Here is a 68,343-nt window from a genome sequence, read left to right on the forward strand (position 1 = left end):
GGAGAGACTACGGAGTATTATAGACAGGTGTATCAGTCTGATTAACAAGGAGAGACTACGGAGTATTATAGACAGACGTATCAGTCTGATTAACAAGGAGAGACTACGGAGTATTATAGACAGATGTATCAGTCTGATTAACAAGGAGAGACTACAGAGTATTATAGACAGGTGTATCAGTCTGATTAACAAGGAGAGACTACGGAGTATTATAGACAGACGTATCAGTCTGATTAACAAGGAGAGAGGACAGAGTATTATAGACAGATGTATCAGTCTGATTAACAAGGAGAGAGTACAGAGTATTATAGACAGGTGTATCAGTCTGATTAACAAGGAGAGACTACGGAGTATTATAGACAGGTGTATCAGTCTGATTAACAAGGAGAGAGGACAGAGTATTATAGACAGGTGTATCAGTCTGATTAACAAGGAGAGAGGACAGAGTATTATAGACAGGTGTATCAGTCTGATTAACAAGGAGAGACTACGGAGTATTATAGACAGATGTATCAGTCTGATTAACAAGGAGAGAGGACAGAGTATTATAGACAGGTGTATCAGTCTGATTAACAAGGAGAGACTACGGAGTATTATAGACAGGTGTATCAGTCTGATTAACAAGGAGACAGTAGGGAGTATTATAGACAGATGTATCAGTCTGATTAACAAGGAGAGAGGACAGAGTATTATAGACAGGTGTATCAGTCTGATTAACAAGGAGAGAGGACAGAGTATTATAGACAGGTGTATCAGTCTGATTAACAAGGAGACAGTAGGGAGTATTATAGACAGGTGTATCAGTCTGATTAACAAGGAGAGAGGACAGAGTATTATAGACAGATGTATCAGTCTGATTAACAAGGAGAGAGTACAGAGTATTATAGACAGACGTATCAGTCTAATTAACAAGGAGAGAGGACAGAGTATTATAGACAGATGTATCAGTCTGATTAGCAAGCAGAGACTACAGAGTATTATAGCAAATTAGTCTGCAACTATCAGCAAACAGCCTGCACTACACTACACAGTGGTCATCTACAACGCATCAAAAGACAATAAGTGTGTGTTAATAGGAATCTACATCCAATACGTCATTTTAATGTTGCCGATGCAGCTTTGCAACTTCAGAGGATTATTGAAGTGGCTCTGACCTACAGTATATTTCAAGAAAACAAATGGCCATTGTTTTTTTTTAAAACACACACACAAAAACAAGCTCCTACAGGTTTTTAATTGTAAGCGGGGAGCGATTTCCTACCATAAGTCATTCTGGAAGGGCACTAGCAAACCCTTCAGGAATTTCATTGCTTTAGAATACTGAGGCCAGCAAAAAGAGAGAACAACGGATTAGGGAGGGAGGGAGAACGGGAGACAGAGAGGGAGAGAGGGAGGGAGGGAGACAGAGAGAGAGAGAGGGAGACAGGGAGGGAGGGAGAGAGAGAGAGGGAGAAAGGGAGGGAGAGAGAGAGAGGGATGAACTGTCTTTGGAGACGCTCCAAGTCACAGGCAAGGCAGTGGACTAGAGACTAGGAGTTAGCTGAGAGCACACAGGCAAGGCAGTGTGGACTGGAGACTAGGAGTTAGCTGATAGCACACAGGCAAGGCAGTGGACTAGAGACTAGGAGTTAGCTGAAAACACACAGGCAGGGAAGTGTGGACTAGAGACTAGGAGTTAGCTGATAGCACACAGGCAAGGCAGTGTGGACTAGAGACTAGGAGTTAGCTGATAGCACACAGGCAAGGCAGTGTGGACTAGAGACTAGGAGTTAGCTGATAGCACACAGGCAAGGCAGTGTGGACTAGAGACTAGGAGTTAGCTGATAGCACACAGGCAAGGCAGTGTGGACTAGAGACTAGGAGTTAGCTGAAAACACACAGGCAAGGCAGTGAGGACTAGAGACTAGGAGTTAGCTGATAGCACACAGGCAAGGCAGTGTGGACTGGAGACTAGAAGTTAGCGGATAGCACACAGGCAAGGCAGTGTGGACTGGAGACTAGGAGTTAGCTGATAGCACACAGGCAAGGCAGTGGACTAGAGACTAGGAGTTAGCTGAAAACACACAGGCAAGGCAGTGGACTAGAGACTAGGAGTTAGCTGAAAGCACACAGGCAAGGCAGTGTGGACTAGAGACTAGGAGTTAGCTGAAAACACACAGGCAGGGCAGTGTGGACTAGAGACTAGGAGTTAGCTGATAGCACACAGGCAAGGCAGTGGACTAGAGACTAGGAGTTAGCTGAAAACACACAGGCAGGGCAGTGTGGACTAGAGACTAGGAGTTAGCTGAAAACACACAGGCAAGGCAGTGTGGACTGGAGACTAGGAGTTAGCTGAAAACACACAGGCAAGGCAGTGTGGACTGGAGACTAGGAGTTAGCTGAAAACACACAGGCAAGGCAGTGGACTAGAGACTAGGAGTTAGCTGATAGCACACAGGCAAGGCAGTGTGGACTAGAGACTAGGAGTTAGCTGAAAACACACAGGCAAGGCAGTGTGGACTGGAGACTAGGAGTTAGCTGAAAGCACACAGGCAAGGCAGTGTGGACTAGAGACTAGGAGTTAGCTGAAAACACACAGGCAAGGCAGTGTGGACTGGAGACTAGGAGTTAGCTGATAGCACACAGGCAAGGCAGTGTGGACTAGAGACTAGGAGTTAGCTGAAAACACACAGGCAAGGCAGTGGACTAGAGACTAGGAGTTAGCTGATAGCACACAGGCAAGGCAGTGTGGACTGGAGACTAGGAGTTAGCTGAAAACACACAGGCAAGGCAGTGAGGACTAGAGACTAGGAGTTAGCTGAAAACACACAGGCAAGGCAGTGGACTAGAGACTAGGAGTTAGCTGATAGCACACAGGCAAGGCAGTGTGGACTAGAGACTAGGAGTTAGCTGAACGCACACAGGCAAGGCAGTGGACTAGAGACTAGGAGTTAGCTGAGAGCACACAGGCAAGGCAGTGGACTGGAGACTAGGAGTTAGCTGAAAACACACAGGCAAGGCAGTGTGGACTGGAGACTAGGAGTTAGCTGAAAACACACAGGCAAGGCAGTGTGGACTAGAGACTAGGAGTTAGCTGATAGCACACAGGCAAGGCAGTGTGGACTAGAGACTAGGAGTTAGCTGAACGCACACAGGCAAGGCAGTGGACTAGAGACTAGGAGTTAGCTGAGAGCACACAGGCAAGGCAGTGGACTAGAGACTAGGAGTTAGCTGATAGCACACAGGCAGGGCAGTGGACTAGAGACTAGGAGTTAGCTGAAAACACACAGGCAAGGCAGTGTGGACTGGAGACAAGGAGTTAGCTGAAAGCACACAGGCAAGGCAGTGGACTAGAGACTAGGAGTTAGCTGATAGCACACAGGCAAGGCAGTGTGGACTGGAGACTAGGAGTTAGCTGATAGCACACAGGCAAGGCAGTGGACTAGAGACTAGGAGTTAGCTGAAAGGACACAGGCAAGGCAGTGGACTAGAGACTAGGAGTTAGCTGAAAACACACAGGCAAGGCAGTGGACTGGAGACTAGGAGTTAGCTGAACGCACACAGGCAAGGCAGTGGACTAGAGACTAGGAGTTAGCTGATAGCACACAGGCAAGGCAGTGGACTAGAGACTAGGAGTTAGCTGATAGCACACAGGCAAGGCAGTGGACTAGAGACTAGGAGTTAGCTGAAAGGACACAGGCAGGGCAGTGGACTAGAGACTAGGAGTTAGCTGAAAGCACACAGGCAAGGCAGTGTGGACTAGAGACTAGGAGTTAGCTGAACGCACACAGGCAAGGCAGTGTGGACTGGAGACTAGGAGTTAGCTGAACGCACACAGGCAAGGCAGTGGACTGGAGACTAGGAGTTAGCTGAACGCACACAGGCAAGGCAGTGAGGACTAGAGACTAGGAGTTAGCTGAAAACACACAGGCAAGGCAGTGTGGACTGGAGACTAGGAGTTAGCTGAAAACACACAGGGAAGGCAGTGGACTAGAGACTAGGAGTTAGCTGATAGCACACAGGCAAGGCAGTGTGGACTAGAGACTAGGAGTTAGCTGAACGCACACAGGCAAGGCAGTGGACTAGAGACTAGGAGTTAGCTGAAAACACACAGGCAAGGCAGTGAGGACTAGAGACTAGGAGTTAGCTGAAAACACACAGGGAAGGCAGTGTGGACTAGAGACTAGGAGTTAGCTGAAAACACACAGGCAAGGCAGTGTGGACTAGAGACTAGGAGTTATCTGAAAACACACAGGCAAGACAGTGTGGACTAGAGACTAGGAGTTAGCTGATAGCACACAGGCAAGGCAGTGTGGACTAGAGACTAGGAGTTAGCTGAAAACACACAGGCAAGGCAGTGTGGACTAGAGACTAGGAGTTAGCTGAAAGCACACAGGCAAGGCAGTGTGGACTAGAGACTAGGAGTTAGCTGATAGCACACTGGCAAGGCAGTGTGGACTAGAGACTAGGAGTTAGGTGATAGCACACAGGCAAGGCAGTGTGGACTAGAGACTAGGAGTTATCTGAAAACACACAGGCAAGACAGTGTGGACTAGAGACTAGGAGTTATCTGAAAACACACAGGCAAGGCAGTGGACTGGAGACTAGGAGTTAGCTGAACGCACACAGGCAAGGCAGTGAGGACTAGAGACTAGGAGTTAGCTGAAAACACACAGGCAAGGCAGTGTGGACTAGAGACTAGGAGTTAGCTGAAAACACACAGGCAAGGCAGTGGACTAGAGACTAGGAGTTAGCTGAAAGCACACAGGCAAGGCAGTGTGGAATAGAGACTAGGAGTTAGCTGATAGCACACAGGCAAGGCAGTGTGGACTAGAGACTAGGAGTTAGGTGATAGCACACAGGCAAGGCAGTGTGGACTAGAGACTAGGAGTTATCTGAAAACACACAGGCAAGACAGTGTGGACTAGAGACTAGGAGTTAGCTGAAAACACACAGGCAAGGCAGTGTGGACTGGAGACTAGGAGTTAGCTGAACGCACACAGGCAAGGCAGTGTGGACTAGAGACTAGGAGTTAGCTGAAAACACACAGGCAAGGCAGTGGACTAGAGACTAGGAGTTAGCTGAAAGGACACAGGCAAGGCAGAAGACTAGGAGTTAGCTGAAAGGACACAGGCAAGGCAGTGTGGACTAGAGACTAGGAGTTAGCTGAAAGGACACAGGCAAGGCAGTGGACTAGAGACTAGGAGTTAGCTGAACGCACACAGGCAAGGCAGTGGACTAGAGACTAGGAGTTAGCTGATAGCACACAGGCAAGGCAGTGGACTAGAGACTAGGAGTTAGCTGAAAGGACACAGGCAGGGCAGTGGACTAGAGACTAGGAGTTAGCTGAAAGCACACAGGCAAGGCAGTGTGGACTAGAGACTAGGAGTTAGCTGAAAACACACAGGCAAGGCAGTGTGGACTAGAGACTATGAGTTAGCTGAAACCACACAGGCAAGGCAGTGGACTAGAGACTAGGAGTTAGCTGAAAACACACAGGCAAGGCAGTGGACTAGAGACTAGGAGTTAGCTGATAGCACACAGGCAGGGCAGTGTGGACTGGACACTAGGAGTTAGCTGATAGCACACAGGCAAGGCAGTGGACTGGAGACTAGGAGTTAGGTGATAGCACACAGGCAAGGCAGTGGACTGGAGACTAGGAGTTAGCTGAAAACACACAGGCAAGGCAGTGTGGACTGGAGACTAGGAGTTAGCTGATAGCACACAGGCAAGGCAGTGTGGACTAGAGACTAGGAGTTAGCTGATAGCACACAGGCAAGGCAGTGTGGACTGGAGACTAGGAGTTAGCTGAAAGCACACAGGCAAGGCAGTGTGGACTAGAGACTAGGAGTTAGCTGAAAACACACAGGCAAGGCAGTGGACTAGAGACTAGGAGTTAGCTGAAAGGACACAGGCAGGGCAGTGGACTAGAGACTAGGAGTTAGCTGAAAGCACACAGGCAAGGCAGTGTGGACTAGAGACTAGGAGTTAGCTGAAAACACACAGGCAAGGCAGTGTGGACTAGAGACTATGAGTTAGCTGAAACCACACAGGCAAGGCAGTGGACTAGAGACTAGGAGTTAGCTGAAAACACACAGGCAAGGCAGTGGACTAGAGACTAGGAGTTAGCTGATAGCACACAGGCAGGGCAGTGTGGACTGGACACTAGGAGTTAGCTGATAGCACACAGGCAAGGCAGTGGACTGGAGACTAGGAGTTAGGTGATAGCACACAGGCAAGGCAGTGGACTGGAGACTAGGAGTTAGCTGAAAACACACAGGCAAGGCAGTGTGGACTGGAGACTAGGAGTTAGCTGATAGCACACAGGCAAGGCAGTGTGGACTAGAGACTAGGAGTTAGCTGAAAGCACACAGGCAAGGCAGTGTGGACTGGAGACTAGGAGTTAGCTGAAAGCACACAGGCAAGGCAGTGTGGACTAGAGACTAGGAGTTAGCTGAAAACACACAGGCAAGGCAGTGGACTAGAGACTAGGAGTTAGCTGTAAACACACAGGCAAGGCAGTGTGGACTGGAGACTAGGAGTTAGCTGAAAGCACACAGGCAAGGCAGTGTGGACTAGAGACTAGGAGTTAGCTGAAAGCACACAGGCAAGGCAGTGGACTAGAGACTAGGAGTTAGCTGAAAGGACACAGGCAGGGCAGTGGACTAGAGACTAGGAGTTAGCTGAAAGCACACAGGCAAGGCAGTGTGGACTAGAGACTAGGAGTTAGCTGAAAGCACACAGGCAAGGCAGTGGACTGGAGACTAGGAGTTAGCTGAAACCACACAGGCAAGGCAGTGGACTAGAGACTAGGAGTTAGCTGAAAACACACAGGCAGGGCAGTGTGGACTGGAGACAAGGAGTTAGCTGAAACCACACAGGCAAGGCAGTGTGGACTGGAGACTAGGAGTTAGCTGAAACCACACAGGCAAGGCAGTGGACTAGAGACTAGGAGTTAGCTGAAAACACACAGGCAAGGCAGTGGACTAGAGACTAGGAGTTAGCTGATAGCACACAGGCAGGGCAGTGTGGACTGGACACTAGGAGTTAGCTGATAGCACACAGGCAAGGCAGTGGACTGGAGACTAGGAGTTAGGTGATAGCACACAGGCAAGGCAGTGGACTGGAGACTAGGAGTTAGCTGAAAACACACAGGCAAGGCAGTGGACTAGAGACTAGGAGTTAGCTGATAGCACACAGGCAAGGCAGTGGACAAGAGACTAGGAGTTAGCTGAAAGGACACAGGCAGGGCAGTGGACTAGAGACTAGGAGTTAGCTGAAAGCACACAGGCAAGGCAGTGTGGACTAGAGACTAGGAGTTAGCTGAAAACACACAGGCAAGGCAGTGTGGACTAGAGACTATGAGTTAGCTGAAACCACACAGGCAAGGCAGTGGACTAGAGACTAGGAGTTAGCTGAAACCACACAGGCAGGGCAGTGTGGACTGGAGACAAGGAGTTAGCTGAAACCACACAGGCAAGGCAGTGGACTAGAGACTAGGGGTTAGCTGAAAACACACAGGCAAGGCAGTGGACTAGAGACTAGGAGTTAGCTGATAGCACACAGGCAGGGCAGTGTGGACTGGACACTAGGAGTTAGCTGATAGCACACAGGCAAGGCAGTGGACTGGAGACTAGGAGTTAGCTGAAAACACACAGGCAAGGCAGTGTGGACTGGAGACTAGGAGTTAGCTGATAGCACACAGGCAAGGCAGTGTGGACTAGAGACTAGGAGTTAGCTGAAAGCACACAGGCAAGGCAGTGGACTGGAGACTAGGAGTTAGCTGTAAACACACAGGCAAGGCAGTGTGGACTGGAGACTAGGAGTTAGCTGAAAGCACACAGGCAAGGCAGTGTGGACTAGAGACTAGGAGTTAGCTGAAAGCACACAGGCAGGGTAGTGGACTAGAGACTAGGAGTTAGCTGAAAGCACACAGGCAAGGCAGTGTGGACTAGAGACTAGGAGTTAGCTGAAAGCACACAGGCAAGGCAGTGGACTGGAGACTAGGAGTTAGCTGAAAACACACAGGCAAGGCAGTGGACTAGAGACTAGGAGTTAGCTGAAACCATACAGGCAGGGCAGTGGACTAGAGACTAGGAGTTAGCTGAAACCATACAGGCAAGGCAGTGGACTAGAGACTAGGAGTTAGCTGAAAGCACACAGGCAAGGCAGTGTGGACTAGGGACTAGGAGTTAGCTGAAAACACACAGGCAGGGCAGTGTGGACTGGAGACTAGGAGTTAGCTGAAACCACACAGGCAAGGCAGTGTGGACTGGAGACTAGGAGTTAGCTGAAAACACACAGGCAAGGCAGTGGACTAGAGACTAGGAGTTAGCTGATAGCACACAGGCAAGGCAGTGGACTAGAGACTAGGAGTTAGCTGATAGCACACAGGCAGGGCAGTGTGGACTGGACACTAGGAGTTAGCTGATAGCACACAGGCAAGGCAGTGGACTGGAGACTAGGAGTTAGCTGAAAGCACACAGGCAAGGCAGTGTGGACTAGAGACTAGGAGTTAGCTGAAAACACACAGGCAAGGCAGTGTGGACTAGAGACTAGGAGTTAGCTGATAGCACACAGGCAAGGCAGTGTGGACTAGAGACTAGGAGTTAGCTGAAAGCACACAGGCAAGGCAGTGTGGACTAGAGACTAGGAGTTAGCTGAAAGCACACAGGCAAGGCAGTGTGGACTAGAGACTAGGAGTTAGCTGAAAACACACAGGCAAGGCAGTGGACTAGAGACTAGGAGTTAGCTGATAGCACACAGGCAGGGCAGTGTGGACTGGAGACTAGGAGTTAGCTGAAAGCACACAGGCAAGACAGTGTGGACTAGAGACTAGGAGTTAGCTGAAAACACACAGGCAAGGCAGTGTGGACTGGAGACTAGGAGTTAGCTGAAAACACACAGGCAAGGCAGTGGACTAGAGACTAGGAGTTAGCTGAAACCATACAGGCAAGGCAGTGGACTAGAGACTAGGAGTTAGCTGAAAACACACAGGCAAGGCAGTGGACTAGAGACTAGGAGTTAGCTGATAGCACACAGGCAGGGCAGTGTGGACTGGAGACTAGGAGTTAGCTGAAAACACACAGGCAAGGCAGTGTGGACTGGAGACTAGGAGTTAGCTGAAACCACACAGGCAAGGCAGTGTGGACTGGAGACTAGGAGTTAGCTGAAAACACACAGGCAAGGCAGTGGACTAGAGACTAGGAGTTAGCTGATAGCACACAGGCAGGGCAGTGTGGACTGGACACTAGGAGTTAGCTGATAGCACACAGGCAAGGCAGTGGACTGGAGACTAGGAGTTAGCTGAAAGCACACAGGCAAGGCAGTGTGGACTAGAGACTAGGAGTTAGCTGAAAACACACAGGCAAGGCAGTGTGGACTAGAGACTAGGAGTTAGCTGAAAGCACACAGGCAAGGCAGTGTGGACTAGAGACTAGGAGTTAGCTGATAGCACACAGGCAAGGCAGTGTGGACTAGAGACTAGGAGTTAGCTGAAAGCACACAGGCAAGGCAGTGTGGACTAGAGACTAGGAGTTAGCTGAAAACACACAGGCAAGGCAGTGGACTAGAGACTAGGAGTTAGCTGAAAACACACAGGCAAGGCAGTGTGGACTAGAGACTAGGAGTTAGCTGAAAGCACACAGGCAAGGCAGTGTGGACTAGAGACTAGGAGTTAGCTGAAAGCACACAGGCAAGGCAGTGTGGACTGGACACTAGGAGTTAGCTGAATGCACAAATGTAGGTGGCAGAGAAAAGAAGAATGGGTAGTGCCAGCTGAAATTAGTTTCTACAAAAAATATGATATACGCTACATTTGGAAAGTAGTCAGACCCCTTGACTTTTTCAACAACCCAAAAAATACTTTACAGCCTCATTCTAAAATAGATTAAATAAATAAAACATCCTTGGTGCATCAAAGCTGGGACCGAGAGACTGAAAAACAGCTTCTATCTCCAAGCCATCAGACTGTTCAACAGCTTCTCCCTCCAAGCCATCAGACTGTTCAACAGCTTCTCCCTCCAAGCCATCAGACTGTTCAACAGCTTCTCCCTCCAAGCCATCAGACTGTTCAACAGCTTCTCCCTCCAAGCCATCAGACTGTTCAACAGCTTTCACCAGCCCATTAGAGGCTGCTGCCCCATATACATAGACTTGAAATCACTGGCCAATTTAATAATGGAACACTAGTCACTTTAATAATGTTTACCTATTTTGCATTACTCATCTCATATGTATATACTGTATTCTAATCTACTGTATTTTAGTCTATGCCGCTCCAACATTGCTCGTCCAAATACTTACAGTTGAAGTCGGAAGTTTACACCTTAGCCAAATACATTTAAACTCAGTTTCACAATTCCTGACATTTAATCCTCATAAAAATTCCCTGTTGTAGGTCAGTTAGGATCACCACTTTATTTTAAGAATGTGAAATGTCAGAATAATAGTAGAAAGAATTATTTATTTCAGCTTTTATTTCTCTCATCACATTCCCAGTGGGTCAGAAGATTACATACACTCAATTAGTATTTGATAGCATTGCCTTTAAAATGTTTTACTTGGGTCAAACGTTTCGGGTAGCCTTCCACAAGCTTCCCACAATAAGTTGGGTGAATTTTGGCCCATTCCTCCTGACAGAGCTGGTGTAACTGAGTCAGGTTTGTAGGCCTCCTTGCTCGGACACGCTTTTTCAGTTCTGTCCACTATTTTCTATGTGATTGAGGTCAGGGCTTTGTGATGGCCACTCCAATACCTTGACTTTGTTGTTCTTAAGCCATTTTGCGACTGCGTGGTCCCATGGTGTTTATACTTGCGTACTACTGTTTGTACAGATGAACGTGGTACCTTCAGGCGTTTGGAAATTGCTCCCAAGGATGAACCTGACTTGTGGAGGTCTACAATTTTTTTTCTGAGGTCTTGGCTGATTTCTTTTGATTTTCCCATGATGTCAAACAAAGACGCACTGAGTTTGAAGGTAGGCCTTGAAATACATCCACAGGTACACCTCTAATTGACTCAAATGATGTCAATTAGCCTATCAGAAGCTTCTAAAGCCATGACATACTTTTCTGGAATTTTCCAAGCTGTTTAAAGGCACAGTCAACTTAGTGTATGTAAACTTCTGACTAACTGGAATTGTGATACAGTGAATTATAAGTGAAATAATCTGTCTGTAAACAATTGTTGGAAAAATGACTTGTGTCATGCACAAAGTAGATGTCCTAACCAACTTGCCAAAACTATAGTTTGTTAACAAGAAATTTGTGGAGTGGTTGAAAAATGAGTTTTAATGACTCCAACCTAAGTGTATGTAAACTTCCGACTTCAACTGTAAATTGTTTAACATGAGCTGCACTAGCTAGCTAGATTAACTCAGCTCATCATCAATGGTATCAAATACATCAAAAACATGGTTGGCAAATAGGCAACTAGCTGTCTATATTGATGTGGTTACAATTACTAAACATTTGGATAAACAAATAATTTATGAAAACACGATGTGATGTGTGACAGGTTTGTGTTTCAGCAAAGTTGAGGATGTCACTTGTAACTTGCATCGGCAACAGAAATTGCGTCCAAATTGCTTCGTGTGACACAGGTTTCAGAACATGGCATAAGCCATGGAAAAATGTGTAGAATTTCAGGAAATTTCCATTAAAACTTGCACATTTTCTCTCAGCCCCATGGCAAAATGTGTAGAATTGCAGGAAATTAGGTTTAAAACGAACAACATTCTCTCAGCCCCATGGCAAAATGTGTAGAGCTGCGGGAAACTAGCTTAAAAACAGTTTTACCAGAAAGGTGAGATTTGAACCTTTATTTCATGAAGCTGCAGCTGGTAGCTGGGCTTTGTGTAACAGTTTAACTTTACGTCCGTCCCCTCGCCTCGGGCGCGAACCAGGGACCCTCTGCACACATCAACAACAGTCACCCGAAGCATCGTTACCCATCGCTCCACAAAAGCCGCGGCCCTTGCAGAGCAAGGGGAACCACTACTTCAAGGTCTCAAAGCGAGTGACGTCTCCGATTGAAACGCTATTAGCGCACACCACCGCTAACTAGCTAGCCATTTCACATAGGTTACATTTGGTTAAACTAATGAAGGTTGCAGCTGCTGGCTGGGCTTGGTTTCCAATGGAAAGAATTACGTTGACCCATTTTTAGTTTGTGAATTCTAAATACTGGACTGGTTCCACAGAGGCTGCTGAGGGGAGGACGGCTCATAATAATGGCCGGAACGGAGCCAACGGAACGGCATCAATCACCCGGAAACCATGGAAACCATGTTTCTGATGTATTTGATGCCATTCCACCAATTCCGCTCCAGTCATTACCACAAGCCCGTTCTCCCAAATGAAGGTGCCACCAACCTCCTGTGCTGTGTGACAATAATCCCTACGAGCACAAGACAATACGTATTTTCAACGTCTTGTGCTCACTGGGTTAAGTAGCCATTGCAGACTCAGTCCATGGTCATCATGTGTTTCATTAATAAAGGGAAGTGCAATTAACAGCCTCAGATCCATTGTGTTAAAATATGGACGGTAAAGCACATGTACTGTATAAATTACACTTACTGTAGGATTTCTTTGCGTGTGAAGAATGTGCAGTCCTGGAAAGAGACAAAGGAACGTTAAAATCCCGTTTGAATGAACAGACTCGACTAGCAGAACAAAAAGAGAGCGGGTTTAAAAGATGGGCGGTGTGGCAGCCGCCCTCATTTGATGCCAACCATTGGGCACTAAACCCTGGGAGAGTTTAGATGAGGTTTAGTACAAATCAAATCATACACAGGTTTACGTGGCGCTATTATGAAACGAGCACATTTATTCCTTTGTTTGGTGGTACCCAAACCGTACACCACAGCGATAATTTAAATGACGTGCTAAATGACATCCTATTTCCTATACAGCGCACTACTTTTGATAAGGGTTCTGGTAATAGGGAATAGAGTGCCGTTTGGGACAGTCCATAGCCAATAGTCCACCAACCTGGGATTTATCTCAACCCCCAACAATAAACAACTATAGCGCACGGAAAATTCTCACAGTGTGTATAAGAAAGATACATTTGCCTGACTATAAACTTATTTGCATTATGGTAATTTGCAATTCATCATGCCAGATTAATTTCCTGGGGGTTTCGATTAAGAATATGGGTTAATAAACATAAATTGGCCTATCTAAGCTACTTAATCCACAATAAATATTGTTGAATGTTACATGTATTTGATATGACAATATGGAAATTAAGTAGCCTAAACGAGATAAAGAAAAAAATATTTGAACACATTTTACCTGATATGCCTCGAACTGTTCATCAGTAAATATCGTTTGCTTATTACCCATCCTGGTTGAGTATTTTCCCCATCACACAGATACATTACATTGGACGTTCGTGACGTGCTTATTTCTGTTTCAGTCATTTAAGACGACATCATCGCATTATCTTGTGAAAGATTTGATTCATAAAAACCCAACGTGGATTTAACGAACAAAAACGCGTTGATTAGAAATTCGCAAAGAAAGTAGGCCTAAACCAACAGGGGATTTTGTAAAGAGGTGTGACGAAAAAGACAAATATATTCCTTTCCCTGCATCCTTGGAGCGGCAGCGGGGCGAGGGTAGGCAGTGTACCACTGACTCTGCCCTTGTTGAATGTTGTCTCATCACTGGAGTGTTTCAGGATGTTACACCCGATACCGTAGCCTACCGTTGCAGACCAAAACGAGCCAGCAGGCGGCGTCATTTAGGCAGCCAAGTGGGTCAGATCTGTTCAGCTATGTGATGGGTTCCTATGGAAACGTATATGGTGCGACACTACGCTGCTTTTAAAAACACCATTAGAAGCTATATACAGTAAATCTAACGGAAGCTACTGTATAGAGATCTAACGGAAGCTACTGTTATATAGATCTAACGGAAGCTACTGTTATCTAACGGAAGCTACTGTATAGAGATCTAACGGAAGCTATTGTATATAGATCTAACGGAAGCTACTGTATAGAGATCTAACGGAAGCTACTGTTATATAGATCTAACGGAAGCTACTGTTATCTAACGGAAGCTACTGTATAGAGATCTAACGGAAGCTACTGTATATAGATCTAACGGAAGCTACTGTATATAGATCTAACGGAAGCTACTGTATATAGATCTAACGGAAGCTACTGTATATAGATCTAACGGAAGCTACTGTATAGAGATCTAACGGAAGCTACTGTATATAGATCTAACGGAAGCTACTGTATATAGATCTAACGGAAGCTACTGTATAGAGATCTAACGGAAGCTACTGTATAGAGATCTAACGGAAGCTACTGTATAGAGATCTAACGGAAGCTACTGTATAGAGATCTAACGGAAGCTACTGTTATATAGATCTAACGGAAGCTACTGTATAGAGATCTAACTGAAGCTACTGTATATAGATCTAACGGAAGCTACTGTATATAGATCTAACGGAAGCTAATGTATAGAGATCTAACGGAAGCTACTGTATATAGATCTAACGGAAGCTACTGTATAGAGATCTAACGGAAGCTACTGTATAGAGATCTAACGGAAGCTACTGTATATAGATCTAACGGAAGCTACTGTATAGAGATCTAACGGAAGCTACTGTATATAGATCTAACGGAAGCTACTGTATAGAGATCTAACGGAAGCTACTGTATAGAGATCTAACGGAAGCTACTGTATATAGATCTAACGGAAGCTACTGTATATAGATCTAACGGAAGCTACTGTATAGAGATCTAACGGAAGCTACTGTATATAGATCTAACGGAAGCTACTGTATAGAGATCTAACGGAAGCTACTGTATAGAGATCTAACGGAAGCTACTGTATAGAGATCTAACGGAAGCTACTGTATAGAGATCTAACGGAAGCTACTGTATAGAGATCTAACGGAAGCTACTGTATAGAGATCTAACGGAAGCTACTGTATATAGATCTAACGGAAGCTACTGTATAGAGATCTAACGGAAGCTACTGTATAGAGATCTAACGGAAGCTACTGTATAGAGATCTAACGGAAGCTACTGTATAGAGATCTAACGGAAGCTACTGTATAGAGATCTAACGGAAGCTACTGTTATATAGATCTAACGGAAGCTACTGTTATCTAACGGAAGCTACTGTATATAGATCTAACGGAAGCTACTGTTATCTAACGGAAGCTACTGTTATCTAACGGAAGCTACTGTATATAGATCTAACGGAAGCTACTGTTATCTAACGGAAGCTACTGTATATAGATCTAACGGAAGCTACTGTTATCTAACGGAAGCTACTGTTATCTAACGGAAGCTACTGTATATAGATCTAACGGAAGCTACTGTTATCTAACGGAAGCTACTGTATATAGATCTAACGAAAGCTACTGTATATAGATCTAACGGAAGCTACTGTATATAGATCTAACGGAAGCTACTGTATAGAGATCTAACGGAAGCTACTGTATAGAGATCTAACGGAAGCTACTGTTATATAGATCTAACGGAAGCTACTGTTATCTAACGGAAGCAACTGTATATAGATCTAACGGAAGCTACTGTATATAGATCTAACGAAAGCTACTGTATATAGATCTAACGGAAGCTACTGTATATAGATCTAACGGAAGCTACTGTATATAGATCTAACGGAAGCTACTGTATATAGATCTAACGGAAGCTACTGTATATAGATCTAACGGAAGCTACTGTATATAGATCTAACGGAAGCTACTGTATAGAGATCTAACGGAAGCTACTGTATATAGATCTAACGGAAGCTACTGTTATCTAACGGAAGCTACTGTATATAGATCTAACGGAAGCTACTGTATAGAGATCTAACGGAAGCTACTGTATATAGATCTAACGGAAGCTACTGTATATAGATCTAACGGAAGCTACTGTTATCTAACGGAAGCTACTGTATATAGATCTAACGGAAGCTACTGTATAGAGATCTAACGGAAGCTACTGTATATAGATCTAACGGAAGCTACTGTATAGAGATCTAACGGAAGCTACTGTATAGAGATCTAACGGAAGCTACTGTATAGAGATCTAACGGAAGCTACTGTATAGAGATCTAACGGAAGCTACTGTATATAGATCTAACGGAAGCTACTGTATATAGATCTAACGGAAGCTACTGTATATAGATCTAACGGAAGCTACTGTATAGAGATCTAACGGAAGCTACTGTATAGAGATCTAACGGAAGCTACTGTATATAGATCTAACGGAAGCTACTGTATATAGATCTAACGGAAGCTACTGTATATAGATCTAACGGAAGCTACTGTATAGAGATCTAATGGAAGCTACTGTATATAGATCTAACGGAAGCTACTGTATATAGATCTAACGGAAGCTACTGTATATAGATCTAACGGAAGCTACTGTATATAGATCTAACGGAAGCTACTGTATAGAGATCTAACGGAAGCTACTGTATAGAGATCTAACGGAAGCTACTGTATATAGATCTAACGGAAGCTACTGTATATAGATCTAACGGAAGCTACTGTATAGAGATCTAACGGAAGCTACTGTATAGAGATCTAACGGAAGCTACTGTATAGAGATCTAGAGGAAGCTACTGTATAGAGATCTAACGGAAGCTACTGTTATATAGATCTAACGGAAGCTACTGTATAGAGATCTAACGGAAGCTACTGTATAGAGATCTAACGGAAGCTACTGTATATAGATCTAACGGAAGCTACTGTATAGAGATCTAACGGAAGCTATTGTATATAGATCTAACGGAAGCTACTGTTATATAGATCTAACGGAAGCTACTGTATATAGATCTAACGGAAGCTACTGTATATAGATCTAACGGAAGCTACTGTTATCTAACGGAAGCTACTGTATAGAGATCTAACGGAAGCTACTGTATATAGATCTAACGGAAGCTACTGTATAGAGATCTAACGGAAGCTACTGTATAGAGATCTAACGGAAGCTACTGTATAGAGATCTAACGGAAGCTACTGTATAGAGATCTAACGGAAGCTACTGTATAGAGATCTAACGGAAGCTACTGTTATCTAACGGAAGCTACTGTATATAGATCTAACGGAAGCTACTGTTATCTAACGGAAGCTACTGTATAGAGATCTAACGGAAGCTACTGTATAGAGATCTAACGGAAGCTACTGTTATATAGATCTAACGGAAGCTACTGTTATCTAACGGAAGCTACTGTATATAGATCTAACGGAAGCTACTGTTATCTAACGGAAGCTACTGTATAGAGATCTAACGGAAGCTACTGTATAGAGATCTAACGGAAGCTACTGTTATATAGATCTAACGGAAGCTACTGTTATCTAACGGAAGCTACTGTATATAGATCTAACGGAAGCTACTGTATAGAGATCTAACGGAAGCTACTGTATAGAGATCTAACGGAAGCTACTGTATAGAGATCTAACGGAAGCTACTGTATAGAGATCTAACGGAAGCTACTGTATATAGATCTAACGGAAGCTACTGTATAGAGATCTAACGGAAGCTACTGTATAGAGATCTAACGGAAGCTACTGTATAGAGATCTAACGGAAGCTACTGTATAGAGATCTAACGGAAGCTACTGTATAGAGATCTAACGGAAGCTACTGTATATAGATCTAACGGAAGCTACTGTATAGAGATCTAACGGAAGCTACTGTATAGAGATCTAACGGAAGCTACTGTATAGAGATCTAACGGAAGCTACTGTATATAGATCTAACGGAAGCTACTGTATATAGATCTAACGGAAGCTACTGTATAGAGATCTAACGGAAGCTACTGTATATAGATCTAACGGAAGCTACTGTATAGAGATCTAACGGAAGCTACTGTATAGAGATCTAACGGAAGCTACTGTATATAGATCTAACGGAAGCTACTGTATATAGATCTAACGGAAGCTACTGTATATAGATCTAACGGAAGCTACTGTATAGAGATCTAACGGAAGCTACTGTATAGAGATCTAACGGAAGCTACTGTATATAGATCTAACGGAAGCTACTGTATATAGATCTAACGGAAGCTACTGTATATAGATCTAACGGAAGCTACTGTATAGAGATCTAACGGAAGCTACTGTATATAGATCTAACGGAAGCTACTGTATATAGATCTAACGGAAGCTACTGTATATAGATCTAACGGAAGCTACTGTATATAGATCTAACGGAAGCTACTGTATAGAGATCTAACGGAAGCTACTGTATAGAGATCTAACGGAAGCTACTGTATATAGATCTAACGGAAGCTACTGTATAGATCTAACGGAAGCTACTGTATAGAGATCTAACGGAAGCTACTGTATAGAGATCTAACGGAAGCTACTGTATAGAGATCTAGAGGAAGCTACTGTATAGAGATCTAACGGAAGCTACTGTTATATAGATCTAACGGAAGCTACTGTATAGAGATCTAACGGAAGCTACTGTATAGAGATCTAACGGAAGCTACTGTATATAGATCTAACGGAAGCTACTGTATAGAGATCTAACGGAAGCTATTGTATATAGATCTAACGGAAGCTACTGTTATATAGATCTAACGGAAGCTACTGTATATAGATCTAACGGAAGCTACTGTATATAGATCTAACGGAAGCTACTGTTATCTAACGGAAGCTACTGTATAGAGATCTAACGGAAGCTACTGTATATAGATCTAACGGAAGCTACTGTATAGAGATCTAACGGAAGCTACTGTATAGAGATCTAACGGAAGCTACTGTATAGAGATCTAACGGAAGCTACTGTATAGAGATCTAACGGAAGCTACTGTATAGAGATCTAACGGAAGCTACTGTTATCTAACGGAAGCTACTGTATATAGATCTAACGGAAGCTACTGTTATCTAACGGAAGCTACTGTATAGAGATCTAACGGAAGCTACTGTATAGAGATCTAACGGAAGCTACTGTTATATAGATCTAACGGAAGCTACTGTTATCTAACGGAAGCTACTGTATATAGATCTAACGGAAGCTACTGTTATCTAACGGAAGCTACTGTATAGAGATCTAACGGAAGCTACTGTATAGAGATCTAACGGAAGCTACTGTTATATAGATCTAACGGAAGCTACTGTTATCTAACGGAAGCTACTGTATATAGATCTAACGGAAGCTACTGTATAGAGATCTAACGGAAGCTACTGTATAGAGATCTAACGGAAGCTACTGTATAGAGATCTAACGGAAGCTACTGTATAGAGATCTAACGGAAGCTACTGTATATAGATCTAACGGAAGCTACTGTATAGAGATCTAACGGAAGCTACTGTATAGAGATCTAACGGAAGCTACTGTATAGAGATCTAACGGAAGCTACTGTATAGAGATCTAACGGAAGCTACTGTATAGAGATCTAACGGAAGCTACTGTATATAGATCTAACGGAAGCTACTGTATAGAGATCTAACGGAAGCTACTGTATAGAGATCTAACGGAAGCTACTGTATAGAGATCTAACGGAAGCTACTGTATATAGATCTAACGGAAGCTACTGTATATAGATCTAACGGAAGCTACTGTATAGAGATCTAACGGAAGCTACTGTATAGAGATCTAGAGGAAGCTACTGTATAGAGATCTAACGGAAGCTACTGTATATAGATCTAACGGAAGCTACTGTTATATAGATCTAACGGAAGCTACTGTTATCTAACGGAAGCTACTGTATAGAGATCTAACGGAAGCTATTGTATATAGGTCTAACTGAAGCTACTGTATAGAGATCTAACGGAAGCTACTGTATATAGATCTAACGGAAGCTACTGTATATAGATCTAACGGAAGCTACTGTTATCTAACGGAAGCTACTGTATATAGATCTAACGGAAGCTACTGTATAGAGATCTAACGGAAGCTACTGTATAGAGATCTAGAGGAAGCTACTGTATAGAGATCTAACGGAAGCTACTGTATATAGATCTAACGGAAGCTACTGTTATCTAACGGAAGCTACTGTATATAGATCTAACGGAAGCTACTGTATAGAGATCTAACGGAAGCTACTGTATAGAGATCTAGAGGAAGCTACTGTATAGAGATCTAACGGAAGCTACTGTATAGAGATCTAACGGAAGCTACTGTATATAGATCTAACGGAAGCTACTGTATAGAGATCTAACGGAAGCTACTGTATAGAGATCTAACGGAAGCTACTGTATAGAGATCTAACGGAAGCTACTGTATAGAGATCTAACGGAAGCTACTGTATATAGATCTAACGGAAGCTACTGTATATAGATCTAACGGAAGCTACTGTATATAGATCTAACGGAAGCTACTGTATAGAGATCTAACGGAAGCTACTGTATAGAGATCTAACGGAAGCTACTGTATATAGATCTAACGGAAGCTACTGTATATAGATCTAACGGAAGCTACTGTATATAGATCTAACGGAAGCTACTGTATAGAGATCTAACGGAAGCTACTGTATATAGATCTAACGGAAGCTACTGTATATAGATCTAACGGAAGCTACTGTATATAGATCTAACGGAAGCTACTGTATATAGATCTAACGGAAGCTACTGTATAGAGATCTAACGGAAGCTACTGTATAGAGATCTAACGGAAGCTACTGTATATAGATCTAACGGAAGCTACTGTATATAGATCTAACGGAAGCTACTGTATAGAGATCTAACGGAAGCTACTGTATAGAGATCTAACGGAAGCTACTGTATAGAGATCTAGAGGAAGCTACTGTATAGAGATCTAACGGAAGCTACTGTTATATAGATCTAACGGAAGCTACTGTATAGAGATCTAACGGAAGCTACTGTATAGAGATCTAACGGAAGCTACTGTATATAGATCTAACGGAAGCTACTGTATATAGATCTAACGGAAGCTACTGTATAGAGATCTAACGGAAGCTACTGTATAGAGATCTAGAGGAAGCTACTGTATAGAGATCTAACGGAAGCTACTGTATATAGATCTAACGGAAGCTACTGTTATATAGATCTAACGGAAGCTACTGTTATCTAACGGAAGCTACTGTATAGAGATCTAACGGAAGCTATTGTATATAGGTCTAACTGAAGCTACTGTATAGAGATCTAACGGAAGCTACTGTATATAGATCTAACGGAAGCTACTGTATATAGATCTAACGGAAGCTACTGTTATCTAACGGAAGCTACTGTATATAGATCTAACGGAAGCTACTGTATAGAGATCTAACGGAAGCTACTGTATAGAGATCTAGAGGAAGCTACTGTATAGAGATCTAACGGAAGCTACTGTATATAGATCTAACGGAAGCTACTGTTATCTAACGGAAGCTACTGTATATAGATCTAACGGAAGCTACTGTATAGAGATCTAACGGAAGCTACTGTATAGAGATCTAGAGGAAGCTACTGTATAGAGATCTAACGGAAGCTACTGTATAGAGATCTAACGGAAGCTACTGTATATAGATCTAACGGAAGCTACTGTATAGAGATCTAACGGAAGCTACTGTATAGAGATCTAACGGAAGCTACTGTATAGAGATCTAACGGAAGCTACTGTATATAGATCTAACGGAAGCTACTGTATATAGATCTAACGGAAGCTACTGTATATAGATCTAACGGAAGCTACTGTATAGAGATCTAACGGAAGCTACTGTATAGAGATCTAACGGAAGCTACTGTATATAGATCTAACGGAAGCTACTGTATATAGATCTAACGGAAGCTACTGTATATAGATCTAACGGAAGCTACTGTATAGAGATCTAACGGAAGCTACTGTATATAGATCTAACGGAAGCTACTGTATATAGATCTAACGGAAGCTACTGTATATAGATCTAACGGAAGCTACTGTATATAGATCTAACGGAAGCTACTGTATAGAGATCTAACGGAAGCTACTGTATAGAGATCTAACGGAAGCTACTGTATATAGATCTAACGGAAGCTACTGTATATAGATCTAACGGAAGCTACTGTATAGAGATCTAACGGAAGCTACTGTATAGAGATCTAACGGAAGCTACTGTATAGAGATCTAGAGGAAGCTACTGTATAGAGATCTAACGGAAGCTACTGTTATATAGATCTAACGGAAGCTACTGTATAGAGATCTAACGGAAGCTACTGTATAGAGATCTAACGGAAGCTACTGTATATAGATCTAACGGAAGCTACTGTATAGAGATCTAACGGAAGCTATTGTATATAGATCTAACGGAAGCTACTGTTATATAGATCTAACGGAAGCTACTGTATATAGATCTAACGGAAGCTACTGTATATAGATCTAACGGAAGCTACTGTTATCTAACGGAAGCTACTGTATAGAGATCTAACGGAAGCTACTGTATATAGATCTAACGGAAGCTACTGTATAGAGATCTAACGGAAGCTACTGTATAGAGATCTAACGGAAGCTACTGTATAGAGATCTAACGGAAGCTACTGTATAGAGATCTAACGGAAGCTACTGTATAGAGATCTAACGGAAGCTACTGTTATCTAACGGAAGCTACTGTATATAGATCTAACGGAAGCTACTGTATAGAGATCTAACGGAAGCTACTGTATATAGATCTAACGGAAGCTACTGTATATAGATCTAACGGAAGCTACTGTTATCTAACGGAAGCTACTGTATATAGATCTAACGGAAGCTACTGTATAGAGATCTAACGGAAGCTACTGTATATAGATCTAACGGAAGCTACTGTATAGAGATCTAACGGAAGCTACTGTATAGAGATCTAACGGAAGCTACTGTATAGAGATCTAACGGAAGCTACTGTATAGAGATCTAACGGAAGCTACTGTATATAGATCTAACGGAAGCTACTGTATATAGATCTAACGGAAGCTACTGTATATAGATCTAACGGAAGCTACTGTATAGAGATCTAACGGAAGCTACTGTATAGAGATCTAACGGAAGCTACTGTATATAGATCTAACGGAAGCTACTGTATATAGATCTAACGGAAGCTACTGTATATAGATCTAACGGAAGCTACTGTATAGAGATCTAATGGAAGCTACTGTATATAGATCTAACGGAAGCTACTGTATATAGATCTAACGGAAGCTACTGTATATAGATCTAACGGAAGCTACTGTATATAGATCTAACGGAAGCTACTGTATAGAGATCTAACGGAAGCTACTGTATAGAGATCTAACGGAAGCTACTGTATATAGATCTAACGGAAGCTACTGTATATAGATCTAACGGAAGCTACTGTATAGAGATCTAACGGAAGCTACTGTATAGAGATCTAACGGAAGCTACTGTATAGAGATCTAGAGGAAGCTACTGTATAGAGATCTAACGGAAGCTACTGTTATATAGATCTAACGGAAGCTACTGTATAGAGATCTAACGGAAGCTACTGTATAGAGATCTAACGGAAGCTACTGTATATAGATCTAACGGAAGCTACTGTATAGAGATCTAACGGAAGCTATTGTATATAGATCTAACGGAAGCTACTGTTATATAGATCTAACGGAAGCTACTGTATATAGATCTAACGGAAGCTACTGTATATAGATCTAACGGAAGCTACTGTTATCTAACGGAAGCTACTGTATAGAGATCTAACGGAAGCTACTGTATATAGATCTAACGGAAGCTACTGTATAGAGATCTAACGGAAGCTACTGTATAGAGATCTAACGGAAGCTACTGTATAGAGATCTAACGGAAGCTACTGTATAGAGATCTAACGGAAGCTACTGTATAGAGATCTAACGGAAGCTACTGTATAGAGATCTAACGGAAGCTACTGTTATCTAACGGAAGCTACTGTATATAGATCTAACGGAAGCTACTGTTATCTAACGGAAGCTACTGTATAGAGATCTAACGGAAGCTACTGTATAGAGATCTAACGGAAGCTACTGTTATATAGATCTAACGGAAGCTACTGTTATCTAACGGAAGCTACTGTATATAGATCTAACGGAAGCTACTGTTATCTAACGGAAGCTACTGTATAGAGATCTAACGGAAGCTACTGTATAGAGATCTAACGGAAGCTACTGTTATATAGATCTAACGGAAGCTACTGTTATCTAACGGAAGCTACTGTATATAGATCTAACGGAAGCTACTGTATAGAGATCTAACGGAAGCTACTGTATAGAGATCTAACGGAAGCTACTGTATAGAGATCTAACGGAAGCTACTGTATAGAGATCTAACGGAAGCTACTGTATATAGATCTAACGGAAGCTACTGTATAGAGATCTAACGGAAGCTACTGTATAGAGATCTAACGGAAGCTACTGTATAGAGATCTAACGGAAGCTACTGTATAGAGATCTAACGGAAGCTACTGTATAGAGATCTAACGGAAGCTACTGTATATAGATCTAACGGAAGCTACTGTATAGAGATCTAACGGAAGCTACTGTATAGAGATCTAACGGAAGCTACTGTATAGAGATCTAACGGAAGCTACTGTATATAGATCTAACGGAAGCTACTGTATATAGATCTAACGGAAGCTACTGTATAGAGATCTAACGGAAGCTACTGTATATAGATCTAACGGAAGCTACTGTATAGAGATCTAACGGAAGCTACTGTATAGAGATCTAACGGAAGCTACTGTATATAGATCTAACGGAAGCTACTGTATATAGATCTAACGGAAGCTACTGTATATAGATCTAACGGAAGCTACTGTATAGAGATCTAACGGAAGCTACTGTATAGAGATCTAACGGAAGCTACTGTATATAGATCTAACGGAAGCTACTGTATATAGATCTAACGGAAGCTACTGTATATAGATCTAACGGAAGCTACTGTATAGAGATCTAACGGAAGCTACTGTATATAGATCTAACGGAAGCTACTGTATATAGATCTAACGGAAGCTACTGTATATAGATCTAACGGAAGCTACTGTATATAGATCTAACGGAAGCTACTGTATAGAGATCTAACGGAAGCTACTGTATAGAGATCTAACGGAAGCTACTGTATATAGATCTAACGGAAGCTACTGTATATAGATCTAACGGAAGCTACTGTATAGAGATCTAACGGAAGCTACTGTATAGAGATCTAACGGAAGCTACTGTATAGAGATCTAGAGGAAGCTACTGTATAGAGATCTAACGGAAGCTACTGTTATATAGATCTAACGGAAGCTACTGTATAGAGATCTAACGGAAGCTACTGTATAGAGATCTAACGGAAGCTACTGTATATAGATCTAACGGAAGCTACTGTATAGAGATCTAACGGAAGCTATTGTATATAGATCTAACGGAAGCTACTGTTATATAGATCTAACGGAAGCTACTGTATATAGATCTAACGGAAGCTACTGTATATAGATCTAACGGAAGCTACTGTTATCTAACGGAAGCTACTGTATAGAGATCTAACGGAAGCTACTGTATATAGATCTAACGGAAGCTACTGTATAGAGATCTAACGGAAGCTACTGTATAGAGATCTAACGGAAGCTACTGTATAGAGATCTAACGGAAGCTACTGTATAGAGATCTAACGGAAGCTACTGTATAGAGATCTAACGGAAGCTACTGTTATCTAACGGAAGCTACTGTATATAGATCTAACGGAAGCTACTGTTATCTAACGGAAGCTACTGTATAGAGATCTAACGGAAGCTACTGTATAGAGATCTAACGGAAGCTACTGTTATATAGATCTAACGGAAGCTACTGTTATCTAACGGAAGCTACTGTATATAGATCTAACGGAAGCTACTGTTATCTAACGGAAGCTACTGTATATCTAACGGAAGCTACTGTATAGATCTAACGGAAGCTACTGTATAGAGATCTAACGGAAGCTACTGTTATATAGATCTAACGGAAGCTACTGTTATCTAACGGAAGCTACTGTATATAGATCTAACGGAAGCTACTGTATAGAGATCTAACGGAAGCTACTGTATAGAGATCTAACGGAAGCTACTGTATAGAGATCTAACGGAAGCTACTGTATAGAGATCTAACGGAAGCTACTGTATATAGATCTAACGGAAGCTACTGTATAGAGATCTAACGGAAGCTACTGTATAGAGATCTAACGGAAGCTACTGTATAGAGATCTAACGGAAGCTACTGTATAGAGATCTAACGGAAGCTACTGTATAGAGATCTAACGGAAGCTACTGTATATAGATCTAACGGAAGCTACTGTATAGAGATCTAACGGAAGCTACTGTATAGAGATCTAACGGAAGCTACTGTATAGAGATCTAACGGAAGCTACTGTATATAGATCTAACGGAAGCTACTGTATATAGATCTAACGGAAGCTACTGTATAGAGATCTAACGGAAGCTACTGTATAGAGATCTAGAGGAAGCTACTGTATAGAGATCTAACGGAAGCTACTGTATATAGATCTAACGGAAGCTACTGTTATATAGATCTAACGGAAGCTACTGTTATCTAACGGAAGCTACTGTATAGAGATCTAACGGAAGCTATTGTATATAGGTCTAACTGAAGCTACTGTATAGAGATCTAACGGAAGCTACTGTATATAGATCTAACGGAAGCTACTGTATATAGATCTAACGGAAGCTACTGTTATCTAACGGAAGCTACTGTATATAGATCTAACGGAAGCTACTGTATAGAGATCTAACGGAAGCTACTGTATAGAGATCTAGAGGAAGCTACTGTATAGAGATCTAACGGAAGCTACTGTATATAGATCTAACGGAAGCTACTGTTATCTAACGGAAGCTACTGTATATAGATCTAACGGAAGCTACTGTATAGAGATCTAACGGAAGCTACTGTATAGAGATCTAGAGGAAGCTACTGTATAGAGATCTAACGGAAGCTACTGTATAGAGATCTAACGGAAGCTACTGTATATAGATCTAACGGAAGCTACTGTATAGAGATCTAACGGAAGCTACTGTATAGAGATCTAACGGAAGCTACTGTATAGAGATCTAACGGAAGCTACTGTATAGAGATCTAACGGAAGCTACTGTATATAGATCTAACGGAAGCTACTGTATATAGATCTAACGGAAGCTACTGTATATAGATCTAACGGAAGCTACTGTATAGAGATCTAACGGAAGCTACTGTATAGAGATCTAACGGAAGCTACTGTATATAGATCTAACGGAAGCTACTGTATATAGATCTAACGGAAGCTACTGTATATAGATCTAACGGAAGCTACTGTATAGAGATCTAACGGAAGCTACTGTATATAGATCTAACGGAAGCTACTGTATATAGATCTAACGGAAGCTACTGTATATAGATCTAACGGAAGCTACTGTATATAGATCTAACGGAAGCTACTGTATAGAGATCTAACGGAAGCTACTGTATAGAGATCTAACGGAAGCTACTGTATATAGATCTAACGGAAGCTACTGTATATAGATCTAACGGAAGCTACTGTATAGAGATCTAACGGAAGCTACTGTATAGAGATCTAACGGAAGCTACTGTATAGAGATCTAGAGGAAGCTACTGTATAGAGATCTAACGGAAGCTACTGTTATATAGATCTAACGGAAGCTACTGTATAGAGATCTAACGGAAGCTACTGTATAGAGATCTAACGGAAGCTACTGTATATAGATCTAACGGAAGCTACTGTATATAGATCTAACGGAAGCTACTGTATAGAGATCTAACGGAAGCTACTGTATAGAGATCTAGAGGAAGCTACTGTATAGAGATCTAACGGAAGCTACTGTATATAGATCTAACGGAAGCTACTGTTATATAGATCTAACGGAAGCTACTGTTATCTAACGGAAGCTACTGTATAGAGATCTAACGGAAGCTATTGTATATAGGTCTAACTGAAGCTACTGTATAGAGATCTAACGGAAGCTACTGTATATAGATCTAACGGAAGCTACTGTATATAGATCTAACGGAAGCTACTGTTATCTAACGGAAGCTACTGTATATAGATCTAACGGAAGCTACTGTATAGAGATCTAACGGAAGCTACTGTATAGAGATCTAGAGGAAGCTACTGTATAGAGATCTAACGGAAGCTACTGTATATAGATCTAACGGAAGCTACTGTTATCTAACGGAAGCTACTGTATATAGATCTAACGGAAGCTACTGTATAGAGATCTAACGGAAGCTACTGTATAGAGATCTAGAGGAAGCTACTGTATAGAGATCTAACGGAAGCTACTGTATAGAGATCTAACGGAAGCTACTGTATATAGATCTAACGGAAGCTACTGTATAGAGATCTAACGGAAGCTACTGTATAGAGATCTAACGGAAGCTACTGTATAGAGATCTAACGGAAGCTACTGTATATAGATCTAACGGAAGCTACTGTATATAGATCTAACGGAAGCTACTGTATATAGATCTAACGGAAGCTACTGTATAGAGATCTAACGGAAGCTACTGTATAGAGATCTAACGGAAGCTACTGTATATAGATCTAACGGAAGCTACTGTATATAGATCTAACGGAAGCTACTGTATATAGATCTAACGGAAGCTACTGTATAGAGATCTAACGGAAGCTACTGTATATAGATCTAACGGAAGCTACTGTATATAGATCTAACGGAAGCTACTGTATATAGATCTAACGGAAGCTACTGTATATAGATCTAACGGAAGCTACTGTATAGAGATCTAACGGAAGCTACTGTATAGAGATCTAACGGAAGCTACTGTATATAGATCTAACGGAAGCTACTGTATATAGATCTAACGGAAGCTACTGTATAGAGATCTAACGGAAGCTACTGTATAGAGATCTAACGGAAGCTACTGTATAGAGATCTAGAGGAAGCTACTGTATAGAGATCTAACGGAAGCTACTGTTATATAGATCTAACGGAAGCTACTGTATAGAGATCTAACGGAAGCTACTGTATAGAGATCTAACGGAAGCTACTGTATATAGATCTAACGGAAGCTACTGTATAGAGATCTAACGGAAGCTATTGTATATAGATCTAACGGAAGCTACTGTTATATAGATCTAACGGAAGCTACTGTATATAGATCTAACGGAAGCTACTGTATATAGATCTAACGGAAGCTACTGTTATCTAACGGAAGCTACTGTATAGAGATCTAACGGAAGCTACTGTATATAGATCTAACGGAAGCTACTGTATAGAGATCTAACGGAAGCTACTGTATAGAGATCTAACGGAAGCTACTGTATAGAGATCTAACGGAAGCTACTGTATAGAGATCTAACGGAAGCTACTGTATAGAGATCTAACGGAAGCTACTGTTATCTAACGGAAGCTACTGTATATAGATCTAACGGAAGCTACTGTTATCTAACGGAAGCTACTGTATAGAGATCTAACGGAAGCTACTGTATAGAGATCTAACGGAAGCTACTGTTATATAGATCTAACGGAAGCTACTGTTATCTAACGGAAGCTACTGTATATAGATCTAACGGAAGCTACTGTTATCTAACGGAAGCTACTGTATAGAGATCTAACGGAAGCTACTGTATAGAGATCTAACGGAAGCTACTGTTATATAGATCTAACGGAAGCTACTGTTATCTAACGGAAGCTACTGTATATAGATCTAACGGAAGCTACTGTATAGAGATCTAACGGAAGCTACTGTATAGAGATCTAACGGAAGCTACTGTATAGAGATCTAACGGAAGCTACTGTATAGAGATCTAACGGAAGCTACTGTATATAGATCTAACGGAAGCTACTGTATAGAGATCTAACGGAAGCTACTGTATAGAGATCTAACGGAAGCTACTGTATAGAGATCTAACGGAAGCTACTGTATAGAGATCTAACGGAAGCTACTGTATAGAGATCTAACGGAAGCTACTGTATATAGATCTAACGGAAGCTACTGTATAGAGATCTAACGGAAGCTACTGTATAGAGATCTAACGGAAGCTACTGTATAGAGATCTAACGGAAGCTACTGTATATAGATCTAACGGAAGCTACTGTATATAGATCTAACGGAAGCTACTGTATAGAGATCTAACGGAAGCTACTGTATAGAGATCTAACGGAAGCTACTGTATAGAGATCTAACGGAAGCTACTGTATAGAGATCTAACGGAAGCTACTGTATATAGATCTAACGGAAGCTACTGTATATAGATCTAACGGAAGCTACTGTATATAGATCTAACGGAAGCTACTGTATAGAGATCTAACGGAAGCTACTGTATAGAGATCTAACGGAAGCTACTGTATATAGATCTAACGGAAGCTACTGTATATAGATCTAACGGAAGCTACTGTATATAGATCTAACGGAAGCTACTGTATAGAGATCTAACGGAAGCTACTGTATATAGATCTAACGGAAGCTACTGTATATAGATCTAACGGAAGCTACTGTATATAGATCTAACGGAAGCTACTGTATATAGATCTAACGGAAGCTACTGTATAGAGATCTAACGGAAGCTACTGTATAGAGATCTAACGGAAGCTACTGTATATAGATCTAACGGAAGCTACTGTATATAGATCTAACGGAAGCTACTGTATAGAGATCTAACGGAAGCTACTGTATAGAGATCTAACGGAAGCTACTGTATAGAGATCTAGAGGAAGCTACTGTATAGAGATCTAACGGAAGCTACTGTTATATAGATCTAACGGAAGCTACTGTATAGAGATCTAACGGAAGCTACTGTATAGAGATCTAACGGAAGCTACTGTATATAGATCTAACGGAAGCTACTGTATAGAGATCTAACGGAAGCTATTGTATATAGATCTAACGGAAGCTACTGTTATATAGATCTAACGGAAGCTACTGTATATAGATCTAACGGAAGCTACTGTATATAGATCTAACGGAAGCTACTGTTATCTAACGGAAGCTACTGTATAGAGATCTAACGGAAGCTACTGTATATAGATCTAACGGAAGCTACTGTATAGAGATCTAACGGAAGCTACTGTATAGAGATCTAACGGAAGCTACTGTATAGAGATCTAACGGAAGCTACTGTATAGAGATCTAACGGAAGCTACTGTTATCTAACGGAAGCTACTGTATATAGATCTAACGGAAGCTACTGTTATCTAACGGAAGCTACTGTATAGAGATCTAACGGAAGCTACTGTATAGAGATCTAACGGAAGCTACTGTTATATAGATCTAACGGAAGCTACTGTTATCTAACGGAAGCTACTGTATATAGATCTAACGGAAGCTACTGTTATCTAACGGAAGCTACTGTATAGAGATCTAACGGAAGCTACTGTATAGAGATCTAACGGAAGCTACTGTTATATAGATCTAACGGAAGCTACTGTTATCTAACGGAAGCTACTGTATATAGATCTAACGGAAGCTACTGTATAGAGATCTAACGGAAGCTACTGTATAGAGATCTAACGGAAGCTACTGTATAGAGATCTAACGGAAGCTACTGTATAGAGATCTAACGGAAGCTACTGTATATAGATCTAACGGAAGCTACTGTATAGAGATCTAACGGAAGCTACTGTATAGAGATCTAACGGAAGCTACTGTATAGAGATCTAACGGAAGCTACTGTATAGAGATCTAACGGAAGCTACTGTATAGAGATCTAACGGAAGCTACTGTATATAGATCTAACGGAAGCTACTGTATAGAGATCTAACGGAAGCTACTGTATAGAGATCTAACGGAAGCTACTGTATAGAGATCTAACGGAAGCTACTGTATATAGATCTAACGGAAGCTACTGTATATAGATCTAACGGAAGCTACTGTATAGAGATCTAACGGAAGCTACTGTATAGAGATCTAGAGGAAGCTACTGTATAGAGATCTAACGGAAGCTACTGTATATAGATCTAACGGAAGCTACTGTTATATAGATCTAACGGAAGCTACTGTTATCTAACGGAAGCTACTGTATAGAGATCTAACGGAAGCTATTGTATATAGGTCTAACTGAAGCTACTGTATAGAGATCTAACGGAAGCTACTGTATATAGATCTAACGGAAGCTACTGTATATAGATCTAACGGAAGCTACTGTTATCTAACGGAAGCTACTGTATATAGATCTAACGGAAGCTACTGTATAGAGATCTAACGGAAGCTACTGTATAGAGATCTAGAGGAAGCTACTGTATAGAGATCTAACGGAAGCTACTGTATATAGATCTAACGGAAGCTACTGTTATCTAACGGAAGCTACTGTATATAGATCTAACGGAAGCTACTGTATAGAGATCTAACGGAAGCTACTGTATAGAGATCTAGAGGAAGCTACTGTATAGAGATCTAACGGAAGCTACTGTATATAGATCTAACGGAAGCTACTGTATAGAGATCTAACGGAAGCTACTGTATAGAGATCTAACGGAAGCTACTGTATAGAGATCTAACGGAAGCTACTGTATATAGATCTAACGGAAGCTACTGTATAGAGATCTAACGGAAGCTACTGTATAGAGATCTAGAGGAAGCTACTGTATAGAGATCTAACGGAAGCTACTGTATATAGATCTAACGGAAGCTACTGTATAGAGATCTAACGGAAGCTACTGTATATAGATCTAACGGAAGCTACTGTATAGAGATCTAACGGAAGCTACTGTTATCTAACGGAAGCTACTGTATATAGATCTAACGGAAGCTACTGTATATAGATCTAACGGAAGCTACTGTTATATAGATCTAACGGAAGCTACTGTATAGAGATCTAACGGAAGCTACTGTATAGAGATCTAACGGAAGCTACTGTATAGAGATCTAACGGAAGCTACTGTATAGAGATCTAGAGGAAGCTACTGTATATAGATCTAACGGAAGCTACTGTATAGAGATCTAACGGAAGCTACTGTATATAGATCTAACGGAAGCTACTGTATATAGATCTAACGGAAGCTACTGTATAGAGATCTAACGGAAGCTACTGTATATAGATCTAACGGAAGCTACTGTATATAGATCTAACGGAAGCTACTGTATAGAGATCTAACGGAAGCTACTGTATATAGATCTAACGGAAGCTACTGTATAGAGATCTAACGGAAGCTACTGTATAGAGATCTAACGGAAGCTACTGTATAGAGATCTAACGGAAGCTACTGTATAGAGATCTAACGGAAGCTACTGTATAGAGATCTAACGGAAGCTACTGTATATAGATCTAACGGAAGCTACTGTATAGAGATCTAACGGAAGCTACTGTATATAGATCTAACGGAAGCTACTGTATATAGATCTAACGGAAGCTACTGTATAGAGATCTAACGGAAGCTACTGTATAGAGATCTAACGGAAGCTACTGTATAGAGATCTAACGGAAGCTACTGTATAGAGATCTAACGGAAGCTACTATAGCTTTGAATATAAAAATATGAAGAAATATAAATATTATCCATAGAGGAATCTGTAGTTTTAAAATGTAACAGAGAAGATTACACAATACTAGTAAGGACAAATGTCGAAGACTGCCTAGACTGGTGTATTTTAATAAATTGGCAAGCCCTTTGTACCAATGTATTCAGGATACTTACATGTAAACCATTAACATAACAGAGAGACTGGTTACATGTAAACCATTAACATAACAGAGAGACTGGATGGAAAATGTGTGAACTGTGAATGAGCTTCAGCTTGCAGGCTACCAGTCTGTCTTTCTCTCTTCTCTCCGCAGATTTACAGAACAGGAAATTAGCCACTATTTTATAGGAATAGGTGTCTTCATACCTGCAACCAATCACAGCACACAACCAATTAATTCTAACAGACCAATAAGCTCACAGTTCCAAATCACATGATTGCTGTAGTTCACTTATGGAGGCACATGCCACTGTTACATGTGATAATTATATGGCCCCACTACAGTTGTAGGCTACTTTACATGTGGTAATGATATGGCCCCTAAAGTAGTAGGCTACTTTACATGTAATAATTATATGGCCCCTACAGTAGCAGGCTACTTTACATGTGATAATGATATGGCCCCTGGACTGTGATCACACAGTCCCCCAGAACAGCTGGTACTCTCATGCATGGTTCAGCATTGCTTGCCTCGAAGCGAGCATAGAAGGCATTTAGCTTATCTGGTAGGTTCATATCACCTCAATGCCATTGGATGAATCCCGGAAAATATTGCAGTCTGTGCTAGTGAAAAAGTCCTGTAGCTTAGCATCAATAAGCGCCTCCTGTTTGAGTTTTTTGCTTGTAAGCAGGAATCAGGAGGATAGAGTTATGGTCAGACTTGCCAAATGGAGGGCGAGGGAGAGCTTTGTATGTGTCTCTGTGTGTGGAGTAAAGGTGGTCTAGAGTTGTGTCTACTCTAGTTGCACAGGTGACATGCTGCTAGAAATTAGGTCAAAATAATCATTTCAGTTCCACTGCATTAAAATCAACGGCCTTGAGGAGCGTCACCTCTTGATGAGCAATTTCATGTTTTCTTATGGCCCTATGCAGCTCGCCGAGTTCGGTCTTGGTGCCAGCATCGGTTTGTGGTGGAAAATAGACAGCTCCAAAAATATAGATAAAAATTGTGTAGTCCTATAATAATAGGTTATATCTACAAAGGTCTGAATCTGTAGTCCTATAGGTTAGATCCATAAAGGTCTGCATCTGTAGTCCTATAATAATAGGTTAGACCCATAAAGGTCTGAATCTGTAGTCCTATAATAATAGGTTAGATCCATAAAGGTCTGAATCTGTAGTCCTATAATAATAGGTTAGATCCATAAAGGTCTGAATCTGTAGTCCTATAATAATAGGTTGTATCCATAAAGGTCTGAATCTGTAGTCCTTTAGTAATAGGTTATATCCATAAAGGTCTGAATCTGTAGTCCTATAATAATAGGTTAGATCCATAAAGGTCTGAATCTGTAGTCCTATAATAATAGGTTATATCCATAAAGGTCTGAATCTGTAGTCCTATAATAATAGGTTAGATCCATAAAGGTCTGAATCTGTAGTCCTATAATAATAGGTTAGATCCATAAAGGTCTGAATCTGTGGTCCTATAGGTTAGATCCACGGTCTGAATTTGTTTCTCTACAGATGAAGCTAGCGTGGTGAATAAAGAGAAGGGAAGCCTGCCATCTGGTGGTGGAGATATGTACTGTAGAAAGAATTGGATGGAGGATGTATCAGGGATGTCAAACTCATTCAATGGAGGACCTAATGCAGGGGTATTCCACTGTTAGCCTTCTACAGGGTTTCCCAAACCCGGTCCTGGCCCCCCCTGGGTGCACGTTTTGGTTGTTGCTTTAGAACTACACAGCTGATTCAAATAACCAAGCTTTGATTGTGTAGTCAATGCTAGGGGGGGGGGGGGGGGAAGCAAAGCATGCATCCAGGTGGGGGACTCCAGGACTGAGTTTGGGGAAACCCTGCACTATGAGCCTGCTGGTTTTCTGTTCTACCTGATAATTAGTTGTACCCACCTGGTGTCTAAGGTCTAAATCAGTCCTTGATTAGGGTAAAAAAAAAACGCAGTGGATCTGGCTTCAAGGTCCAGAGTTGAGTTTAAGGGGCCTGGTGTCTGCTGGTTTTTGGTTGTTCCTTTCAATTAAGACCTAGACAACCAGGTGAGGGGAGTTCCTTACTAATTGGGGTCCTTAATTCATCAATCAAATACAAGGGAGGAGCGAAAACCCGCAGACGCTCGGCCCTCTGGGAATGAGTTTGACACTCAACTATGAAGTACATAGTTGAGTTGTACAACAAAGTAGAAGTGGTGGAACCAATTGTCATACTTGAGTAAAACTAAAAATACCTTCATAGAAAATGACTCAAGTAAAAGTCACCCAGTAAAATACTATTTGAGTAAAAGTCTAAATGTATTTGGTTTTAAATATACTCAAGTATTAAAAGTAAAAGTAATGGCTAAAATATACTTATGTATCAAAGGTAAAAGTATAAATTATTTCAGATTCCTTATATTAAGCAAACCAGGGAATAGCCAAGGGCACACTCCAACACTCCGACATAATTTACAAACGAAGCATTTGTGTTTAGTGAGTCCGCCAGATCAGAGGCAGTAAGGATGACCAGGGATGTTATCTTGATAAGTGCGTGAATTGGACCATTTTCCTGTCCTGCTAAGCATTCAAAATGTAACTAGTACTTTTGGGTGTCAGGGAAAATGTATTGAGTAAAAATTACTTTATTTTCTTAAGGAATTTAGTGAAGTAAAAGTAGGCAAAAATATAAATAGTAAAGTACAGATCCAAAACTAGTACTTTAAAGTATTTTTACTTAAATACTCTACACCACCGCAAAGTAGACATATTATGTCGATCAAAAACAGTACTCTTCAACATGTATTATTTTATTGAAATGCTTTCATCACGGATTTGTTTCACGTTGTTGTATTAAGATAAACAGACATTAGATACATTGCTTATGATTTAAAAAAAATCCGATCTAGAAACGTAAGTAGTCGCTCTGACGACGTCATCGTTTTCCACCCCGGAAGTCCCGTTAACGGCAGAGCGGTGTAGGACCACATTAACACAGGAGTATGGCTAGCAACGTGTGGAGGTCAATGGTAAGAAAATGCCGTTTGTCAGCGTAAAGATGATCGAATGTAACTTGGCCATGTATTGGATTTATGTTTGTCTAATGTAAGTTCGTGCTCGAATGACTTTGTTGGTTGTATAATGTTGTTTCCATGGGTTTTCCGTGAGGCCTTTACTGTGCGCGTGTCCTTGTCCTGCTACCATCGTAGCGAGCTATGCTATTAACCAACCACTTTTTATCTGCCCAATGCTTGACAAGTGACATTTAGTTGTTTGTCAATATGTTTTCTGATTCAATCACACTAGACTAGAGATGCAGTGTGTGGATGTTGTTGTGATACAATGTATCTGCGCGGTAGTAATTTAACCTTCCGTTTATCCTCCTCCTTCAGCTCTCTCACGTCGTGGGGGCGGCAAAGAGACCGACGGTATGTTTCAGAAGGGGGGTAAGTCATGGACTGACAAATAGACAAGTCTACACCAGTCTTTTATGAACTTCTCCCTCATTGGCTGAAATGATGCAATTCATGATCCAGTGTTTAGTGCTAATATGTAATCCCTCTAAAACAGATTTAAAAAGGGGTTTGTTTTCTCTTTACAGCTGCAAACGGTTACATTAATTCCTGGGGATGGAATCGGTCCAGAAATATCTGTGGCTGTCATGAAGATTTTCGAGTCTGCTAAGGTAAGCTGGAAAAGCTGTCAAACTCTCTCTCTCTCACACACAGCAAAGTGTAGGGTTAACAGCAGAACATGCCATTTGCATGGAAAGTTTGACAAAACATTCAACCCGAGTCCTTTCTGTACCATTCTGTCTCTTCTCCCTACCACCCGTTAGGTTCCCATCCAGTGGGAGGAGAGGAATGTGACGGCTATCCAGGGCCCAGGAGGTAGATGGATGATCCCTCCAGACTGTAAGGAGTCTATGGACAGGACCCTGATCGGGTTAAAAGGTAGGAAGCAGCCACAGAGATCCTATGGACATCTATGGTAGTAGATACCTGCATGGTCATGATGGACATAATGTACGGAAGTCAGCTGGAATAAAGACCGTCATGCAGGCGGCATCATAGGGGATAGTATATAGGGGTTAGTGTGTAGGCTTTATAGGGGATAGTTTATAGGGGATAGTGTGGAGGCTTTATAGGGGATAGTGTGGAGGCTTTATAGGGGATAGTGTGGAGGCTTTATAGGGGATAGTATATAGGGGATAGTGTGTAGGGGATAGTATGTAGGGGATAGTATATAGGGGATAGTATATAGGGGATAGTATATAGGGGATAGTATATAGGGGATAGTGTGTAGGGGATAGTGTGTAGGGGTTAGTATATATAGGGGATATAGTATATAGGGGTTAGTATATAGGGGTTAGTGTGTAGGGGATATAGTGTGTAGGGGATATAGTGTGTAGGGGATATAGTATATATAGGGGATATAGTATATAGGGGTTAGTATATAGGGGTTAGTGTGTAGGGGATAGTATATAGGGGATATAGTATATAGGGGATAGTGTGTAGGCTTTATAGGGGATAGTGTGTAGGCTTTATAGGGGATAGTGTGTAGGCTTTATAGGGGATAGTGTGTAGGCTTTATAGGGGATAGTAGCCTATGGGTTCATAGAGGATAGTAGGGATTGAATGGGACACGGCCTTGATGAGAGATGTAGTGTTAACAGGATTGGTGGGTAAACGATGCAGAAACACCGTCTAGAGGTCAGGTGGCCGGTGTGAAAGCCCGTCTAGAGGTCAGGTGGGAAAGCCCGTCTAGAGGTCAGGTGGCCGGTGTGTAAGCCCGTCTAGAGGTCAGGTGGGAAAGCCCGTCTAGAGGTCAGGTGGCCGGTGTGTAAGCCCGTCTAGAGGTCAGGTGGGAAAGCCCGTCTAGAGGTCAGGTGGCCGGTGTGTAAGGCCGTCTAGAGGTCAGGTGGGAAAGCCCGTCTAGAGGTCAGGTGGCCGGTGGGAAAGCCCGTCTAGAGGTCAGGTGGGAAAGCCCGTCTAGAGGTCAGGTGGCCAGTGTGTAAGCCCGTCTAGAGGTCAGGTGGCCGGTGTGTAAGCCCGTCTAGAGGTCAGGTGGGAAAGCCCGTCTAGAGGTCAGGTGGCCGGTGGGAAAGCCCGTCTAGAGGTCAGGTGGCCGGTGTGAAAGCCCGTCTAGAGGTCAGGTGGGAAAGCCCGTCTAGAGGTCAGGTGGCCAGTGTGTAAGCCCGTCTAGAGGTCAGGTGGCCGGTGTGAAAGCCCGTCTAGAGGTCAGGTGGGAAAGCCCGTCTAGAGGTCAGGTGGCCAGTGTGTAAGCCCGTCTAGAGGTCAGGTGGCCGGTGTGAAAGCCCGTCTAGAGGTCAGGTGGGAAAGCCCGTCTAGAGGTCAGGTGGCCGGTGGGAAAGCCCGTCTAGAGGTCAGGTGTGTAAGCCCGTCTAGAGGTCAGGTGGCTGGTGTGTAAGCCCGTCTAGAGGTCAGGTGGCCAGTGTGTAAGCCCGTCTAGAGGTCAGGTGGCCGGTGTGAAAGCCCGTCTAGAGGTCAGGTGGGAAAGCCCGTCTAGAGGTCAGGTGGCCAGTGTGTAAGCCCGTCTAGAGGTCAGGTGGCCGGTGTGAAAGCCCGTCTAGAGGTCAGGTGGGAAAGCCCGTCTAGAGGTCAGGTGGCTGGTGTGTAAGCCCGTCTAGAGGTCAGGTGGCTGGTGTGTAAGCCCGTCTAGAGGTCAGGTGGTCGGTGTGTAAGTCTGTTAGTTAGTCTGTCTGGTGACCTCACCTGAAATGTTGTGGTGGGATGGAGTTTAGCCTGTCTGGTGACCTCACCTGAAATGTTGTGATGGGATGGAGTTTAGCCTGTCTGGTGACCTCACCTGAAATGTTGTGATGGGATGGAGGTTAGTCTGTCTGGTGACCTCACCTGAAATGTGATGGGATGGAGTTTAGTCTGTCTGGTGACGTCACCTGAAATGTTGTGATGGGATGGAGGTTAGTCTGTCTGGTGACGTCACCTGAAATGTTGTGATGGGATGGAGGTTAGTCTGTCTGGTGACCTCACCTGAAATGTTGTGGTGGGATGGAGGTTAGTCTGTCTGGTGACCTCACCTGAAATGTTGTGGTGGGATGGAGGTTAGTCTGTCTGGTGACCTCACCTGAAATGTTGTGGTGGGATGGAGGTTAGTCTGTCTGGTGACCTCACCTGAAATGTTGTGATGGGATGGAGTTTAGTCTGTCTGGTGACGTCACCTGAAATGTTGTGATGGGATGGAGGTTAGTCTGTCTGGTGACCTCACCTGAAATGTTGTGATGGGATGGAGTTTAGTCTGTCTGGTGACCTCACCTGAAATGTTGTGGTGGGATGGAGGTTAGTCTGTCTGGTGACCTCACCTGAAATGTTGTGGTGGGATGGAGTTTAGTCTGTCTGGTGACCTCACCTGAAATGTTGTGGTGGGATGGAGTTTAGTCTGTCTGGTGACCTCACCCGAAATGTGTTGTGGCCTGGGATGGAGTTTAGTCTGTCTGGTGACCTCACCTGAAATGGAGGTTAGCCTGTCTGGTGAACTCACCTGAAATGTTGTGGTGGGATGGAGGTTAGTCTGTCTGGTGACCTCACCTGAAATGTTGTGGTGGGATGGAGGTTAGTCTGTCTGGTGACCTCACCTGAAATGTTGTGGTGGGATGGAGTTTAGTCTGTCTGGTGACCTCACCCGAAATGTTGTGGTGGGATGGAGTTTAGTCTGTCTGGTGACCTCACCTGAAATGGAGGTTAGTCTGTCTGGTGAACTCACCTGAAATGTTGTGGTGGGATGGAGGTTAGCCTGTCTGGTGAACTCACCTGAAATGTTGTGGTGGGATGGAGGTTAGTCTGTCTGGTGAACTCACCTGAAATGTTGTGGTGGGATGGAGGTTAGCCTGTCTGGTGACCTCACCTGAAATGTAGGTTAGTCTGTCTGGTGACCTCACCTGAAATGTTGTGGTGGGATGGAGTTTAGTCTGTCTGGTGACGTCACCTGAAATGTTGTGGTGGGATGGAGTTTAGTCTGTCTGGTGACATCACCTCTCTGCCAATAACAGCTAGTTTTCAGTTTTCCCCTCACCACTCAGATCAATCACAGACGGTCCTGAGAATTTGCTCTCTGCTAAGAAGCTATTTTTGTTTTCAAATTGAAAACGATCACATTGAAATGATTTGATATTGAGATAAAAAGGTCTGCATTGGACTTTTAACCTCCCCCTCTGTGTGTAGGCCCCCTGAAGACCCCCATCGCAGCCGGCCACCCCTCCATGAACCTGCTACTCAGGAAGACCTTTGACCTGTACGCCAACGTGCGTCCCTGCGTGTCCATCGAGGGCTACAAGACCCCCTACACCGACGTGGACCTGGTCACCATCAGAGAGAACACTGAGGGAGAGTACAGCGGAATCGAGCACATAGTAAGTAGCTATGGTTACCAAGGTGACGTTCAGTAGGAGAGAAATGGGACAAAGTTTTGAGTGAAACCCATTCTTTTCAAATGTGTGGATTTCAAAGTGAATCTGTCAATCTGTAAAATGTCTACAGCTAACACTGACTACAGAGGGATAGACCACGTAGCAGTAGCTACCTCGTATGTTAAAATGTCTACAGCTAACACTGACTACAGAGGGATAGACCACGTAGCAGTAGCTACCTCGTATGTTAAAATGTCTACAGCTAACACTGACTACAGAGGGATAGACCACGTAGCAGTAGCTACCTCGTATGTTAAAATGTCTACAGCTAACACTGACTACAGAGGGATAGACCACGTAGCAGTAGCTACCTCGTATGTTAAAATGTCTACAGCTAACACTGACTACAGAGGGATAGACCACGTAGCAGTAGCTACCTCGTATGTTAAAATGTCTACAGCTAACACTGACTACAGAGGGATAGACCACGTAGCAGTAGCTACCTCGTATGTTAAAATGTCTACAGCTAACACTGACTACAGAGGGATAGACCACGTAGCAGTAGCTACCTCGTATGTTAAAATGTCTACAGCTAACACTGACTACAGAGGGATAGACCACACAGCAGTAGCTACCTCGTATGTTAAAATGTCTACAGCTAACACTGACTACAGAGGGATAGACCACACAGCAGTAGCTACCTCGTATGTTAAAATGTCTACAGCTAACACTGACTACAGAGGGATAGACCACGTAGCAGTAGCTACCTCGTATGTTAAAATGTCTACAGCTAACACTGACTACAGAGGGATAGACCACGTAGCAGTAGCTACCTCGTATGTTAAAATGTCTACAGCTAACACTGACTACAGAGGGATAGACCACACAGCAGTAGCTACCTCGTATGTTAAAATGTCTACAGCTAACACTGACTACAGAGGGATAGACCACGTAGCAGTAGCTACCTCGTATGTTAAAATGTCTACAGCTAACACTGACTACAGAGGGATAGACCATGTAGCAGTAGCTACCTCGTATGTTAAAATGTCTACAGCTAACACTGACTACAGAGGGATAGACCACACAGCAGTAGCTACCTCGTATGTTAAAATGTCTACAGCTAACACTGACTACAGAGGGATAGACCACACAGCAGTAGCTACCTCGTATGTTAAAATGTCTACAGCTAACACTGACTACAGAGGGATAGACCACACAGCAGTAGCTACCTCGTATGTTAAAATGTCTACAGCTAACACTGACTACAGAGGGATAGACCACGTAGCAGTAGCTACCTCGTATGTTAAAATGTCTACAGCTAACACTGACTACAGAGGGATAGACCACGTAGCAGTAGCTACCTCGTATGTTAAAATGTCTACAGCTAACACTGACTACAGAGGGATAGACCACACAGCAGTAGCTACCTCGTATGTTAAAATGTCTACAGCTAACACTGACTACAGAGGGATAGACCACGTAGCAGTAGCTACCTCGTATGTTAAAATGTCTACAGCTAACACTGACTACAGAGGGATAGACCACGTAGCAGTTGCTACCTCGTATGTTAAAATGTCTACAGCTAACACTGACTACAGAGGGATAGACCACGTAGCAGTAGCTACCTCGTATGTTAAAATGTCTACAGCTAACACTGACTACAGAGGGATAGACCACGTAGCAGTAGCTACCTCGTATGTTAAAATGTCTACAGCTAACACTGACTACAGAGGGATAGACCACGTAGCAGTAGCTACCTCGTATGTTAAAATGTCTACAGCTAACACTGACTACAGAGGGATAGACCACGTAGCAGTAGCTACCTCGTATGTTAAAATGTCTACAGCTAACACTGACTACAGAGGGATAGACCACGTAGCAGTAGCTACCTCGTATGTTAAAATGTCTACAGCTAACACTGACTACAGAGGGATAGACCATGTAGCAGTAGCTACTTCGTATGTTAAAATGTCTACAGCTAACACTGACTACAGAGGGATAGACCACGTAGCAGTAGCTACTTCGTATGTTAAAATGTCTACAGCTAACACTGACTACAGAGGGATAGACCACGTAGCAGTAGCTACCTCGTATGTTAAAATGTCTACAGCTAACACTGACTACAGAGGGATAGACCACGTAGCAGTAGCTACCTCGTATGTTAAAATGTCTACAGCTAACACTGACTACAGAGGGATAGACCACACAGCAGTAGCTACCTCGTATGTTAAAATGTCTACAGCTAACACTGACTACAGAGGGATAGACCACGTAGCAGTAGCTACCTCGTATGTTAAAATGTCTACAGCTAACACTGACTACAGAGGGATAGACCACGTAGCAGTAGCTACCTCGTATGTTAAAATGTCTACAGCTAACACTGACTACAGAGGGATAGACCACACAGCAGTAGCTACCTCGTATGTTAAAATGTCTACAGCTAACACTGACTACAGAGGGATAGACCACGTAGCAGTAGCTACCTCGTATGTTAAAATGTCTACAGCTAACACTGACTACAGAGGGATAGACCACACAGCAGTAGCTACCTCGTATGTTAAAATGTCTACAGCTAACACTGACTACAGAGGGATAGACCACACAGCAGTAGCTACCTCGTATGTTAAAATGTCTACAGCTAACACTGACTACAGAGGGATAGACCACGTAGCAGTAGCTACCTCGTATGTTAAAATGTCTACAGCTAACACTGACTACAGAGGGATAGACCACGTAGCAGTAGCTACCTCGTATGTTAAAATGTCTACAGCTAACACTGACTACAGAGGGATAGACCATGTAGCAGTAGCTACTTCGTATGTTAAAATGTCTACAGCTAACACTGACTACAGAGGGATAGACCACACAGCAGTAGCTACCTCGTATGTTAAAATGTCTACAGCTAACACTGACTACAGAGGGATAGACCACGTAGCAGTAGCTACCTCGTATGTTAAAATGTCTACAGCTAACACTGACTACAGAGGGATAGACCACACAGCAGTAGCTACCTCGTATGTTAAAATGTCTACAGCTAACACTGACTACAGAGGGATAGACCACACAGCAGTAGCTACCTCGTATGTTAAAATGTCTACAGCTAACACTGACTACAGAGGGATAGACCACGTAGCAGTAGCTACCTCGTATGTTAAAATGTCTACAGCAAACACTGACTACAGAGGGATAGACCACGTAGCAGTAGCTACCTCGTATGTTAAAATGTCTACAGCTAACACTGACTACAGAGGGATAGACCATGTAGCAGTAGCTACTTCGTATGTTAAAATGTCTACAGCTAACACTGACTACAGAGGGATAGACCACACAGCAGTAGCTACCTCGTATGTTAAAATGTCTACAGCTAACACTGACTACAGAGGGATAGACCACGTAGCAGTAGCTACCTCGTATGTTAAAATGTCTACAGCTAACACTGACTACAGAGGGATAGACCACACAGCAGTAGCTACCTCGTATGTTAAAATGTCTACAGCTAACACTGACTACAGAGGGATAGACCACGTAGCAGTAGCTACCTCGTATGTTAAAATGTCTACAGCTAACACTGACTACAGAGGGATAGACCACACAGCAGTAGCTACCTCGTATGTTAAAATGTCTACAGCTAACACTGACTACAGAGGGATAGACCACGTAGCAGTAGCTACCTCGTATGTTAAAATGTCTACAGCTAACACTGACTACAGAGGGATAGACCACGTAGCAGTAGCTACCTCGTATGTTAAAATGTCTACAGCTAACACTGACTACAGAGGGATAGACCACACAGCAGTAGCTACCTCGTATGTTAAAATGTCTACAGCTAACACTGACTACAGAGGGATAGACCACACAGCAGTAGCTACCTCGTATGTTAAAATGTCTACAGCTAACACTGACTACAGAGGGATAGACCACGTAGCAGTAGCTACCTCGTATGTTAAAATGTCTACAGCTAACACTGACTACAGAGGGATAGACCACGTAGCAGTAGCTACCTCGTATGTTAAAATGTCTACAGCTAACACTGACTACAGAGGGATAGACCACACAGCAGTAGCTACCTCGTATGTTAAAATGTCTACAGCTAACACTGACTACAGAGGGATAGACCACGTAGCAGTAGCTACCTCGTATGTTAAAATGTCTACAGCTAACACTGACTACAGAGGGATAGACCACACAGCAGTAGCTACCTCGTATGTTAAAATGTCTACAGCTAACACTGACTACAGAGGGATAGACCACACAGCAGTAGCTACCTCGTATGTTAAAATGTCTACAGCTAACACTGACTACAGAGGGATAGACCACGTAGCAGTAGCTACCTCGTATGTTAAAATGTCTACAGCTAACACTGACTACAGAGGGATAGACCACGTAGCAGTAGCTACCTCGTATGTTAAAATGTCTACAGCTAACACTGACTACAGAGGGATAGACCACACAGCAGTAGCTACCTCGTATGTTAAAATGTCTACAGCTAACACTGACTACAGAGGGATAGACCACACAGCAGTAGCTACCTCGTATGTTAAAATGTCTACAGCTAACACTGACTACAGAGGGATAGACCACACAGCAGTAGCTACCTCGTATGTTTGCTGGAATGTTTGTTCAGGAGAATAATTTAATTGTCTGATCCCTCCTACTGACCAGAGGGGTACGCTACAAAGCAGGATCAATGAGTTAGCCAGCTAACTTTGAGAAACAACCAGAAATAACAATGGATTTTTGGGGGTTAAAGAAAGCTGAACTTCTGTGTTTTTGGTTGTTGAATCATTTAGTCCATTTCAAACTTATCTTTCTAAATAAAAAATAAAAATTGTCAAGTTAGCTAGCGAACTCCTTGATCCTGCTTTGTAGTCAACCCCTCTGGAGGGAATAGTCTTACAACATTAACATGCAGGGATGTGTTCATTCGGTATGAAATGGTACGAAACGCTAGAGAACGTTTTGAAATGGAGGTGAAACAAAACAAGAGGTCCTACCTGAACATGTACAAGAAGAATGTTCAGGTGATTATTTTTTTAATGGCTATGTTGTGCCCTGCTGAACATGACCCAGTGTTTCAACACTGGAGTGGGGTCTTCATTAGGGCATCTGGTGTAGATTTCAGAGCAAATGTCAGCACTGAAATGGGTGCAAATGGTTTGTTGGTTTGACAGGGACTGAAAAGTCACGTTAACTGTGATGTGACTACTCTGGTTCGTCGTTTTCAGCTCTTGATAAGCAGCTGTTTCAAGGCTGAGAGCTGAGCAGTCCGTATTTTCACTGTGGTGTTGTGTGGAATCCGTGTGCTCGGTTTTTGAAACTGTTTTATCTGGGTTGGACAGGGCACATCACACACAGGTGATTGGTTATTCTCCAGGTGTTCCTTAGGTAAGCCAGAGGAACAGCAGCTTCACTAACCAGACCACCACCTCAGTCTCTAACTCTGGCGTGCCCTAATGTACACTCCCGTTCAAAAGTTTGGGGTCACTTAGAAATGTCCTTGTTTTTGAAAGAAAAGCACATTTATTTTGTCCATTAAAATAACATCAACTTGATCAGAAATACAGTGCAGACATTGTTAATGTTGTAAATGACTATTGTAGCTGGAAACGGCAGATTTTTCTACATAGGTGTACAGAGGCCCATTATCAGCAACCATCATTCCTGTGTTCCAATGGCACGTTGTTAGCTAATTCAAGTTTATCATTTTAAAAGTCTAGTTGATCATTAGAAAACTCTTTTGCAATTATCTTAGCACAGCTGAAAACTGTTGTCCTGATTAAAGAAGCAATAAAACTGGCCTTCTTTAGACTAGTTGAGTATCTGGAGCAACAGCATTTGTGGGTTCGATTACAGGCTCAAAATAGCCAGAAACAAAACTTTCTTCTGAAACGCGTCAATCTATTCTTGTTCTGAGAAATGAAGGCTATTCCATGTGAGAAATTGCCAAGAAACTGAAGATCTCGTACAACGCTGTGTACTACTCCCTTCACAAAACAGCGCAAACTGGCTCTAACCAGAATAGAAAGAGGAGTGAGAGGCCCCGGTGCACAACTGAACAAGTACATTAGTGTCTAGTTTGAGAAACAGATGCCTCACAAGGCCTCAACTGACAGCTTCATTAAATAGTACCCGCAAAACACCAGTCTCAAAGTCAACAGTGAAGAGGCGACTCCGGGATGCTGGCCTTCTAGGTAGAGTTGCAAAGAAAAAGCCATATCTCAGACTGGCCAATAAAAAGAAAAGATGAAGATGGGCAAAAGAACACAGACACTGGACAGAGGAACATTGGAACAAAGTGTTATGAACAGACAAATCTAAGTTTGAGGTGTTCGGATCACAAAGAAGAACATGAAAAGATTCTGGAGGAGTGCTTGACGCCACCTGTGAAGCATGGTGCAGGCAATGTGATGGTCTGGGGGTGGTTTGGTGGTGTAAAGTGGGAGATTTGTAAAGGGTAAAAGGGATCTTGAAGAAGGAAGGCTATCACTCCATTTTGCCCTGTGGACGGTGCTTAATTGGAGATAATTTCCTCCTACAACAGGACAATGACCCAAAGCACAGCTCCAAACTATGTAAGAACTATTTAGGGAAGAAGCAGTCAGCTGGTGTTCTGTCTATAATGGAGTGGCCAGCACAGTCACCAGATCTCAACACTATTGAGCTGTTGTGGGAGCAGCTTGACCGTATGGTACGTAAGAAGTGCCCATCGAGCCAATCCAACTTGTGGGAGGTGCTTCAGGAAGCATAAAATCAGATTGACAACTACAATGCCAAAGGTCTGCAAGGCTGTGTTTGCTGCAAATGGAGGATTCTTTGATGAAAGCAAAGTTTGAAGGACACAATTATTTAAATTAAAAATCATTATTTATAACCATGTCAACTTCTTGACTATATTTCCTATTCATTTTGCAACTCATTTCATGTCTGTTTTCATGGAAACAAGGACATTTCTAAGTGACCCCAAACTTTAACGGTAGTGTATATTCATTAACTTCTCTCTCCAGTTCTCCTTCATTGTTCACTTAGTTTTTCAACTAAAGGTATTGTTTGTTATTCCTACATATCTGCTATCTTAATTTGATCACTCTGTCGCATAGAATTTTAAGCAGGTACTGCTATGTTGTAGTGTATTAAATGTTTGTAATTTTTAATTTCAGACCTGATTTGCCCAAATGAAAAATGTATCTACCCTTAGAAAAATTAAAATTTAATTAATAATCCACATAATTTCCTGTTGCTGCAGGATTACTTCCCTGCTGTTATACTGGTCAAATTAAGATGGCACATCTGGAATTTCTTGATGTCACTTCCTTTACAGTGAAATCCTATTGTATGTAGTTGTCACCTCCGGCTGAGAGTACTTTTTGTTCCTCCACTCACGGTGATGTTATGAATACCTTTCATACGTCTTCTCTTCCAGTTTCATTGTTCCAGTTAAATCCTTTTTAAAGTAGCTCCGTTGTCTTTCCCAGTTGTTACTGTCCCTCGACACATTTTAGGACCTAAAGTAGGACATAAGTGAATAGATGTTGTATCCTGTATGGGGTTAATTAAGTCCTGTTTTGATTTAGACTCGGGTGATTGTCCTCTTCTCTGGTAGATTGTTGACGGCGTAGTTCAGAGCATCAAACTCATCACCGAAGACGCCAGTCGACGTATCGCTGAGTACGCCTTTGAGTATGCAAGAAATAACCAAAGAAGCAGCGTCACGGCCGTTCACAAAGCCAACATCATGTAAGTCTACAGCTCCAGAATCAAATAGGCTGTGGAATATTACAAATTGTACCTTTTTTTAAATTTATTGTGCAGTTGTGGATCATTTAAAAAAAATGACAAGCAAATATCGACTAAATGTATGATCACCATGGGTCAATTACAAGTCAAAACAGAATGATGAGATATTAAATGTAATCGTTCACATATTTAACAGATGTTATCGCAGGTGCAGTGAAATGCTTATGTTCCCACAGTGCAGTAATACCTAGCAATACAAAACGATACGCACAAATAAAAATGTATTAAAGAAAGAAATAAAAATATCAGAACGAGCACATCAATGGCACCAATATTCGGGCGTTAAACTAACGTGCCGGGTGTGTTTTGACGTGACCAGGAGGATGTCGGACGGGCTGTTCCTGAGGAAATGCAGAGAGGTGGCTGAAAACTTCAAGGACATCAAGTTTACTGAGATGTACCTGGACACGGTGTGTCTCAACGTACGTACACTCCTTTACACTATTCTTCCTACGTGCCGCTGTTTTGATGCACATCACGTTCTCTGTCTAAAGCCTAATTTACCGCTTCAATCGAAAGTCCGCTCCCATCGGCGTGTTTCCCGCGTACCTCCCCTTTGAAAGGTGACCTTGCGGATGCAGAGATTTGACCACGCCGACGGGAGTGGCTGTTCGATATTGCATCATTCCGTTGGCGCAGACCTAGCAGATGACCCGGACGCAGAAGGTAGAAATTAGGCTTAATGAGTTTCTCATGTTGGAGCGGTAGATGGAAACGGGGCTTAATCGGGTTCTCATGTTGGAGATGGAAACGGGGCTTAATTAGGTTCTCATGTTGGAGATGGAAACGGGGCTTAATTAGGTTCTCATGTTGGAGATGGAAACGGGGCTTAATTAGGTTCTCTAGTTGGAGTGGTAGATGGAAACGGGGCTTAATTAGGTTCTCATGTTGGAGATGGAAACGGGGCTTAATTAGGTTCTCTAGTTGGAGCGGTAGATGGAAACGGGGCTTAATTAGGTTCTCTAGTTGGAGCGGTAGATGGAAACGGGGCTTAATTAGGTTCTCATGTTGGAGATGGAAACAGGGCTTAATCAGGTTCTCATGTTGGAGATGGAAACGGGGCTTAATCAGGTTCTCATGTTGGAGATGGAAACGGGGCTTAATCAGGTTCTCATGTTGGAGATGGAAACGGGGCTTAATCAGGTTCTCATGTTGGAGATGGAAACGGGGCTTAATCAGGTTCTCATGTTGGAGATGGAAACGGGGCTTAATCAGGTTCTCATGTTGGAGATGGAAACGGGGCTTAATCAGGTTCTCATGTTGGAGATGGAAACGGGGCTTAATCAGGTTCTCATGTGGAGATGAAACGGGGCTTAATCAGGTTCTCATGTTGGAGATGGAAACGGGGCTTAATCAGGTTCTCATGTTGGAGATGGAAACGGGGCTTAATCAGGTTCTCATGTTGGAGATGGAAACGGGGCTTAATCAGGTTCTCTAGTTGGAGATGGAAACAGGGCTTAATCAGGTTCTCTAGTTGGAGCGGTAGATGGAAACGGGGCTTAATCAGGTTCTCATGTTGGAGATGGAAACGGGGCTTAATCAGGTTGTCATGGTGAATGTTTCAGATGGTGCAGGATCCCACCCAGTTTGACGTCCTGGTGATGCCCAACCTGTATGGTGACATTCTCAGGTCAGTTACTATTTATTTGCATGTATCTATATTAATTAATCGCTATTGAATGCAATTTGTTTAAGCTACTAACCTCTCTGGGATATGTGGGACACTAGCGTCCCAACTGGCCAAAATCCAGTGAAAATGCAGAGCGCCAAATTCAAATAAATTACTATAAAAATTAAACGTTCATGAAATCACACATGCAATACACCAAATTAAAGCTACACTTGTTATGAATCCAGCCAACGTGTCAGATTTCAAAAAGGCTTTACGGCGAAAGTGAACGATGCTATTATCTGATTACAGCACCCCAGCAAACAAACAGACAATCATATTTCAACCCTGCAGGTGCGACACAAAACGCAGAAATAAAGATATAATTCATGCCTTACCTTTGACGAGCTTCTTCTGTTGGCACTCCAATATGTCCCATAAACATCACAAATGGTCCTTTTGTTCGATTAATTCCGTCGATATATATATATATCCAAAATATCCATTTAGTTGGCGCGTTTGATCCAGAAAAACACCAGTTCCAACTCGCGCAACGTGACTACAAAATGTCTCATACGTTACCTGTAAGCTTTGTCCAAACATTTCAAAGTACTTTCCTAATACAACTTGAGGTATTTTTTCACGTAAATAATCGATAAAATTTAAGGCGGGACATACTGTGTTCAATACCGGAGGAAAACAAAGTGTAGCGAGCTTTCAGGTCACGCGCCTCTAACAAAGACTACATGTAACAGTATAACTTTAGACCGTCCCCTCACCCCGACCTCGGGCGCGAACCAGGGACCCTCTGCACACATCAACAACAGTCACCCACGAAGCGTCGTTACCCATCGCTCCACAAAAGCCGCGGCCCTTGCAGAGCAAGGTGCAACACTACTTCTAGGTTTCAGAGTAAGTGACGTAATTGATTGAAACGCTATTAGCGCGTACCCGCTAACTAGCTAGCCATTTCACATCCGTTACATACACTTCCCTCTAGCCTCGTTCTGAACAGTGCTACTTCTTCATTTCTCAAAGGAAAAACCTCAACCAATTTCTAAAGACTGTTGACATCCAGTGGAAGCGATAGGAACTGCAAGAAGGTTGATAAGAAATCTGGATTCCCAATGAAAACCCATTGAAAAGAGTGACCTCAAAAAAAAAAAAATTCTGAATGGTTTGTCCTCTGGGTTTCGCCTGCCAAATAAGTTCTGTTCTACTCACAGACATGATTCAAACAGTTTTAGAAACTTCAGTGTTTTCTATCCAAATCTACTAATAATATGCATATCTTAGCTTCTGGGCCTGAGTAGCAGGCAGTTTTCTTTGGACACGCTTTTCATCCTGACGTCAAATACCGCCCCCCTTTCCCAAAGAAGTTAATTCAAACATTAATAGCTTAGCAGAGTTTGGTCTTATTGGGCCTAATACTGTCTTTCATTTGTGTTGCGCTAATGTGACTAGATGATTCTGCTAACTAAAGGCTGTGGCTACTACTACAGATAGAGTGTGTGTCATGTATTGCAGTGATCTGTGTGCTGGACTTATTGGCGGTCTGGGAGTCACTCCTAGTGGAAACATTGGTGCCAATGGAGTCGCCATTTTTGAATCGGTTTGTCTCGCTCTTTACTTGGCTGTTTTTATCATCTGAATATGTTTAGCTACTCTGTCTCAACTGTTGGATAAAACGCAAGGCTTCTCGTCCTGTAAACAGTCTATTGTGTAATAACTAAACATGTTTGTTTTTGTTGAAGACTTCCCTCTTTCAACAAAACAATTTTAATACGAGACGTCATATATTTTAAATAAGTTGTCCATTTCTAATGGAAGCTTGTTCCAGTGTTGAACAACCATTTAACGTCTGAACAACGTAGACGTATTAACATTGTCCCTCTACCCCTGTGGTATCCAGGTCCACGGGACGGCCCCCGACATAGCCGGTCTGGACATGGCCAACCCTACAGCTCTGCTGCTCAGTGCTGTGATGATGCTGCGTCACATGGGCATGCACGACTACGGCAAGAAGATCGAGACCGCCTGCTTCGACACCATCAGAGACAAGAAGGTGGCTAGTTGGCTTTTTAATTACCTCCAATAGTGACTATTGTGGCTGTTGCATATCGGCGCCAGAATACATTTAGAAAGGGGAGGGGCAGAAGTAGTACTTCCTTGTTCTTGGAGGACCGCTCCGAGAGTCTGCTCTCTTCGCTCCGAGAGTCTGCTCTCTTCGCTCCGAGAGTCTGCTCTCTTCGCTCCGAGAGTCTGCTCTCTTCGCTCCGAGAGTCTGCTCTCTTCGATCCGAGAGTCTGCTCTCTTCGATCCGAGAGTCTGCTCTCTTCGATCCGAGAGTCTGCTCTCTTCGATCCGAGAGTCTGCTCTCTTCGATCCGAGAGTCTGCTCTCTTCGATCCGATGCCAGATTATATGGTTGATGTTTGGCTAGTTGGTTTATAATATGTTGGCTGCCCTGGAAACCACACCTCCTTCCGGGTGCCAATGCTCTTTATGTATTTTTCTGTAGATTGAACATGACCAGATTTTTGTTCAGTTGGTCATTGTATGGAGAATCTGCTTTGGCTTTTCAAATGAATTAATTGGGCTGTTTTTTTTATCCTCTCCCAGGTGCTGACCGGGGACCTTGGTGGGAAGTCGAAGTGCTCCGAGTTTACAGAGGAGATCTGCCGTAGAGTGCGAGACATGGACTGAAAACGACGACTGTTGATTTCTGAAGACTTCATAATAATTCAACCGCTGCTTTGAACTTACTCCTAAAGACTCTGGGGGGGCGTTCCAGGACGTCAGTACTGCAGTTACGATGCAGCTGCATATCTTAGATGACTATATTATATTTATGTAGGTTCCTGAGAATGCACAATTCTCCAAGTTTTCTAGAAATAGAAATTCGATAATTTGTGCAGTGTGACTGCAATAAATCACGACCTGGAACGCACCCTATATGGATGGGTATTCACTCTTAAAGGTGTATTTAAGCACAATTGTACTCACATGATCATTTCATGGGGCAAACTTCCCCAAAGTTATTCTTGCCTCTATACTACGTGGCACTCCACCTGTGTTGTCCGGCAGTGGTTCTGATCATTGCTAGGTTTTTTTTTAACGGTAAATGTAATGCTAACAGCTTCAATGTACTCTTATTTATTGTTACCGGTCAGTTTCCTGTGCATGAACGGATTGTGTTGTACCAGTGTCTCATGTCATTTCGCTCTTTTCTGTTTCGAGATCCATACATAAAAACTTGATTACATGACTTAAAGCCTGACGTCTCATTCTTCCTGTTAACAGGTTACAGTGTATTGTTATTGCAAAGCAAGTTGGATTAATGTTCACAGGGATTTGATTACTTATCTAAATCAGCCATTTGTGTTTATGGCGTCACTTTGACCTACATAATATCGTCAAACATTTGTCAGCTGATTCAGTCCGCATCCTCATTGTGACAGTATTACTGCCAATTTGGCAACCCAGATGAGAGGGTGCTTCCGGTTGTCACTCGTTGCCACACAAAAATAGGCTATATAAAAAATGAAAACAAAAAGTAGCTGTTTGGTCTTTTAATTTAGGGTTAAACATAAGGTTTGTAGTGTGGGTTAGGTTTTAAATCTGATTTTAAGAGACATTTGAGAAATAGTCTAGTGTTTAGAAATAATGATGACTTTGTGGCTGTGGTAACCAGTGACTACCACGCTTCCGTCCTAGGTTCCTTGCTTCTGCTCCGCCTATTTTGTGTTACGTCATTAAACTAACGCCGCCTCGTTTTCCTGTACTGTTACTGTTTGGTTAGTTAGTGTAACGAAGAGGTGTAGCCAGCAGCGAATAGCAGCTACAAACTGTTTGCAACGGTCCAGACATTCAATCAAATTTCGGGAAGAAGCGAGGGTGGAGAGATGGCGAAAACCTATGATTACCTTTTTAAATTGCTTCTCATCGGGGACAGCGGTGTCGGCAAGACATGTCTTCTCTTCCGATTCAGCGAAGATGCGTTCAACACTACCTTCATATCAACAATAGGTCTGTTTCTCTTTCTAAAATTGAGTGGGTTTTTGAACAACGGCATGCTGCTGAAAATACTACATTTACATATCACAATCTACTGAATGCTGTTGACAGTTAGTGGGACGAGTTCGCGACAGGAAACGGGCCTAGAAGCATTACATCTTGTGCCAATTCAGATATAGTAAATGGTTTTGTTACATTGAAGATCTCTGTTATGTCTTATACTGTAGCCCTGGTTGTATCACCCTGCTAACTCTGTATTTGTAAACTAAGCTGTCATCTATTTTCACGGGCTCATATTTGTGACCTGTTGGCTGTCAGACAGTTTGATTGTCAGCTGTAAGGGGGCTCATGAATGGCACTGACAGTATTCCTGACCAGGGCTTTGTTTTATCAGACAAAGAACATAACAGTATACAGGTAACTGCCAAAATAATGGAAACACTTGAGTAAATGAGGGATACAAAGTATATTGAAACGCAGGTGTGGTTCCGGAAGTTAATTAAGCAATTAACAATCCATCATGTGTAAGGTCATGTATGATAATGCTGGGCAGGTCATTATTTTGGCTACCATGGCTATGCCCCCATAGGATGACGATGCCCCCATAGGATGACGATGCCCCCATAGGATGACGATGCCCCCATAGGATGACGATGCCCCCATAGGATGACGATGCCCCCGTCCACAGTGCTGGAGTGGTCACTGAACGATTAGATGAGCATGAAAATGATGTAAAACCATATACCATGGCTGTCTCAGTCACCAGATCTGAACCCAATTGAACACTTATGATTGGGGAGCGGTGCCTGAGACCAGCGTTTTCCACCATCATCAACAAAACACCAAATGATGGAATTTCTCGTGGAAGAACGGTGTCTCATCCCTCCAATAGAGTTCCAGACACTTGTAGAATCTATGTCGAGGTGTATTGAAGCCGTTCTGGCTGGTGGTGACCCAACGCCCCTATAAACACCCTGTATGTTGGCGTTTCCTTTATTTTGTCAGTTACCTGTAGTTATTGTCTGTCCTACATGTCCATGTTGTCAGACGTGTGTGTATTCTGGGGGTGTAAATGGACCCTAAACTGGAGGTGACGTATGTGTTTTTACCTCAGGAGTAGTTTGACTAGGTGGGTTTCCCAGATGTATTTCTACCCCAGGAGTAGTTTGACTAGGTGGGTTTCCCAGATGTATTTCTACCTCAGGAGTAGTTTGACTAGGTAGGTTTCCCAGATGTATTTTTACCCCAGGAGTAGTTTGACTAGGTGGGTTTCCCAGATGTATTTCTACCTCAGGAGTAGTTTGACTAGGTGGGTTTCCCAGATGTATTTCTACCCCAGGAGTAGTTTGACTAGGTGGGTTTCCCAGATGTATTTCTACCCCAGGACTAGTTTGACTAGGTGGGTTTCCCAGATGTATTTCTACCCCAGGAGTAGTTTGACTAGGTGGGTTTCCCAGATGTATTTCTACCCCAGGAGTAGTTTGACTAGGTGGGTTTCCCAGATGTATTTCTACCTCAGGAGTAGTTTGACTAGGTGGGTTTCCCAGATGTATTTCTACCCCAGGAGTAGTTTGACTAGGTGGGTTTCCCAGATGTATTTCTACCTCAGGAGTAGTTTGACTAGGTGGGTTTCCCAGATGTATTTCTACCCCAGGAGTAGTTTGACTAGGTGGGTTTCCCAGATGTATTTCTACCCCAGGAGTAGTTTGACTAGGTGGGTTTCCCAGATGTATTTCTACCCCAGGAGTAGTTTGACTAGGTGGGTTTCCCAGATGTATTTCTACCCCAGGAGTAGTTTGACTAGGTGGGTTTCCCAGATGTATTTCTACCTCAGGAGTAGTTTGACTAGGTGGGTTTCCCAGATGTATTTCTACCTCAGGAGTAGTTTGACTAGGTGGGTTTCCCAGATGTATTTCTACCCCAGGAGTAGTTTGACTAGGTGGGTTTCCCAGATGTATTTCTACCCCAGGAGTAGTTTGACTAGGTGGGTTTCCCAGATGTATTTTTACCCCAGGAGTAGTTTGACTAGGTGGGTTTCCCACAGAGATTTCTCCACAGAGAGAGACAGACCACTATGGTTATGTTGGGGGGGGTTTCTTGTGTTATTAGAAATCCTCTTTTGACATGACAGTTAGACTTTCAGTCTGAGTGTGAAATGGGAAACCCCTTCACTGCTCCTTGACTTTCAGTTACCTTTGGGTGGGTGGAGTGTTCATCGTATGTACTTGAATCTCAACGACGATCAATTGGAAAAGCACCCAGGTTATGTTTATGACACACAGGTTCAGAGATAGCACACATTTGATACTTTTCCCCTTCGTAAATAAACTGAGTGTACATGACACACACACACACACACACACACACACACACACACACGTAAAGGACACATGCTGCTTGCTAAGCGAGTACCACTTTCTCCCGATTCGGCCCATACCTGGCGAGGACTCGGGAAGCGTCTTACCGTTCGGCGCCACACACAAAAAGCGAGCTATTCTCTGGCACAAGTGGAGACACTTCAGACGGAGGAGTAGGTTTCACACATCCCCATGTGCCCCACACACACACACACACACACACACACACACACACACACACACACACACACACACACACACACACACACACAAACCCCTGTAAGTGTGGAACAACACGTTTCTGAACGTTCGACATCACTTTCTACTCTGTCTTGAAAACTAAGTCACCGTTACTCCCAAACAACTGATCCTCATTGGTCGTCGTCATTCATCAAAACGTTAGTCTGTATTGTTTGTGAACGAGGCCAACAGAAGAAAAAAAGCAGCAGTTGTTTGATCTCACTCTCGTCGTTAATGAAGTGAAGGGTACCAACTCTGAGGTCATTCCTGTGAGTAGAATAGAATGCCAGGAAGGTGTTCATTACTTCAGACTGGAGGCTGTGTTCCAAATGATGCCCTATTCCCTTTTATAGTGCACTACTTCTGACTGGAGTACCGAATGGCTCTGGTCAAAAGTAGTGCACTGTGTAGGCCATTTGGGACGTAGACCTGGGTCTGCTCTAAGGCTCACCCTGGGACTCTGTTGAATTGAATATAAACAATGGCAACATGGAGCTTTGAGACTCTGTTGAATAGAAACATCAACATGGAGCTTTGAGACTCTGTTGAATAGAAACATCATCATGGAGCTTTGAGACTCTGTTGAATAGAAACATCATCATGGAGCTTTGAGACTCTGTTGAATAGAAACATCAACAACATGGAGCTTTGAGACTCTGTTGAATATAAACATCAACATGGAGCTTTGAGACTCTGTTGAATAGAAACATCAACATGGAGCTTTGAGACTCTGTTGAATAGAAACATCAACATGGAGCTTTGAGACTCTGTTGAATAGAAACAACAACATGGAGCTTTGAGACTCTGTTGAATAGAAACAACAACATGGAGCTTTGAGACTCTGTTGAATATAAACATCAACATGGAGCTTTGAGACTCTGTAGAATAGAAACATCAACATGGAGCTTTGAGACTCTGTTGAATAGAAACATCAACATGGAGCTTTGAGACTCTGTAGAATAGAAACATCAACATGGAGCTTTGAGACTCTGTTGAATAGAAACATCAACATGGAGCTTTGAGACTCTGTTGAATAGAAACAACAACATGGAGCTTTGAGACTCTGTTGAATATAAACATCAACATGGAGCTTTGAGACTCTGTAGAATAGAAACATCAACATGGAGCTTTGAGACTCTGTTGAATAGAAACATCAACATGGAGCTTTGAGACTCTGTAGAATAGAAACATCAACATGGAGCTTTGAGACTCTGTTGAATAGAAACATCAACATGGAGCTTTGAGACTCTGTAGAATAGAAACATCAACATGGAGCTTTGAGACTCTGTTGAATAGAAACATCAACATGGAGCTTTGAGACTCTGTTGAATAGAAACATCAACATGGAGCTTTGAGACTCTGTAGAATAGAAACATCAACATGGAGCTTTGAGACTCTGTTGAATAGAAACATCAACAACATGGAGCTTTGAGACTCTGTTGAATAGAAACAACAGCTTTTTAACTGTTGTTAGGTCCTAAATTAGTCTTTAACGAGGCGATCTGTTTAAGATTGCTTGATTTAAATGTTTTTAAGTTTTGTAGAGTCATAGAGATATATATTATTCAGCTTTTGTCACCAATCCCTACTGTCTGACACAGACTAATATAGAAAGTTGCACTACCCTCAGATTAAACTATATATATATATAAACGTATGTGGACACCCCTTCAAATGAGTGGATTCGTTTATTTCAGCCACACCTGTTGCTGACGTGTATAAAATCGAGGCTGGTTATTTCCAGTGAAGGGAAATCGTAACACTACAGCATACAATGACATTGTAGACGATTCTGTGCTTCCAACTTTGTGGCAACAATTTAGGGAAGGCCCTTTCCTGTTTCAGCATGACAATGCCCCCGTGCACAAAGCGAGGTATACAGCGAGGTATCTCGAAATGGCTTGTCGAAATCGGTGTGGAAGAACTTGACTGGCCTGCACAGAGCCCTGAACTCAACCCCATCGAACACCTTTCAGATGAATTGGAACGCCGACTGCGAGCCAGGCCTAATCGCCCAACATCAGTGCCCCGATCTCACTAATGCTCTTATGGCTGAATGGAAGCAAGTCCCCGCAGCAATGTTCCAACATCTAGTGGAAAGCCTTCCCAGAAGAGTGGAGGCTGTTATAGCAGCAAAGGGGGGACCAACTCCATATTAATGCCCATGATTTTGGAATGAGATGTTGGACGAGCAGCTGTCCACATACTTTTGGTCATATAGTGTAGCTAAGACACTTCAGTCAGTCTGCTGTTTAGTCTGTCATGTCAACATATTTGCCACAGTTGGCCTGTTCCTCTACTCCCCCTAAGCCAATTCAAGAGAGAAAGGTGAGAAGGTACAAGCATCTTATTTGATTCGGGCTACTGAGTGACAGGAATAGATTGATAGAATCCACTACTAGGTTAGTCTGTGTCTGACAGCCCTGTGGGCCCTGGTCAAAAGTAGTGCACTATTTAGGGAATAGGGTGCTGTAGGGCCCTGGTCAAAAGTAGTGCACTGTTTAGGGAATAGGGTGCTGTAGGGCTGTCTGTCTGCATCCCTTCAGCCTGTCGCTCGTCCACCACTCTCAGACCTCCTGTCTGTCTGCATCCCTTCAGCCTGTCACTCGTCCACCACTCTCAGACCTGTCTGTCTGCATCCCTTCAGCCTGTCACTCGTCCACCACTCTCAGACCTCCTGTCTGTCTGCATCCCTTCAGCCTGTCTCTCGTCCACCACTCTCAGACCTGTCTGTCTGCATCCCTTCAGCCTGTCACTCGTCCACCACTCTCAGACCTGTCTGTCTGCATCCCTTCAGCCTGTCACTCGTCCACCACTCTCAGACCTCCTGTCTGTCTGCATCCCTTCAGCCTGTCGCTCGTCCACCACTCTCAGACCTCCTGTCTGTCTGCATCCCTTCAGCCTGTCGCTCGTCCACCACTCTCAGACCTCCTGTCTGTCTGCATCCCTTCAGCCTGTCGCTCGTCCACCACTCTCAGACCTGTCTGTCTGCATCCCTTCAGCCTGTCGCTCGTCCACCACTCTCAGACCTCCTGTCTGTCTGCATCCCTTCAGCCTGTCGCTCGTCCACCACTCTCAGACCTCCTGTCTGTCTGCATCCCTTCAGCCTGTCGCTCGTCCACCACTCTCAGACCTCCTGTCTGTCTGCATCCCTTCAGCCTGTCGCTCGTCCACCACTCTCAGACCTCCTGTCTGTCTGCATCCCTTCAGCCTGTCGCTCGTCCACCACTCTCAGACCTGTCTGTCTGCATCCCTTCAGCCTGTCGCTCGTCCACCACTCTCAGACCTGTCTGTCTGCATCCCTTCAGCCTGTCGCTCGTCCACCACTCTCAGACCTGTCTGTCTGCTTCCCTTCAGCCTGTCGCTCGTCCACCACTCTCAGACCTGTCTGTCTGCATCCCTTCAGCCTGTCGCTCGTCCACCACTCTCAGACCTGTCTGTCTGCATCCCTTCAGCCTGTCGCTCGTCCACCACTCTCAGACCTGTCTGTCTGCATCCCTTCAGCCTGTCGCTCGTCCACCACTCTCAGACCTGTCTGTCTGTCTGCATCCCTTCAGCCTGTCGCTCGTCCACCACTCTCAGACCTCCTGTCTGTCTGTCTGCATCCCTTCAGCCTGTCGCTCGTCCACCACTCTCAGACCTCCTGTCTGTCTGTCTGCATCCCTTCAGCCTGTCGCTCGTCCACCACTCTCAGACCTCCTGTCTGTCTGCATCCCTTCAGCCTGTCGCTCGTCCACCACTCTCAGACCTCCTGTCTGTCTGCATCCCTTCAGCCTGTCGCTCGTCCACCACTCTCAGACCTCCTGTCTGTCTGCATCCCTTCAGCCTGTCGCTCGTCCACCACTCTCAGACCTCCTGTCTGTCTGCATCCCTTCAGCCTGTCGCTCGTCCACCACTCTCAGACCTCCTGTCTGTCTGCATCCCTTCAGCCTGTCACTCGTCCACCACTCTCAGACCTCCTGTCTGTCTGCATCCCTTCAGCCTGTCACTCGTCCACCACTCTCAGACCTGTCTGTCTGCATCCCTTCAGCCTGTCACTCGTCCACCACTCTCAGACCTGTCTGTCTGCATCCCTTCAGCCTGTCGCTCGTCCACCACTCTCAGATCTCTTGTCTGTCTGCGTTCCAAATGGCACCCTATTTCCTAATAGTGCACTACTTTTGACCAGGGCCTATAGGACTCTGGCACCCTATTCCCTATATAGTGCACTACATTTGACCAGGGCCTATAGGACTCTGGTTAAAAGTAGTGCACTAGGGAATAGGGGGCCATTTGGATTGCCCTCCTGTGTTTCCTATGCGTCACGGAGGACAAGGTCTGTTGAATTGTTTCAGTCCGGTCGGTGGGAGCGTCACGCGAAGCGGCGAGGAGAATCTTCCTGAATGAAACAGGAAGTGAGAAGTGTATATATATATTTTCTTCTCTGAACAGGAAGACACTCGCTCAGAGAGCAGAGAGGAAGCACGTTATAGGCCAGCTCTACTCTACAGACACAGCAGCAGTCGTCTAGTTTAACATCAGGTGACCTGGTCTATCCTGTTTGAATTGCTGCTGTCTGAAGTGGACACCGTGACATAGGGGACATGATGTTGTGTGTGTGAAGCAGCTCAGTTCTCTCACTCAGCACAGTGCTGTGATGTTATTGTGCAGAGTATGAATGCTGGGAACTGTATAACGAAGATGGTGAATTTCTAATGAGATCCCTACTGTACAGTACTGTATTTAGTGTTGGGAATTTAAAGGGTGAATGTGAAATGAGTAACTCAGCCTGTATACAATGATCTGTAGTAACAGAAGCAGCACTGTCATAACCCTCCTCTGTCTCGTGAGCCATCAGCTGACCAGCTGTTGTGTTCAGGGTGTGTGTGTGTGTGTGTGTGTGTACGTACGCACGCTGTGTCCGTCCGTGTGTCACTCACATCTCTTCCTGTGTGTGAGGCCCTGAGCAGAGAGGTCAGTGAACTCAGGGTGGGCCCCGCTGCAGGCTTCCCTAACCAGCCCCCGCTGACCAGGCTCTGGTTCCTCTTCCTGGACACAAGTGACTGGCTGGGAGGGGAAGGGCCCTGTTGGAGCCAGCACAGAGAGGGGAAAAAGGAAAAGTCTCCTCTCTCTCTCACTCTGACGTACTGACTGACTGCCAGTAACCCCACGCAGTACAGAGTAACCGATGCAGCTCTTTCCATTCCTCTGCAGGCCCAGCAGGATGTTCCAGCCACCAATCACACTCCTTCTAAAGAACACAAGTTCAATCACATGCGTTGGAATTCACCCACTGTCAAGTGAATTCACCAACTAGAGAATTCTTTCATTGTTGTGACTTTTTCTGTCAGTACTTCTGTGGGGGGGGGAGGATAGTTACTTCCGTTTCTGTTCTGTTTGTCATTTTATTGCCCTAAACATGGTTGAAGAAGACTTCTTGGAGATAGTTAGGAAAGGCCCCTATATTGTATTTAGAGGACAGCTTGGAAAGGAAACCAAGCTAGCTGCCGTGTCGTCCGTATCCTGAAGTTCTTGGATGAGAGGTTTTTTTTCTCCCCGTAGAGGCAGGAAGGGAAGTCTGTGTAGTTACGGTCCGGCTACGCTATGGCCATCGGGCGTCCGGCGTCCGCCATCAACCGTTGAGCAAATACTTCCTTTGAAATCAATGAAAGATGCTTCACTGTGGTGTGCTCGCATTGTGTCACGTCCAATGGAAGCGTCCGAGCTCAGTAACCGGCCAGGTTCGCATTGTGTCACGTCCAATGGAAGCGTCCGAGCTCAGTAACCGGCCAGGTTCGCATTGTGTCACGTCCAATGGAAGCGTCCGAGCGCAGTAACCGGCCAGGTTCGCATTGTGTCACGTCCAATGGAAGCGTCCGAGCTCAGTAACCGGCCAGGTTCGCATTGTGTCACGTCCAATGGAAGCGTCCGAGCTCAGTAACCGGCCAGGTTCGCATTGTGTCACGTCCAATGGAAGCGTCCGAGCGCAGTAACCGGCCAGGTTCGCATTGTGTCACGTCCAATGGAAGCGTCCGAGCTCAGTAACCGGCCAGGTTCGCATTGTGTCACGTCCAATGGAAGCGTCCGAGCTCAGTAACCGGCCAGGTTCGCATTGTGTCACGTCCAATGGAAGCGTCCGAGCTCAGTAACCGGCCAGGTTCGCATTGTGTCACGTCCAATGGAAGCGTCCGAGCTCAGTAACCGGCCAGGTTCGCATTGTGTCACGTCCAATGGAAGCGTCCGAGCTCAGTAACCGGCCAGGTTCGCATTGTGTCACGTCCAATGGAAGCGTCCGAGCTCAGTAACCGGCCAGGTTCGCATTGTGTCACGTCCAATGGAAGCGTCCGAGCTCAGTAACCGGCCAGGTTCGCATTGTGTCACGTCCAATGGAAGCGTCCGAGCTCAGTAACCGGCCAGGTTCGCATTGTGTCACGTCCAATGGAAGCGTCCGAGCTCAGTAACCGGCCAGGTTCGCATTGTGTCACGTCCAATGGAAGCGTCCGAGCTCAGTAACCGGCCAGGTTCGCATTGTGTCACGTCCAATGGAAGCGTCCGAGCTCAGTAACCGGCCAGGTTCGCATTGTGTCACGTCCAATGGAAGCGTCCGAGCTCAGTAACCGGCCAGGTTCGCATTGTGTCACGTCCAATGGAAGCGTCCGAGCTCAGTAACCGGCCAGGTTCGCATTGTGTCACGTCCAATGGAAGCGTCCGAGCTCAGTAACCGGCCAGGTTCGCATTGTGTCACGTCCAATGGAAGCGTCCGAGCTCAGTAACCGGCCAGGTTCGCATTGTGTCACGTCCAATGGAAGCGTCCGAGCTCAGTAACCGGCCAGGTTCGCATTGTGTCACGTCCAATGGAAGCGTCCGAGCTCAGTAACCGGCCAGGTTCGCATTGTGTCACGTCCAATGGAAGCGTCCGAGCTCAGTAACCGGCCAGGTTCGCATTGTGTCACGTCCAATGGAAGCGTCCGAGCTCAGTAACCGGCCAGGTTCGCATTGTGTCACGTCCAATGGAAGCGTCCGAGCTCAGTAACCGGCCAGGTTCGCATTGTGTCACGTCCAATGGAAGCGTCCGAGCTCAGTAACCGGCCAGGTTCGCATTGTGTCACGTCCAATGGAAGCGTCCGAGCTCAGTAACCGGCCAGGTTCGCATTGTGTCACGTCCAATGGAAGCGTCCGAGCTCAGTAACCGGCCAGGTTCGCATTGTGTCACGTCCAATGGAAGCGTCCGAGCTCAGTAACCGGCCAGGTTCGCATTGTGTCACGTCCAATGGAAGCGTCCGAGCTCAGTAACCGGCCAGGTTCGCATTGTGTCACGTCCAATGGAAGCGTCCGAGCTCAGTAACCGGCCAGGTTCGCATTGTGTCACGTCCAATGGAAGCGTCCGAGCTCAGTAACCGGCCAGGTTCGCATTGTGTCACGTCCAATGGAAGCGTCCGAGCTCAGTAACCGGCCAGGTTCGCATTGTGTCACGTCCAATGGAAGCGTCCGAGCTCAGTAACCGGCCAGGTTCGCATTGTGTCACGTCCAATGGAAGCGTCCGAGCTCAGTAACCGGCCAGGTTCGCATTGTGTCACGTCCAATGGAAGCGTCCGAGCTCAGTAACCGGCCAGGTTCGCATTGTGTCACGTCCAATGGAAGCGTCCGAGCTCAGTAACCGGCCAGGTTCGCATTGTGTCACGTCCAATGGAAGCGTCCGAGCTCAGTAACCGGCCAGGTTCGCATTGTGTCACGTCCAATGGAAGCGTCCGAGCTCAGTAACCGGCCAGGTTCGCATTGTGTCACGTCCAATGGAAGCGTCCGAGCTCAGTAACCGGCCAGGTTCGCATTGTGTCACGTCCAATGGAAGCGTCCGAGCTCAGTAACCGGCCAGGTTCGCATTGTGTCACGTCCAATGGAAGCGTCCGAGCTCAGTAACCGGCCAGGTTCGCATTGTGTCACGTCCAATGGAAGCGTCCGAGCTCAGTAACCGGCCAGGTTCGCATTGTGTCACGTCCAATGGAAGCGTCCGAGCTCAGTAACCGGCCAGGTTCGCATTGTGTCACGTCCAATGGAAGCGTCCGAGCTCAGTAACCGGCAAGGTTCAATTCTCGATGGCTGACGCCCGTTCATTCATCCTCCACTAGACACCACTGGCCTCCACTAGACACCACTGGTTATGTCCTCCACTAGACACCACTGGTTATGTCCTCCACTAGACACCACTGGTTATGTCCTCCACTAGACACCACTGGCCTCCACTAGACACCACTGGTTATGTCCTCCACTAGACACCACTGGCCTCCACTAGACACCACTGGTTATGTCCTCCACTAGACACCACTAGCCTCCACTAGACACCACTGGCCTCCACTAGACACCACTGGTTATGTCCTCCACTAGACACCACTGGCCTCCACTAGACACCACTGGTTATGTCCTCCACTAGACACCACTGGTTATGTCCTCCACTAGACACCACTGGTTATGTCCTCCACTAGACACCACTGGCCTCCACTAGACACCACTGGTTATGTCCTCCACTAGACACCACTGGTTATGTCCTCCACTAGACACCACTGGTTATGTCCTCCACTAGACACCACTGGTTAAGGTCCTCCACTAGACACCACTGGTTAAGGTCCTCCACTAGACACCACTGGTTAAGGTCCTCCACTAGACACCACTGGCCTCCACTAGACACCACTGTTTATGTGCTCCACTAGACACCACTGGCCTCCACTAGACACCACTGGTTATGTCCTCCACTAGACACCACTGGCCTCCACTAGACACCACTGGTTATGTCCTCCACTAGACACCACTGGTTACGTCCTCCACTAGACACCACTGGCCTCCACTAGACACCACTGGCCTCCACTAGACACCACTGGTTATGTCCTCCACTAGACACCACTGGTTATGTCCTCCACTAGACACCACTGGTTATGTCCTCCACTAGACACCACTGGTTATGTCCTCCACTAGACACCACTGGCCTCCACTAGACACCACTGGCTATGTCCTCCACTAGACACCACTGGTTATGTCCGCCACTAGACACCACTGGTTATGTCCTCCACTAGACACCACTGGTTATGTCCTCCACTAGACACGACTGGTTATGTCCTCCACTAGACACGACTGGTTATGTCCTCCACTAGACACCGCTGGTTACGTCCTCCACTAGACACCGCTGGTTACGTCCTCCACTAGACACCGCTGGTTACGTCCTCCACTAGACACCGCTGGTTACGTCCTCCACTAGACACCGCTGGTTACGTCCTCCACTAGACACCGCTGGTTACGTCCTCCACTAGACACCGCTGGTTACGTCCTCCACTAGACACCGCTGGTTACGTCCTCCACTAGACACCGCTGGTTACGTCCTCCACTAGACACCGCTGGTTACGTCCTCCACTAGACACCGCTGGTTACGTCCTCCACCAGACACCGCTGGTTACGTCCTCCACCAGACACCGCTGGTTACGTCCTCCACCAGACACCGCTGGTTACGTCCTCCACCAGACACCGCTGGTTACGTCCTCCACCAGACACCGCTGGTTACGTCCTCCACCAGACACCGCTGGTTACGTCCTCCACCAGACACCGCTGGTCACGTCCTCCACCAGACACCGCTGGTTACGTCCTCCACTAGACACCGCTGGTTATGTCCTCCACTAGACACCACTGCCCTCCACTAGACACCACTGGTTATGTCCTCCACTAGACACCACTGGTTATGTCCTCCACTAGACACCACTGGTTATGTCCTCCACCAGACACCGCTGGTTACGTCCTCCACCAGACACCGCTGGTTACGTCCTCCACTAGACACCACTGGTTATGTCCTCCACTAGACACCACTGGCCTCCACTAGACACCACTGGTTATGTCCTCCACTAGACACCACTGGCCTCCACTAGACACCACTGGTTATGTCCTCCACTAGACACCACTGGTTATGTCCTCCACTAGACACCACTGGCCTCCACTAGACACCACTGGTTATGTCCTCCACTAGACACCACTGGCCTCCACTAGACACCACTGGTTATGTCCTCCACTAGACACCACTGGCCTCCACTAGACACCACTGGTTATGTTCTCCACTAGACACCACTGGCCTCCACTAGACACCACTGGCCTCCACTAGACACCACTGGCCTCCACTAGACACCACTGGTTATGTCCTCCACTAGACACCACTGGTTATGTCCTCCACTAGACACCACTGGTTATGTCCTCCACTAGACACCACTGGTTATGTCCTCCACTAGACACCACTGGTCTCCACTAGACACCACTGGTCTCCACTAGACACCACTGGCCTCCACTAGATACCACTGGTTACGTCCTCCACTAGACACCACTGGTTATGTCCTCCACTAGACACCTCTGGCCTCCACTAGACACCACTGGTTATGTCCTCCACTAGACACCACTGGTTATATCCTCCACTAGACACCACTGGTTATGTCCTCCACTAGACACCACTGGTTACGTCCTCCACTAGACACCACTGGCCTCCACTAGACACGACTGGCTACGTCCTCCACTAGACACCAGTGCCCTCCACTAGACACCACTGGTTATGTCCTCCACTAGACACCACTGGCCTCCACTAGACACCGCTGGTTACGTCCTCCACCAGACACCGCTGGTTACGTCCTCCACCAGACACCGCTGGTTACGTCCTCCACCAGACACCGCTGGTTACGTCCTCCACCAGACACCGCTGGTTACGTCCTCCACCAGACACCGCTGGTTACGTCCTCCACCAGACACCGCTGGTTACGTCCTCCACCAGACACCGCTGGTTACGTCCTCGACCAGACACCGCTGGTTACGTCCTCGAGTAGACACCACTGGTTACGTCCTCGAGTAGACACCACTGGTTACGTCCTCGAGTAGACACCACTGGTTACGTCCTCCACTAGACACCACTGGTTACGTCCTCCACTAGACACCACTGGTTACGTCCTCCACTAGACACCACTGGCCTCCACTAGACACCACTGGTTATGTCCTCCACTAGACACCACTGGTTATGTCCTCCACTAGACACCACTGGTTATGTCCTCCACTAGACACCACTGGTTATGTCCTCCACTAGACACCACTGGCCTCCACTAGACACCACTGGTTATGTCCTCCACTAGACACCACTGGTTATGTCCTCCACTAGACACCACTGGTCTCCACTAGACACCACTGGTTACGTCCTCCACTAGACACCACTGGTCTCCACTAGACACCACTGGTTATGTCCTCCACTAGACACCACTGGCCTCCACTAGACACCACTGGTTACGTCCTCCACTAGACACCACTGGTTATGTCCTCCACTAGACACCACTGGCCTCCACTAGACACCACTGGCCTCCACTAGACACCACTGGCCTCCACTAGACACCACTGGCCTCCACTAGACACCACTGGTTACGTCCTCCACTAGACACCACTGGTTATGTCCTCCACTAGATACCACTGGTTATGTCCTCCACTAGACACCACTGGTTATGTCCTCCACTAGACACCATGGT

At 44.3% G+C, this 68,343-nt stretch overlaps 1 protein-coding gene across 2 annotated transcripts; it reads left to right on the forward strand.

The window, feature by feature from the left end:
- Nucleotides 1-36,388: 36,388 nt before the first annotated feature.
- LOC120043562 (isocitrate dehydrogenase [NAD] subunit alpha, mitochondrial) lies at nt 36,389-53,493 on the forward strand. 2 transcript variants are annotated; one of them, XM_038988118.1, is made up of 11 exons: nt 36,389-36,465; nt 36,829-36,882; nt 37,038-37,121; nt 37,275-37,389; nt 40,639-40,826; nt 48,424-48,557; nt 48,937-49,039; nt 50,183-50,247; nt 51,754-51,838; nt 52,139-52,291; nt 52,848-53,493. In XM_038988118.1, the coding sequence occupies exons 1-11, from the start codon at nt 36,439-36,441 to the stop codon at nt 52,929-52,931; spliced, it is 1,092 nt and encodes a 363-aa protein (XP_038844046.1). In that variant the 5' UTR covers nt 36,389-36,438; the 3' UTR covers nt 52,932-53,493. The 2 variants fall into 2 exon arrangements, with proteins under 2 accessions (XP_038844046.1, XP_038844047.1); XM_038988119.1 differs by having other exon boundaries at nt 36,392-36,465; nt 36,829-36,864.
- The last annotated feature ends 14,850 nt before the right edge of the window (nt 53,494-68,343 follow it).

The sequence above is a fragment of the Salvelinus namaycush genome, unplaced genomic scaffold (genome assembly GCF_016432855.1).
Source record: "Salvelinus namaycush isolate Seneca unplaced genomic scaffold, SaNama_1.0 Scaffold959, whole genome shotgun sequence".
NCBI classification, from domain to species: domain Eukaryota; kingdom Metazoa; phylum Chordata; class Actinopteri; order Salmoniformes; family Salmonidae; genus Salvelinus; species Salvelinus namaycush.

Excerpts from the sequence above, each read along its gene's own strand:
- LOC120043562 (XM_038988118.1), top strand. The coding sequence starts at position 36,439 with ATGGCTAGCAACGTGTGGAGGTCAATG. Across the intron at positions 40,827-48,423 it reads ACAGCGGAATCGAGCACATA|ATTGTTGACGGCGTAGTTCA; the intron begins GTAAGTAGCTAT and ends CTTCTCTGGTAG. Across the intron at positions 49,040-50,182 it reads TGGACACGGTGTGTCTCAAC|ATGGTGCAGGATCCCACCCA; the intron begins GTACGTACACTC and ends TGAATGTTTCAG.